The following is a 72,089-nucleotide window of genomic DNA, read 5'->3' on the forward strand; positions in this document are numbered from 1 at the left end:
ATAAGGGTGTATATGATTGTATTTAAGTCTACAGTTATGGTCCAGATTAAGATTCTTTTATCAAGATCCTTAACTGAATCACATTTTATTTTTGTTTATATAACAGGCTCCAGGCATTAGAACATGGAAATATCTTCTAGAGCCTTCATCATCAATGATAGAAAGTAAATACATGTTGAAATTCAAATGACCCATTTAAATAATAAAACTTTCCAAAATATTAAAACATATTTACAGAAAATATTACTAATGTGTATCTCATACCTCTGTTTCCTTAATCAGAGCATGACATTTAGACAGTAATTTCATATTTTTTGAAACAAGTGTTTTCTGATTTTCAAAATTAAACTTTTCTTTCACTTCTGGATTAATTTTAGACCCCTGGAGAGTTCAGGAAAACTCTTTAAGTCCTCTTCAAATGCTCTGATTCTACAGTAGTTACTGAATACCTATGTAATATGGAGTTAGACACACAATACACAGTTTTTTTTTTCAGAGCGATCACTGATTAGTTTGAAAAAATAAAAATGGTAAAAAAACTATTAATTAAAAATGTGATTGTTGTGTAGCTAAAGAGTTAATAAAGACCTTTCATTTTCTGTATGAGAAGCTGACATTTGGTTGACTTTCTACCTCTGTTCCCCTGGAAGCCTGGTAAAAGTGAAACTATTTGGGGCAATGTTGTTTATGACAAAAAATGACCTTTGATTGGCAAATTGTGTTGGGACTGGAAATAAACAGAGACAAACAATATTTTGAAATCAATGACCTATAAATAATTAATGAGGATTCCTTTTCAGGTTTATTGGCAGTTCTGTGGACCTATCAGAGTTTGGAAAGGAGAATTCATGGTAAATCCAAGTGATAGTCCTTTGATTTCTCTCTAGCAGTATCTGGTCACGCAGGAATAGAAATAGATAAGATGAATTTTAGCACTGCTTGAGGTTAGAGTTTTCCCTTAGTAGTTGTGTAAAATAATTAAGACACTAGGAACTCGGAGATGCTAGCTAGAGTAGTTTGGTGATAAATCATGAACTCTGATAATGGAAAATGGTTCAAAAGGGCTTCATAGGTTGGAAGGGAAGAGAGGCCTCAAAGATATCTGTTCTTCTCAATGATAGAAAAAGACATGTCAGCAAGCATATGAGAAATGGAAAGGAAAGGAAATGGTAGTTGATTGGGAGGGGTTTGAATGGAAGAAATAAAAAATGACACAATTCCCTGGGATGACAATGGGTGACTGAAGCAAAGAGTTTTGAATGGGGCTGAAGTTAAGAATATTTAGAAACTATAATGTTACTGTGCAGGATGGATCACCTGTCCAGATACTAAAATCTCTCAAAATTACAAGAGCACATGAGGCAAAAAGAAGACCTTGAGCCAAGTTCCAAGTTTCCAAAGAACTGGAGCAGTTCCCTACAGGTCAGCAGACCAAATAGCCAATAGAGGGCAAGAGGCTCAAGGAGCAGTGAGTTGTTCTGTAGAGGAGAGAGAGAATCCAAAGGTTGGGATGGAGGCAATGCCCTCTGCAGGCTCTGAGGTGTCTGATGGGCGGAAAAGAGACACCTGTCCTTGGTGCAATAGCGTTGTGGGAGTAGCAGCTTTGTTTAAGAAGGTAAAGAAGCACATTCAGAAGGGGATGAAAGTGTTCAAAACGGAAGAGAGATTCCATAAGGCTCTGTGGCATGAGTCAGGGCTGCAAGAAGACAGTGGTGAAGAGAAAGGTCATTCATTGTATTAAAGTGGTAAAGAAAGCATGGGTGGTATGTGTCAACCAGGATGAATTCTAGAAAAAGGCAGCGATGAAGAATTTGAAGAGAAAAGATGCATGGACAGAATTGAATGGCCTGAAAAATCTCAATTCTGAGGTCAGTCCTTTTGTCCTGGGGTCTTCAGAGGTAACAGAGTGGGTTTTAATCAAATCAGCTGGGAAACATCTCAAGTCAGTGGTGTCCCCATTCCCAGTTGGAGGTGGATGGTGAGGAGTTGATGCTATAGTCACTTCTTACTCACGTCAGGGATAAAAGGGTATTGTTGTGTTGTAAGTAATGTTACCTTAAAATCTACTGTTCTTGGTCTCTTTAGAGATGGAATTAGATTTTGAAATCTACAAAATCAAGGGATTTCTGTTTAGCATAACTCTTTTTAAAATAGTATTTCCTCCTATTTTTGATTTTCAAGTAGACAATTTGTTTTCAGAACAAAGTTTTAGAGTCTAATATGTTTTTTAATATGTTGCATAATTTTCCCCTTCTATGTTGAGAATAAGGTCTCCTTTAGTAAGCAGAAGAATGAAATTGTTTAATAATGTTTTTTAAAATGTTAAACACTAGTTCTGACCTCCTCTAGTTTGTGGGAAGAAGTAGTGGTCAAATGTCCATTACTTTTATAGCTAAAATCTAACTATTTATCCATGTTTTATCAACAATATAACCTTGAATGTGAGGTCTTGCTTTTTATTTGCTACTTTTCTAATCTTTTTCAGCTAGAGAAAGTCAAGCCCAGAAATTCCATATCTGTAATTCTGGCTGCTCTCTTCCACCATTCCAACCCAGAAACTCACAAGCACAAATTTCCCCCTGACATGTTTATATATATAAACAATGTTAAGGTCCAACACTTAGAGATTTGATGGTTTAAGACATTCGATTTATACATGAAGATCTTTCCACACTTGCAAAGAAATTGCCTCCATTATACATAGTCAAAAATATTTTTCTTTGACATGAGCTAATTTTCTAAATAATCTCATCACATTCCTGGCACCATAAATTCATAGCTTAAACTATGCTAAATTGAAGACTATGACATTAATATTTTCAGTGGACCAATTTACTTTTGTCTCCTTTATTCCTTGTATTAACTTTCTCACTTCAGGTATGTTATGAATAAATACAAATGTAATACTGAGATTTTAAAAATACTTTTTTTTAACCTCTCAAGATTTTCAAGAAACACTCTTAAAGGCAAAGATCACATATGAATGAGTGAAGTCAGGTTCAATACATTCTAACTGACTATGTACTCTTTGAAGTGGTCCTAAATAAGTAATTGAAATCAGTCTTTTCTCTGAACTTGAAGATTTCAGAAATACAGAGGAAATTCTCATGATAGTCCTTAAAATAACTTATAGAAATAACTTTCCATATCTAATATTCTAAAATGAAATTTTTATATTTGTGATTTTAAAAGCTGACTAGGATAGGAAACATTTTTAATTCTACTGACAATGTGGAAACAAACTATAAATTATTTATAGATTCTTCTCCATTGCATATTATATTTAATTGAAATAATTTTGGGGGTCTTTTACACTAAGAAAATGAACCAGATTTCACATTATCTTAATATTTTTTATAGATGTTTTCCATGTAAGTAGTATTATTAAATATGAAGAAGTTAAAGATTGTTGAATATTTCTCCTCATTTCTTTTATCAATTCTATGAAGTTAAAATGAAAGTCACTCTTTGTTCCATAAAAAAGTTGAAGATAAGCCATCATTGGTATCTTTCCCTCTGCCTTGGTAAAAGTTTAATGCACTCAAAACGTTGAATTGAAGTAAGACAATACCATGACTCAGAAGGAGATAAAAACAAAATCCCTTAGCTTCAGAGTTATTCTTAGAAATTTATTGAAAATATATACATATATACCTCTTTTTAATTAGTGATGCTATCTGCTTTAAGTATAAACCTAATTATGGAAACAACTGTAGTATAATAGGGCAGATGACAGTAGCTTTTTATAAGAACTGATTGTAGGACCTGCATGTAACTGACTCTTGGATGGCTAACCAGAGTAAACATTATGCAAATAAAAGAATACAAAACAAAACCACAATATACTAATAAAACATCCTAGTCCTTAAAATATTGATCAATGAAAAATAACTACCTTCAAAAAATTGTAGAGATGAGAAAAAAAACCAAACATGAATATGTATAAATGTCCATAAACTGTTCAGGTCACAATTAAAGAGAAAGAAAAAATAAAAAATAAATAAAATTAAAAGAAAAGAAATAGATAATTTATAGAACTGATTCTGTTGGAGTTGATTCTGATCTTCCCTTCTCAGCAGTGATTGGTGGGGTGGGATGGAGTGTGATGTCTGCTCTACCCTCAGGATGGGGTCATTGGAATATTCTGTGAGAGAAAATCCCATAGGCAGAGTTACTGGAGATGAAGTTTAGTCTTGGGTAGGCTCTGGTTTCTTCTTGATTGACAATTGGTCTGAAAATTTTAAATCTATATATCTCCAGGGCCAAGAAATTGTCAGTCCATGCTGGAACACTGTACCCCAGGATCTCTCCTGGGTTCCACTCATGCAGTGGAAGAGCCAATCCTTAGTTTACTCTGTCACCTGCAGACCCTTTGTTTCCTGGTCACTCTTCGGTAAATCACTCCTGTCCCTGACCTTTCAAATTCGTGGCTGGGTGCTTCTCTTTCAGCTGGTCCTGCAAGCCACCAGTCTTGAGGGGGAGAGGGGAGCCAGGTGGGTTTCCATGACCTGCATTCCCCTTGTGTAAACTTCTCTTCACATTTGATTTTCTCCTGGTCACTTAGGCACACTCTATGCTGTGCAGCATTGGTTTCTTAGAACTACATTTTCAGTTAAGCTCTAGTTTTCCAGGAATTGGCTCTGACAGCTGCTGGACTCAGTAAAGCAGATACAAAATATTTCCTTCATCTGTACTCCATGTCCATCTGGGAGAGATGTGGCTTCTTTCCCACACAAGGATGTGCAGCATGCCTTTCAGTTTAGTCAGACAATGTCTTTTATCTCTGATCTCTCTATACCCAAGCATGCCTCAGGCTCCTAAAAATGTGGATTCCTTTAATTCCCTACCCTTCCACTTTGCTCACTGGGGTACCACTTTGGTTGGTGCTGCTGCTGGTGATGTCACTGGGAATTTCTCCCTTATTTTATTATAGACAAACTGCTGAGTTCCCATTTGCTTTGAATGTCCAGTATTGATTCCCAGTGAAGTCCCCCCTCTTTTTTTTTTTTTTAATCTACCTTCCTGTGAAGCTGCCTATTTGCTTTCTTGGTTTAACACCAAGAAGCAACCAGGAAAGCAACCCCCTCTATGCTAGTATCTTGAAAAAGTCCCCCATCTTGAGTTTATAAATAATTTTGAGTTTCTAAATAAGTTTTTAGTTGTAGATGGACGCAATAATGTTATTTATTTATTTACTTTTCCATGGTGCTGAGGATCAAACCCAGTGCCTCATGTCTGCTCTACCAATGAGCTACAACCTCAGCCCCCTTCTTGAGTTCTTAAAGCTTTCATTGTTAGAAGTTTTTCACTCCATGACTCATCACAAGTTAGCTCAAACCAAAAGAAATTATGAAAAAAAGATTGGTGTGATGACTGCTCTAAAATTGCTGGTTTATAACCCCCATGTTTGATGTGTTTATAAACCCATAACTTGGTACAAGAATCAAATTCTAAGGTAGTACTTTTCTGGTACTGGCTGTATTACATGAATACTTACAGATGCAATTCATTCAACTGATACCTTCAAAGCACATTTTCTGGTTGTATTGGAATTCTACCTTGTAGAATGTTGATGCCATATGGTATCTCAAAGGCTATAAGAAAGTATATTTTATTTAAGTTGCATTCCTGACAAAATACCCAATGATGGATGTACTTATATCATTGGATATATCTTATATATCATTTTATTCACATGCACTTGATAATTTCATGCCTTCTTGTTTATATATGGCCTGATTTTTGTAATTTATTTATTGGTTTGAATGTGGCATTTAGACTCTGCTTCTCTGCCTCTGGAGTTTCATTTTTTAATTTAATTTGATTGTTTGTCTTAATTTTGAGCTCTTATTAAATTTATGTCCTTATTAAATTCTTTTGTAGCATAATTCTGGGGAATGATATTTCACTAGGTTTGATCATTTGTTTTTCCTATAACAAATTCTTCATCTAGCTTTTACATATCATGGTCTCTGGCTTTCTTTTTCTTTTTTTTTTTTTTTTTTTGATGTAGTGTGTGTGTGTGTGTGTGTGTGTGTGTGTGTGTGTGTTTACAAATGTATGCATGTAGTTCCTTCATTTAGCTTATGCTTCATAGAAGCAGCTTTGAATAGACCTCTCACTGGATCTTATTTAGAGAATATGTGGTTGTAATTTGCCTTTAACTACCATATCTGATATCTTCCTACTTCTGAGATAAATTTTAGAGCCATGATATGGTGTTTCAAGTTACATTTCAGAGCCTCTTTGTGGGCAAAAGCCAGACAAGTCATGAACTTGTTAAGACTTGAATATACCCTATGTTGTGTGGGGCTGTTCCTTATTTCCTGACTTGAGAATTTTGTCTTATGTCAAGTTGGAGTTGTACCATTTGTCCTAAAGCAGTTGGTTTGGGATTATTTTCTCAATTTTGATTGAAGCCTTCTAAAATGGTGAGCTCAGGCAACTCTGCTGCATTTGCTGAGAGCACACAACCCAGTCACTAATAACACTCTTCAGGATTTCATCATGACGTATTCCAGATTGCTAATCTCTCTACTGATTATGTGATACTAATGAGATTTGTCAGAATTTGACTTTCTTCTTTCAATTCAGCTTTGGAGGCCCTGGATAGGAGCTCTTTGCTAGCCATAATTCCGTTTCTTATCTTGGCCGTCACTTTATAAAGATCATAGAAGATATGTTGCAGTTCTAATCCCCAGTGCCTCATAAGGTATCTGTATTTGGAGAGAACATTATAAAGAGAGGATTAAAATAAAACGTGGTGATTAGGATGAGTCCTAATTTGATAGGATTGGGATCCTTATAAGGTGAAATTTGGACCTAGATGTGTATAAGGGAAAGACCATTTAAAGACACCAGGAGAAGATGGCCATCAACCAGCCAGGGAGACTGGCTTCAAAACAGAGCTGCTCATCTCATGGAGATCAGAAAAATGGTGAGGAAAAGGAAGAATTGAGGAATGAGATGTCCCCTTCTACGGAATCAACTCCAATGACCTACCTTCCAACCACGCCCTACTGCCTACAGTTTTTACCAAATCCCAATAATCCTGTCAAATTATGAACCCATCAGTGGATTAATCCACTGATGAGGTTAGAGCTCATGATCCAATTCACCTTTCTGTAGAGCCATCTGGGCCAAAAAATGCAAGTGCCCCTCAGCTCTCTTTTGTCCACCTCTCTATTTGGATTACAGATTAACACACTCAGCTCTGAGATAGAAGCCAAAATTTATGTGTCATTTATACTGTTTAAACAACAACAGATAACATTTACATTAGTATAGTAAAGCATTTACATAACAGGTAAGAGAGTAGATGTCTTTTTTGGGGGGGGTGGGTGGGTACCAGGGATTGAAGTCAGGAACTCTCCACCACTGAGCCACATCCCCAGCCCTGTTTTGTATTTTATTTAGAGACAGGATCTCACTATTGGTTTTACTTTGAAAACTTTGACTACTAAGACTATTGCTTAGCACCTTGCTTTTTCTGAGGCTGGCTTTGAACCTGTGATCCTTCTGCCTCAGCCACTGGGATTAAAGTCTGCATCTGTTGAATCTGATGTCTTTTACACTTTCCTCGATCTTAATTGTGATTATTTTTATAGTTTTAGAGGCTGTATGATATTTTTGGGAGAATTAATACTAGCTGCAAGTGTAGCCTGGTGAAGGAACATTAATACTTTTAAAAAGTGTATATCATCTCAAAAGCTATGTAAGTTATCATTAGAATTATTTTTACATTCTAGGCACCTATTGGGAAAGAGAACAACTAGAAGTTACTTTCTTTCTTTCTGTCAGATCTATGCAGATCTGACAGATCTAAGCTACGAGAATTTTTTGAATTAAAAAATTCTAGTAGCTTAGATCTAGAAATTCAAGCCTGAACAGAAAGGGCCAAATGACCCTCTGGGTTTTAGAGGTATCAATGGTGACAAATACCAGTAAATAACATTAAGTTACTTGTTTTTTTCTGCATGGAGTACCTTTTCCCCCATGAATAACTACTGCTTCTCCTGCCTCTGCCTCAGCAGAAATGCCAGACTCTGCCTTCTCTGTCCATGGCACAGAGAATGACAGCTCACTAACATGCCTAAGGAGGAAACGTTTATCTTGGCCACTTTATTTCTGCACCAGGAACACCTGAATTACTTTTTTCTCCTTTTAAAAATTCTCCTGAGGGATACATTTAAATTATTATTAACATTAAACCCTTTTGCGAGCTAGTAGTGTAGGCATCAGGACAGTATACATTCATTCATAACTGATTTTTTTTAAATTAACAACTCAATTAATCTACATTTAATAAAGCAATGCATTGCTCTGAAGCTGAGTTTCCTATAAATCTTTCGACTCCTCCTTATGGTTGATGATTCTCATCTCATTTCTGGCAACTATTTGAAACTTTTTATTTTGATCATACTTGCTAAAGTATCTTATTAACCTTTTAAGTACATGTTTTGTTTTAATTTGCTAGCCCCTGATGCTTGTTTCCTTGGTTTCATTTGTTGTTTAAACTTTATATTAACTCTTTCTTACTTATTTCTTCTATTCTCTATTCCATGTTTTCTTGTTGTTGTTTGTGGTATTGGGGATTGAATCCTAAACTGAGCTACATCCATAGTCCTTTCCATTTTATATTTTGAAACAGATTCTCAGAAATTGCTGAGGTTAGCCTCAAACTTGCTATCCTCCTGTCTCAGCCTTCCTAGCAGTTCGGATTGCAGGTGCGTGTCAGTATCCAGGTATTTTCTTCTGTTTTTACGTTAAAAGCATATGCCATTTGATTTCAATCTCTTTTCAAATACATATATCTAAATTCCTGTTGCTTCTGCCATACTCACCAGATGACTATTATACTATTTTAATTTAATTCCATTTTGATTTTTGCTTTAATCTAACAATTATTTGGCATTGTTTCTATGGACCTAATATCATTATATATGGAAGTTTGTCTTTTGAGAAGTCAAAATTCTTGTAATTTTTGATGCACAAGGAATTGCAGCCTGTGTGATAACACCTTAATGGAATTGGCTGGTGTTTTCATTGTGGTCGAGGGCATGGTAAATTTTGGTGGCTGTAGCCTGTGTGTTTGAACATGATATGTAGTTTTGTGTACGCTTTCTTGGTATAGCTACTCAGGCTTCTTAAGTGCATTACCTAGCTCTTCTCAATCCCTCCCTGCTTGTTGATGGTTCCTTGTTTGGGTTCTGAGAGAGGGATGTTCAGTTTATGCCTTTTATTCTGCAGGGTTTCCCATGTTTTTGCTCTACATATCCCACTGTGTGGTACCTCAGATAACTATCTTATTGTTGTCCTGGGCTCTTTGATCCCTGGTATATAATACTGAAAGCATAAAGCAGCCTGTTTCATCTCAACTTCTTCAAGGGAATATTTTCTTGCACATCCTATATTTGCTTTTGTTTTTTGAAATTGATCTACTTCAATAGACGAATGGATAAAAAAAATGTGGCATTTATACACAATGGAGTATTACTCTGCATTAAAAAATGACAAAATCATAGAATTTGGTGGGAAATGGATGGCATTAGAGTAGATTATGCTAAGCGAAGCTAGCCAAGCCCTAAAAAACAAATGCCAAATGTCTTCTTTGATATAAGGAGAGTAACTAAGAACAGACTAGGGAAGAAGAGCAGGAGAAGAAGACCAACATTAAACAAGGATGAGAGGTGGGAGGGAAAGGGAGAGAGAAGGGAAATTGCATGGAAATGGAAGGAGAACCTCAGGGTTATACAAAATTACATACAAGAGGAAGTGAGGGGAAAGGGAAAAACAATACAAGGGGGGAGGAATGAATTACAGTAGTGGGGGTAGAGAGAGAAGAGGGGAGGAGAGGGGAGGGGGGATAGTAGAGGATAGGAAAGGCAGCAGAATACAACAGACATGAGTATATCAATATGTAAAGCAATGGAAGTGTAACTGATGTGATTCTGCAAGCTGTATACGGGGTAAAATGGGAGTTCATAACCCGCTTGAATCCAAATGTGAAATATGATATATCAAGAACTATGTAATGTTTTGAACAACCAACAATAAAAAAAAAGAAATTGATCTACACTTTCATAATCTGTTTTTGTGTTCAGTCCTTGAGAATTCTGATTCTTATTTTTGATCACTGAGCATTTCAAATGTCCTTTTCTAATTTCTATGAGGATTTGGTGGTAGAAGGAGAAAGAGAAGTGAAACATGCTCATTTCCAGCCTTTAAGACTGAACTTGAAATCTTAGAGTAGTTTTGATTTTCACTTTTCTAAGTGCTAGTGATGATGAGCATATTTGCATATATTTGTTGATTAATTGTATATCATCTTCTGAGAAGTGTCTGTTGAGGTCCGTGGCCCATTTATTGAATGGGCTATTTTATTAATTAATTAATTAATTAATTAATTTAGTGTGTGTATTTAGATTTGTGAGTTCTTTCCATACCCTAGAGAGTAGTTTCGCACACATTTGTAGGAAGATTAACATAACACTCCAGTGAATTCAGTGCAGCTGAATTCAGAACTTGCAGAAGCACCAACGGGAATCCATCCTTGGCTCCTTGTTCAACAGCTGTGCCTCTTAGCAACCTAGCTGGAGTTGGACTTAGTAGACCTGGGCATCCTCTTTTTAAACCCTTCGCAGATTTCATGCCCACCTTCACACCACTGCCAGTGTCCCCGGACAACAGTGCCAGACTTGTACTCTAGGATCTTCTAAATATTTAGCACTTTAAAGAAGCCGTAACCCTTTTTGATGTTTTACGGCATGGCTATTTGGAAAAGAACTCTGTATTTGGAGAGAAAAAGAGAAAGAAAAAAAGCTGATATATATAGATACATAGATACTAGGTATTTTTTTTCTTTTCTTTTCTTTCTTTTTTTTTTTTTTTGCTATAGCTCTTTTAAAAAATTTTGTTTTGTTTGCTGTAGCACTTTTTGTTTATAAAATTTTGCTCCAATGTAGCAGCTAATCATCACCAGTCTTCAATTCTGATGTACTTTTGTAAGCAACTGTACAGAGCAGCATTAGTGAACCATTAGCTCCAAACTCTTTTTTTTAAATGATTATATTTGTTAAATTTAATGGCATTAAGATAAAAATGGTACATTTAAATAACAGGAAAGATGAAAAATCCAAACCACCTGAAGGAGATCTCAGATTTAGAGAAGAAGAAAACCAAATATGATGTTGCAGAATGTTGAGAATATTTAGTTTATCCCAAATAACCTGGTACAAGTACTAAAAGAAAATTCCAGTGCAGAGGGCCTTATCATGAAGCTTAGTGGATAAATTCTAAGATACCTTTAATCCAAATACTATGACCCCTATCCATTTTACTTATTTCCATTTCTATACAAATGTCACTTCACATTAATTCAGTTTTCCAGATGATAAATATGTCCAGAAGGAAGAGTGTTTTTAGGAGTCAACCCCGAAGTGGAATCACATGATCCACTGCCAATGGAAAAGTTAATTAGTAAGAATATATCATTAAATATCTGGACTGTTTATCTACATACTTTGGGGGCTCTACAATAATGCCTATCAACACATTTTTTAAAACATTCGATCAAAAAAATTTGGGGAGAGAAATAAGCTAACATCAGTTTTTGAAAGATGAAAGGCTTTAAAAAAGGAGTAGTTTCAACCTTTTCGTAAATTAAGGTAAAAGATAATCAAAAGTTTCTAGCTTAAGTAGGTGAAATCAGAGAAGAGAAAAAGCAGATTACATAGCACATACTTCTCTAACACCTGTAGTTTCTAAAACCATTCAGAATATTTTCATTAAAATTAATTCAAATAAAATTTAATAAATTTTTAAATATAAATTATATTATCATTTAATATAAATTGATCTAATTCAAATTTATTTTATTAATTAATATTGTTTAAATTTATTTTATTAATACTATTGTTTGATTTAAATTTATTTTCTTAATTGATTTTTTAATAAATTTTGATTAAATTTTAGATTGATTTATATTTAAAAATTCATTAAATTTCATTTAAATTAATACAATTTAACAAAGTCAATTTAAATAACATTCAATATAGATTAAATCATTTAATATTAACTATATAATATAATAAAAATATTAATAAAATTAATTTTAATAAAAATCCTCTTAGTGGTTTTAGAAACTACAGGTGTCTGAGAAACATTAGCAAAAGCAACTCTAAGCAGGAAGTGTGAATCTGGCGGTATAGCAATACCAGATTTCAAACTGTACTATAGAGCAAGAGTAACCAAAACAGCATGGTACTGATACCAAAACAGGCGGGTGAACCAATGGTACAGAATAGAGGACACAGAGACCAATCCACAAAATTACAACTTTCTTATATTTGATAAAGGGGCTAAAAGCATGCAATGGAGGAAGGATAGCATCTAAAACAAATGGTGCTGGGAAAACTGGAAATCCATATAAAACAAAATGAAACTGAATCCCTTTCTCTCGCCATGCACAAAAGTTAACACAAAATGGATCAAAGAGCTTGATATCAAATCAGAGACTCTGCATCTGATAGAAGAAAAAGTTGGCTCCGATCCACATATTGTGGTGCCGGGCTCCAAATTCCTTAATAGGACACCCATAGCACAAGAGTTAATAACAAGAATCAACAAATGGGACTGACTTAAACTAAAAAGTTCTTTTCTCAGTAAGAGAAACAATAAGAGAGGTAAATAGGGAGCCTACATCCTGGGAAGAAATTTTTACTCCTCACACTTCAGATAGAGCCCTAATATCCAGAGTATACAAAGAACTCAAAAAATTAACCCATAAGATAACAAATAACCCAATCAACAAATGGGCCAAGGACCTGAACAGACACTTCTCAGAGGAGGACATACAATCAATCAACAAGTACATGAATAAATGCTCACCATCTCTAGCAGTCAGAGAAATGTAAATCAAAACCACCCTATGATATCATCTCACTCCACTAAGATTGGCATCCATTATGAAGTCAAACAACAATAAGAACTGGCGAGGATGTGGGGAAAAGGGTACACTTGTACATTGCTTGTGGGACTGCAAATTGGTGCGGTCAATTTGGAAAGCAATATGGAGATTCCTTGGAAAGCTGGGAATGGAACCACCATTTGACCCAGCTATAGCCCTTCTCGGACTATTCCCTGAAGACCTTAAAAGAGCATACTATAGGGATACTGCCACATCAGTGTTCATAGCAGCACAATTCACAATACCTAGACTGTGGAACCAGCCGAGATGCCCTTTAATAGATGAATGGATAAAAAAAGTGTGGCATTTATACACAATGGAGTATAAGAAATGACTAAGAAATGACAAAATCATGGTATTTGCAGTGAAATGGATGGCATTAGAGCAGATTATGCTAAGTGAATCTAGCCAATCCCTAAAAAACAAATGCTAAATGTCTTCTTTGATATAAGGAGAGCAACTAAGAACAGAGCAGGGAGGAAGAGCATGAGGAAAAGATTAACATTAAACAGAGACAAGTGGTGGGAGGGAAAGGGAGAGAGAAGGGAAATTGCATCGAAATGGAAGGAGACCCTCATTGTTACACAAAATTAAATATAAGAGGGTGTGAGGGAAAATGGGGGGAAAAAAACAAGGGAGAGAATTAAATTACAGCAGATGGGGTAGAGAGAGAAGATGGGAGGGGAGGGAGAGGAGATAGTAGGCGATAGGAAAGGTAGCAGAATACAACAGTCACTAATATGGCATTATGTAAAAACGTGGATGTGTAACCGATGTGATTCTGCAATCTGTATTTGGGGTAAAAATGGGAGTTTATAACCCCCTTGAATCAAATGTATGAAAGATGATATGTCAAGAGCTTTGTAATGTTTTGAATAACCAATAAAAAACATTTTCCCATTTAAAAAAATGACATTGGTGATTTATTGTGATCATTTTATACACAGCAGAACTACATTTAATTCTTTGTCCTACTTATAAAAGTCACTAGATGCGAAAGCATCTACTTTCACAGTTTGTATATAACATTTATGGACTATTTTAAATTCTATTTTAAAAATATTTATTATTTAGCCTTTAGTGGACACAACATCTTTATTTTATTTATTTTTTTATGTAGTGCTGAGGATCAAACCCCATGCCTCACGCATACTAGGTGAACGAGCTACTACTTGAGCCATATCCCCAACACTCTCTTAAATTCTTATTTTCACCTTGCTTCTTTATGATAATGAGAATTCAAATTTATGGGTAATATATCATTCACTGAACAACTTCTCAGTCCAAATCAATCCTTCTACTACTGTATTGTCACTGGAGTGTTATGTTAATCTTCCTACAAACGTGTGCGGAACATTTCATTGATTATGCCAATTCTTAAAAATACAAATGTGCCGAGCCCTAATATCCAGAGTATACAAAGAACTCAAAAACTAAACATTCAGAAAACAAACAACCCAATCAACAAATGGGCCAAGGACCTGAACAGACACTTCTCAGAGAAGGATATACAATTAATCAAAAAATACATGGAAAAAATGCTTACCATCTCTAGCAATCATAGAAATGCAAATTAAAACCACTGTAAGATAGCATATCAGTCCAGTAAGAATGGCAGCCATTAGGAAGTCAAACAACAACAAGTGCTGGCAAGGATGTGGGGGAAAAGGTACACTTGTACATTGCTGGTGGGACTGCAAATTGGTGCAGCCAATTTGGAAAGCATTATGGAGATTCCTTGGAAAGCTGGGAATGGAACCACCATTTGACCCAGCTATTCCCCTTCTCGGACTATTCCCAAAGACCTAAAAAGACCATACTATAGGGATACAGCTACATCAATGTTCATAGCAGCACAATTCACAATAGCTAAAATGTGGAACCAACCTAGATGCCAGTCAATAGATGAACAGATTAAAAAATGTGGCATTTGTACACAATGGAATATTACTCAGCACTAAAAAATAACAAAACCATGGCATTTGCAGGGAAATGGATGGCATTAGAGCAGATTACGCTAAGTGAATTTAGCCAATCCCTAGAAAACAAATGCTGAATGTCTTCTTTCATATAAGGAGGGGGACCCAAAACAGAGCAGGCTGGAAGAGCATGAAAAGAAGATTATCATTTAGAAGGGACAAGAGGTGGGAGGGAATGGGAGAGAGAAGGGGAATTTCATGGAAATGGAAGGATACCCTCATTGTTATACAAAATTACATAAAAGAGGATGTGAGGGGAAAGGGGAAAAAAGGAGAGAAATGAATTATAGTAGCTGGGGTAGAGAGAGATTATGGGAGGGGAGGGGACAGAAGGGGGGATAGGGAGGGAATAGGAAAGGCAGAATATAACAGACACTAGTATGGCAATATGTATAAACTTGAAGTATAACCAATGTGATCCTGCAAACTGTACACGTGGTAAAAATAAGAATTCATACCCCACTTGAATCAAATGTATGAAATATGATATGTCAAGATCATTGTAATGTTTTGAGCAACCAATAAAAATTTTAAAAAAGAAACAAGAAGAGACAAGGCCCATATTAAAGAGATTTAAAAATTCTACTGAAATCTATAAGAAAATGTTTGAATGAATTATGAGGTATTAAAAAAAGTACAAACTTAATATCTTGCATAGAATTTATCACCCTATGTTTATAGACTCAAAAAGCTTTCATCATTTTAACCTTCAACTGTGTTTTAACAAAGCCACATTATTAAGGGCTCTCTACTTCTGGCTTATTCTTTCTTACTTAGTCTATTCCCCCATATGAGATCCTCACCACCACAGTCGTCAATGGCTGACCTTGCATTATAATTCAAGGATCACTCTATGTAACATCTTCTCCATTGATTGACTGTATTCAATTGCACTTCATAGCAGGAAATGTATATAACACAGCTTTATGTTGTTCACAATATCTACCACAATACCTTGTACTTTTTGGGCACTGAATATATGTATAAGGATACACTTATGATTATTGGATGCTTTTTGTCACATGTGCTCGCGAATGAGCCAGGGTTTTCCCTCCATATCCCCCATAGTTTCCAGGAATATTCCAAACATATTTAGAAGAAGAGAAATGCTTTTATTTGGATGGTCAGTTTTGAATACAGTAGGTAGGTATCTCTCTCAGATAGAAATATAAAATGACAAACAGCTGTGGTCAGAGTGAACCATTCTAGAAGACTGCATCTGAGTGAACAGAAATGCCTTTCAGCAGTAGGAGCAACAACCACTGGAACCAGATTCAAGCCAAATGTGACAGGTCTTACACTGAAAAAGGATCATTATTTGTGATTTAAAACAATAAACAAACACAGAACACCTAAGGAGAAGGAGGCACCCTGCTATAATTTGGATCTGGAATGTTGCCCAAAAGTCATGTGTTGAAAGCTTGGACCCCAATCTACCAGCATTCAGAACGGACTCTACAGAAAGGTGAATTGAATCCTGAGCTCTAACCTCATCTGTGGATCAATCCACTGATGGGTTCATGATTGGACAGGACTATTGGGAGTTGGTCAAACTGTGGGCGGTAGGGCCTAGTTGGAGGGTAGGCCATTGGAGTTGATTCCCTGGAAGGGTGGTACATCATATTCCTCAGTCCTCTCTTCCCCTCACCATTTCCCTGATCTCCATGAGTTGAGAAGCTCTGTTTTGAAGCCAGGCTCTCTGCCATGGTAATCTGCCTCACTTCAGGCCACAGCAATGGAGCCTGAAATTGAACCAAAATAAATATTTACTCATTTAATTTTCTCAGGTATGTTGTCAAAGTGATGAAAAAGTCTTCTAAAACACACACACACACACACACACACACACAGGAGGAATGGTCTAAAGGGAGAAAAGGACACTTGGTATTCTTGATGCCTTCTTCAACAGTAGACACAGCTGGGGTACAGCGTGGATTCTCACTTCAGCAGATGCTAAAAGGGGCTTAAATTTTTATATTAGTCTTTTATGAGGAGAGATTGACTAACACAAGCCTGATTTCTCTCTCAGATTTGGAGATGAATAAGAAGGACCAAGAAGATTTCCTTTTCTAGCACAGGACACAAATGCAGTCACTAGTTTCTGACAGCAATCTGAGTAATTATGTCTACCTGCTCTATCTTGAAAGCAAGAGACATTATGAGGTGATTCATATAATCCTTAGAATCTATTTAACCATTAATTTTCCAAAAATTCTTCCTTTTTTTAAATCTTATTTCTGCCACCTTGAGGTTTTGTTCCCTGAACAGACATATAGAAAGAACAGCTCAAGGAAAAGAGTCTCCTGAATATGGGCTCTGGGAAGAGAGTAATGGGAGCAAACCCAAACCCCTTCGAAAGGGTAATAAGGAAAATGATCCTAAACAAAACAAAAAGCACATATGAACAAAGTGGCAGCAGGCTCTATTTGTTGGCCACTTTCTCTGCACCAGCCATCAGGTGAGAACTACACACTATGTTCTCATTTACTGTTCAACTCATGCTTGTGAGGGAGGTTTTATGAATGCATTCTGTCAGTTTAGCTCCAAAATTGCTTTGGTCCCAATTGGTATGTCTGTTACAGCCCACGCGCTTCATCTCTTTGCTTTGTCCCCAACTCTACAAAACTGCCTCCTCATTAACTTGTTGGAATTTAAACACCTTGGAAAGCAGGGCCTTATCTTACCTCCTTCTGATCCTTAGAGGTATGGGAATTAAATTTAGGATTGTTACTCCATGGTAGAAAATTTCTCAACTTTTTATTTCACTCTGTACTCTTGAAACCTGGATTATATTTGGCACTGATAAACAACAATAGGTTAAGTGAACATCAACCTATTGGCTCTAAAACAAATTTTCTGAAGTGAAATTTAAGCGGAATTTTTGAGCACTTAAATAAACTTCAATCAGAATTAACAAGGACCAAATAATATTAAAATGAACTCGAAAATTTATAGATTAACAGCAAAAATTTATTTTTGGAAAGGGTAAAGATGGTTCTTCAGTGAAATTTAATCCATATTATAATTTGAATTCTGAGAATGATTAAGACTTTGTGATGGTTAATTTTATATGTTAACTCGTCTGGGCTACGATGCCCAGATACTTGGCCAACTTTTATTCTGGGTGTGTCTGTGCTGGTGTTATGGGGTGAGATTTACTTTTGAATCGGGGACTTTTAGTTAAATAGATTCCATTCTCTAATGTGGAGCGAGACCTCACCTCGTCAACTGAATGCAACTGAATGGGACAAAAAGCCCACCTCTCCCAGACAAGAGGGAACTGTCCAGTGAACTACCTTTGGATTTCATCTACAACACTGATTCTTCCTGGCTCCACAGCACACTGCCTTGGGACTCAAAGTAGAACACTTTCCTGGATCTCTAGCTCCTCCCAGCCACCCCTGCCCAATCCTGTGAGCCAATAGCTGACAGGCAAGTGCAGGGAAGAAGCAGAGGCCCTGCAGGGGGTGAGTGTGCTACTGGCTGCCAGTCCCTGGTCAAAGCGCAGGACAGGCTTCTGAGTTTACAGGCAGGAAGGGATGATTAGTGTTGGTGGAGCCCCAGGAACCCCGCGCTCTGAGGAATTCTGAGCGCTTGGGTCATAATTGACCCCGGCAACGCCGGAGGACGTTCGGGGCAGAGAGGTGGATGGTGATGGACGCGCTTCTCAGAGCTGGTCCGATGGATCACTGAAGTGGCGACGATGTCGTCCTGGTTTGGAGGCCTGGGCTCAGGCTTGGGCCACTTCTTGGGTCAGGTGGGGAGCAGCTTGGCTTTCCTCACCGGCCAAAGCTCCACCTTCATCAGGGAAATGCTTCTGGATGACTTAGGAGACCCAGAAGCAGCTTTACATCATGGTTGGAGAGAGGAAATGGAAACTACTGATTCCACACTAAGATGTGAGAATGAGAGACTGAAAAAGTATTGTACTGACCTGGAAGAAAAGCATGAAGCATCAGAGCTACAAATAAACCATCAGTCTGTAAGTTACCAAGATCAACTGCAACAGAAAGAGGTAGAGATCAGCCATCTTAAAGCAGGACAGATTGTACTGCAAGATCAAATGTTCCAACTACGGGCAGCTGCTCAATCAGTACACTCGGGAGCTTGTGGTGTACCAACAACAACTGCACCGGCTCCGTTCGGTTCCCTGATCGGTAGTCATTTTTCAGCCTTTCGTGATGATGACATGGACTTTAGTGACATAATTGTATCACAACAGGAAACAAACAGATTATCAACTGAAGTTGCAAAACATGAATCTGAAGTTGGCCACTCCAGGCAGATTGCTGAGGCTCAGGGAACACACCATTCTGACTCAAGTGAAATCTGCAAAGTACAAAATACTATCAAGACTCTTCAACCAAACCAAAGTCCAGACATATATGATCATCAGCATGAAATTTCAGTTTGGGAGCAGAGTTCTACTGTGGCAGAAAAGGGAAAAATCCTTCCTCAGAGCTCAGCAGTGGAAGAAGTGTTCAGGCTTCAACGAGCCCTGGCTGATGCGGAGAAGGAAATCGTGAGACTAAATGGTTTAAACCAGGATAACCGTCTTGTTGAAGACAATCTGAAACTTAAAATGCGTGTTGAAGCTTTAGAAAAAGAGAAGTCATCACTGAGTCAAGAAAAAGAGGAACTTCAGATGTCACTGTCAAAATTGAGCTGTGACTATCAAGTCATGAAAAACAGAGCTTCAACAGACATGAATTTGAATGTACAACTACTAGACTTAAAACTCCACTTGAAGGCAAAGGAGGAAGAACTGAATCAGACTATCAATGAAAAGAAAATGCTGATAGCTGAGTTAGAAGAACTGGACCATCAGAATCAGGAAGCTACAAAGCACATGATTTTGATACAAGATGAGCTACCAAAACAACAAAAGGAAGGAGACCTTGTCATCAAGAAGTTGGAACAAGATCTAGATGATGAAAAAAAGAGAGTTCATCAACTTGAGGATGAGCAAATGAACGTATCCCAAGAGTTGCATGTGCAGAAGGAGAAGTTAACTGAGAATGCACAGAGCCTCAGTGATTTGCATTTAACTAAGCAGAAGCTTGAAGGTAAAGTAGAAGATTTAGTAGATCAGCTAAATCAGTCACAGAAAAATAGCTTAAACATCCATCAGGAAAACCTTGGGCTTAAGGATCACATTAGACAACTTGAAGATGAGCTGTCTGGATTTAAGAGTAAGTATGGAACTTCTCCGAATGAAGACTCTAACCGTCATTGTAAGGATGACATGCTTAAAGAACGAGAAGCTGAAGTCAGCAACCTGAGGCAAAATCTTTCTGAAGAGGAACAGCTCAATGAAAATTTAACGAAAGTTGCTGTTGAACTCAAAACGGAAAATGAAATGTTGATTTTAGCACGTGACGACGTAAGGCGTAAGTTGGAAGAATCTATTGCTGCTTACAATCAAATCTCTCAAGAAAAAGACACTATCACGGAGACTCTCCAAAGAGACAAAGAAGAGACTGAAGCCAAACTGCACCAGGCAGAAAAAAGACTGTTGGAAGAAGCAAATAATCACAGGCAGACTATTCAGGAACTCTCCAATGCACATAATTCGAATACCTCTGCCTTAAAGCTGAAACACGAATGTGCAGTTCAACTCAATCAAGAGAAGGACTTTGAAATAGCAGGACTCAAAAAGAATATTGAGCAAATGACTGCTGATGAAAAAGAAACTGAGGAAATTTTGGCATCTTATGTAGAAGAACAGGAGCGATTGATACAAGTCATAAATGAGAAAGAAGTTTTCATTGAAAAACTCGAAGAGAAAAGTTCACAACTACAAAAGGATTTAGATAAGTGTTCTCAGGCCTTAAGAGAAAATGAAACTTTAAGGCAATCCGTTGAAAGAAAGGACAGAAGTCTTACCTACATGAAAGCAGAAAACAACTATCTGCGAGTAGAATTGGAAATACTTAGGGAACAGCACAATCAAGCTGTACCAGTGGCTGAGCCTAAAGCTCTTGATGCTATCACAGAACTAGAATTGGAGGTATCTCAACTGAACATAGTCAAAAATCATCTGGAAGATGAAATTCAAGACCATCTGAATATAATCGAAAATCAAAACCAGCGTAAAATGCAACTACTTCAGTCTTTACAGGAGCAGAAGGAGGAAATGGATGAATTTAAGTACAAATATGAGCAGATGAATGCTGCGCATAGCCAGTTAATTTTAGAAAAAGAGGAGGAGATTAAGAACTTGCAGAAAACTATTGAAGAACTAAAACCCCAGTTGCCTGGAGAGAGAGGAGATGCTCAAACATTGAATTCGGATATTTTTCAAGAGACCAAAGTAAAAATCCTAAGAAAAGAAGAGGTTCAACACTTACGGGACCAAGAAGTACGCCTAAACCGGGAGCTAGAAAGGCTACGCAGCCATCTCTTGGAATCGGAAGAGTCTTACACCCAGGAAATTTTGGCTGCAGAAGACAAAGAGATTCAACTGAGACAGAAAGTCACACTCTTGGAGGAGAAGCTAGTTGCATCTTCTAAGGCAAGTCACCAAGCCAGTGTGCACATAGAGTCACTGCAGGAACAGTTGAGTCTGGTCTCTCAACAGAGGGATGAGAATGCACTGCAGCTTTCCCTCTCCCAGGAACGAGTCAGGCAGTGTGCCCTGTCGTCAAGTAACCTGCAAAGGGTTCTAGAGCACTTCCAAGAAGAAGAGAAAGCTCTGCATTCTGCTGAATTAGCCAAAGAAAAACAGTCAATAGCTGAATGGAAGAACAAGGCCGAAAAGCTAGAAGGAGAACTATCATCATTGCAGGAACGTTTGGATCAAGCGAATGCTCTGTTGGATTCTGCTTCCAGACTGAGAGAAGACTTAGATCTCAAGGAAGAACAGATGGAAGAACTGAAAAAAGAAAACGAGCTCCGAAAAGAAATGTTGGACCATGCACAACAGAAAGTGTCGACTTTGGTCAACAGCGCAGAAGGAAAAGTGGACAAAGTCCTCATGCGAAACCTTTTTATCGGTCATCTCCAGACACCAAAAGACAAACGTCGTGAGGTATTGCAGTTGATGGGGAGCATCCTGGGCATTCCAAAGGACGAAATGGAGCAGCTGTTGAATAAAGATTATGGTGGTGTCAGTAAGTGGATGAGTAGTTGGCTTGGAGGGGCTTCAAAAAGTGTCCCCAACATACCTTTGAAGCCAAATCAACAACCTGCCCTTAATAGTTCTTTTCCAGAACTCTTTGTCAAATTTCTGGAAACGGAATCTCATCCCTCTGTCCCACCACCAAAACTTTCTGCCCACGACATGGATTGTCTAGACTCACCAGGAAAGAGAGAGCAAGGTGTAAATGTACCAGGAAATGTTAAAGATGGAGCCAAATTAAGAGCTGTCAGAAGCACCAAGGGGAATCCACTCTTGGTTCCACGTTCTGCAGCTGTGCCTCTTAGTAACCTAGCTGGAGTTGGACCTGGTGGACCTGGGCATCCTCTTTTTAAACCCATTGCAGATGTCATGCCCACCTTTACACCACTGCCAGTGTCCCTGGACAATAGTGCCAGAGCTGTACTCCAGGATCTTCTAAATATTTAGCATTATTCTAAAGAAGCCATAACCCTTTTTTTTATGTTTTACAGCATGGCCTTTTGAAAAAGTACTCATGTGTTTGTAGACAAAAAGAGAAAGCAAAAAAGCTGGTATATGTAAGTGTATAGCTACTAGGTATTTTATTTTATTTTTTTAGTTGTTGTTGTTGTGATTTTTTGCTATAGTACTTTTTAAAAATTTTTTTTGTGTTTTCTTGTAGCACTTTTTGTTTATAGAATTTTGTTCCAATGTAGCAGATAATCATCACCAGTTATCAATTCTGATGTACTTTTGTCAGCAACTGTACAGAGCAGCCTTCTTGAACCACTAGTTCCCACCTCATTTAATGGCATTAAGATAAAAACGATACATGTAATTACAGGAAACAAGAAAAATCCAGCCCATAAGAAGGATGTCCCAGATTTAGAGTACATGAAAACCAAACATAATGTTGCAAAAAGTTGAGAATATTTAGTTTACCCAAGATAACATTGTACAACTACCAAGCGAAAATTCCAAAGGGGAGGACCTAAACAGGAAGCTTAGTGGATAAATTCTAAGATGCTTTGAATCCAAATTCTATGACCCCTATCCTTTTTGCTTATTTCCATTTCCATACGAAAGTCACTTCACATTAATTCAGTTTTCCAGATGATAAATATGTCCAGAAGGAAGAGTATTTTTATGATTCAACCCCAAAGTGGGATCACATGATCCACTGCCAATGGAAAAGTTAATTAGTAAGAATGTATCATTAAATATCTGGACTGCTTATCTACGTACCATTGGGGGCTCTACAATAATTCTTATAAACACATTTTATAAAACATTTGATCAAAACAAGTTGGGGAGAGAAATAAGCTAACAACAGTTTTTGAAAGATGAAAAGCTTTAAAATAGGAGTAGTTATAACCTTTTGATAAATTAAGGTAAAAGATGAATCAAAAGTTTCTAGCTTAAGTAGGTGAAATCAGAGAAGAGAAAAAGCAGATTGCATAGCACATACTTCTCTGACACCTGTCGTTTCTAAAACCATTCAGAACATTTTTATTAAAATTAATTTAAACAAAATTTAATATATTTTTAAATATAAATTATATTATCATTTAATATAAATTAATCTACTTTAAATTAACTTTATTAGTAGTATTATTTAAATTTCTTTTATTAATACTATGGTTTGATTTAAATTTATTTTATTAATTGATGTTGTTTATTAACTTATATTAAATTACAGTATGATTTATATTTAAAAATTCATTAAATTTTATTTAAATTAATACAATTTAACAAAATATAGATTGAATTATTTAATATTGACTATACAACTTAATATAAATGTCAATAAAGTTACTTTTAATAAAAATGCTCTTAGTTGTTTTGGAAATTACAGGTGGCAGTGAAGTATTAGCAATATTATCTTCTTTTTTTCTCCTCTTTGATTTTACCTAACTTAAGCTAGAACCTTTTGGTTTATCTTTTGTTTTACTTTACAAAAATAAAAAAAGGAAGAAAAACACCTAGTAGCTACACACATATCAGCTTTTCCTTTCTTATTTCTAAATTTCACCTTAACATTTACATTATTTTACCAAAATTAAGATGCCATCAGTTGTTAGGCATGAACAAAATCCCTGAAACAACAACTGGAGGACGCATCCCAAAGTCAGATTGGCTAAGTATTCAAAACATATAAATGTCTGAGAACTGATGAGCTCTGATCGTAAAGTTTCCAACCTATGAAAAGTTTCCAAATGCTATGGAAAATGATGACATTTCTCTTTTTGTGTTTTTAAGCTGAGAACCTAAGGTATGTTATCAGAAATTGTATGTAACACAAGTCTTTAAATTTCCTATTTTTCCTGTACTGTAGACAAAGAGACTCACAATTCCTTGAGCTCTACTAGCATTTTAGTGACAGGAAAAAATTCAATGATGCATAGTTGTTTATTTGCATTCAATGTCTATCAATCTTACATACTTTGGGAAGGGTCACAAGCCACAGCCCTTATGCCTCCTGCTCTATTTCAAAGCTTCCAGCATCAGTTGCAACAATTCTAGGAAACACTGGGAATACTCTATGGTACAAAATGCACAATTACTTTTATTTGAAAGCATCTCTAAGACATGAGTCGTTGGGTGACTTTCTTGTTCTAAGTAAATTTACTGAATTATTATTAAGTGATAACATAGTAAGCCAAAATGAAAAATGAAAGCATATGCTTCAAATCAGAGCAAGGAAGAAATAAGAAGGTATGATGTGTGGTAAAAATGCACGAACACGCAAATATTATCCAGCCTTCTTACGTCAAATTTCCTCTTTTTTATTTATTTGTTTTTTGGAGGTTACATTCTTGCATGATATGCATGGAACAACTTTTGGGGGGATACAATCAGAAATTCAGCACTAAAATCTGCCTTCCTGTAACATCACACGGCTTACTCCTGAGAAGAATATCAAAGTATATATTTTGCTTCGACTTGCCAAATTACTTGGAATCTTATTCCAGTAGACTTCACATGGTTGGGAAAAGCAGAGTTCAGATTTGTCATGAGAGATTTTTATATATTCTGCTCACTCCACTGTGTCTAGGTGAGCCTTTGGGTTTCAATGCCTGGAAACACACTTCTTATATTTCAGAATTGAAGAGCTCTTGGAAACAGCGACCTCACTGCATTCTTGAGAAAAATATGTTATACGGGTACTCAGAAAATTACAAAGATTAATATAGATTCAAGATATTTTTAAGACAAGGTGTTTAATGGAGAAAACAGCAAGATACCCTTAGAAGATTTCATACTCCCTGCATTCTTAGAAAGAGCTTCTATATTGTAAAGAAGATAACATCAAACAGAAAAGTTCCTAAGAAAATATTGTGCTTTCAGTTTCCTTGTCTCATAAATTTCATTAAAGTTTCATTAAAGAAAGACCCTGTATTTGCTAGCCTTTTTATTAAATACTTTTTTGAGATATTCTATTAATGTCTACGACTGGATTTTATTTGGTCTCACATTAATGTCGCTCCCTGTGACAAAGGGTACATGGGAAGCAGGCAGGATCAGCCTGTCCTCTCCGAGGCACCAGCTGTCGGAACCAGGCTCTGACAGAGGTAGTGAAGGGCACTAGCGTGTCCTGGACTGAGGGAGAGGGTAAGTATCTGAGTAATATTAATTGTGTATAAATGCCACATTTTTTATGCATTCATCTACTAAGTTGTTTCCACAATTTAGCTGATGTGAATTTTGCTGCTATAAACATTGATGTGGCTGTGTCCCTGTAGTATGCAGTTTTTAAGTCCTTTGGGTATAGACCAAAAAGAGGGATAGCTAGGTCAAATGGTGGTTCTATTCCCAAATTTCCAAGGAATCTCCAAACTGCTTTCCATATTGGCTGCACCAATCTACAGTCCCACCGACAGTGTAGGAGTGTACATTTTTCCTGAAATCCTCACCAACACTTATTGTTGTTGTCTTCATAATAGCTGCCATTTTCAAAAATCGCTGACATTCTAACTGGAGGGAGGTGCAATTAAATAAACCCCTATCTCTCACCATGCACAAAACTCCACTCAAATGAATCAAGGACCTAGGAATAAAACCAGAGACCTTGCATGTAACAGAAGAAAACGTAGGCCCTAATTCCAATCATATGGGATTAGTCCCAAAATTCCTTAATAAGACTCTTCCAATCATATGGGTTTAGTCCCAAAATTCCTTAATAAGACTCCTATAGCACAAGAATTAAAATCAAGTATCAATAAATGAGATAGATTCAAACTAAAAAAGTTTCTTCTCCACAAAACAATCTGGGAGGTGAATAGAGATCCTACATCTTGGGAGAAAATTTTTGCCCCATCACACATCAGATAGAGCACTAATCTCTAGGGTATAGAAAGAACTCACAAATCTAAATACACACACACACACACACACACACACACACACAAACAAATAAATAAATAAATAAAATAACCCATTCAATAAATGGGCCACGGACCTGAACAGACACTTCTCCCAAGATGATATAAAATTAATCAACAAATATATGCAAATATGCTCATCATCACTAGCACTTAGAGAAGTGAAAATCAAAACTACACTAAGATTTGAAGTTCAATCTTAAAGGCTGAAAATGAGCATGTTTCACCTCTCTTTCTCCTTCTACCACCAAATCCTCATAGAAATTAGAAAAGGACATTTGAAATGCTCAGTGATCCAAAATAAGAATGAGAATTTCAAGGACTGAACACAAAAATAGATTATGAAAGAGTAGATCAAGATCACAGTTAGCTGTGGCAGTGCTTTCCTTCCTGGAAAGCATGTAGCTTAGAGGCTCTTACAGTCAAATTAGAATCCACTACTGCAGGGGATGAGGGTGCACAGCTGGGGTCCCAGCTATTCCTCGTCCTTTCAGACTTACTGGTAAGGTCTGTTTCCTCTTCAAGTCATTGATGCTTCTCTCTTATGACTTCTGTTATTTTGCTAGGAATGAAAGTTTACATTAAAGAGCAGTTCGGATGAACAGTATTCCCAGCAAACTTCTCACTGCTTTTCACTGTCAAACATTAAACTAGAAAGAGTTAACTCATGATATAAAATAGTACATGTGAGTGTAACAATGTTCATTGTACTCAATTGGCAAACTATTAAAGGGTGAGTAACTACATTTCTTACCTGGTCCAACAGCTCATCTGTGTTTCTATGACCCAAAGCCTCTGTCTGGACCTGAACAAATAGAAGTTACTATCTACTCATTGCAATAAAGCAGCCAGAGTTGCTATAGCCACATCTTTTCTCTCTTTAGCAATTGTTTTGAATTCCAAAACTCTTTTGCCTCAAGAAGTCAAAAGACACCAGGTTACTCCAGTAACTGTAATTCCAGTTACTCTGGAAGCTGAGGCAGGAGGATGGCAAGTTCAAGGTCAGCCTGAGCAATTGTGCAAGAACCTGTCTTAACATAAAATTTTTGAAAAAGGGCTTGGGGTAGCTCAGTGGTAAAGCAGTAGCCTGGCATGCAAGGTTCTGGGTTCAATCTCCAATACCAGAAAAATATGGAAAATACAAAGTCAAAGGTTGAATGTTTAAGAATCTCCCTATAAATCTCCTTTGCCTTTTTTTTTCAACATGCTAATGATTATGTGACATCTAGATAGTGTGTGCTGTGTGTGTTTGTGTTTTTGAAAGCATTCTTCTATGATGAGTGTGTATTACTTTGAAAATGAGAAAAAAATACTTTATAAAACTTATACATAAAAATGAGACTTCTTCACCACCATCATAACATCTACCAAGTATTAAATAGTTATCAGGTATCATTCGACTTGCCTCTATCATCAGGAATCTTTCTATTTATATCCATTTATTTGTTTGCAGTGCTGGGAGTGGAATCCAGGGCCTCACACATGCTAGGCAGTTGTTCTACCTCTAAGCTATTGCACCAACCCCACCATGCACCTTAAAACAAACATTGCCAGGGAAGCACCCTCTCCACTTTATAGAAAATAAACTGAGATCCTGAGAGATTAAATAAATTTTCAAAAGAACACGGGAAAAAAAAGTGGTAAAAGTGCGATTCAAATACAAATTTCCTTCTCCAAAGATTGTTCTTTCTATCAGGCTTCTGAGGGCAGGCTGAGTTTTAGAATATCCACATAGTTTCCACTCCCATGACACATTTTCAAGAAAACTGAGGAAGGAAAATAATAATTAGTCATATGAAGGATGAAAAAAATAGCATGGAACACATCTAAAGGTTCTTGGGACTGACATGTGATGAGAAACTTGACTGGAGAAAATGAAGTCCTACAGGATTTAACTCAGGCAAACCATCGGCTCTATTATTGAATTACTTGGTGTTTCACAGCAAAAGAATAAAGATGAAGCTTATTTTTAAAAATTCATTTTCCTTCATGAACCAGGTTAGCCTATTACTACAGATGGATGTGGTAATTTCCAAAGAAGTTTCCTCTGACAGCTCCAGAATCAGGTCATTTCTGGAAAAGTTCAAGTGTATCCCTCCAATTGAGGAAAAATACTTTGTAGGGGACTGAGTGGAGAAACTTATTTGTCATTGATTTGTGACGTACTCAGTAAATTTCAGCTTCAAGCTATTATTCTTTCTAAGGTAGTCTGGTCTACATCAGTGGTTTGAAACTTCCCAGATACAAAGCAGAGTAGTTTTGCAACTGTGCTTTCGTATTCTGTATTATTTTAATATAACTAAGGCACTGTATCTATAACAATAATTTTTAAAAGATGTAGATTTATATTTCTTTGTATATTAATTTGGGTCTTTCAGGGTTTAAATTCAATGCAGCCAAAGTAATTGGAAGACAGTAGTCAAGCCAGTTGCAATAGTGCACACCTGTAATTCCAGATACTCCAGAGGCGGAGGAAAGAGCAAGGCCACCCTCAGCAATTTAGCAAGACCCTGTCTCAAAATAAAAACTAAAACGACTGGGGATGTAGCTCAGTTGTAAATTACCCCTGAATTAGAGGGAGGAGGAGGAGGAGGAGGAGGAGGAGGAGGAGGAGGAGGAGGAGGATGTATATTAATCTGGGTCTTTCAAGGTTTATTTTTTTATTTATTTATTTATTTTTTTTTTTTGCTGTTTGTTTTTTTCATTTCGTTTGGAAAGATTTGTGTATTGTTTTGGTTGTTTGTTTTTGTAACATGGCTCATATGTACTTTCCAAAATTAGGAAAACTGCTTGGAAATGCTACTTTCATTTTTAAATCAAATACTTATTTGTGGACAGATTGATGAACAACATTGGGTTTCCAGGCTGAGTATATCCTTAATGACAGCTTGTGTTTTGAAAAAGGTTTGAAAGGCACAAGATGGTGGTATGTAGGTAATATTGCTTGTATCAAATTGTGCAAGATGATTTGCTTAGACAATTCTGAAGTTGCCAACTGGGTTGAATTTTGTGATTATATTACTCATTTGATATTGTTGACCAGAATAAAGTTTGAAACTATAGAAAAAAGAGGAAAAAAGGAGAGTCTTCTATAAGACACTTCCTTTGCTCACTGCTCTGTCACTAACAGAGAAACTCTCTGTTCCAGAAAGTTGGAAACACAAATAAACAAGCCCAGATGGCAGCTCTGTGGAAGGGACGGAGGCAGCTGGACTTCACAAATACTTTGCCTCATTTCTTTTGGAAACTTTGAGTACTGTACAACTGCATGAACAAAACACCTTTTAAAAAGAACTGTATCTTTAATTATGGGGTACTAAGAATGAGATTTAGAGTAACTTGTTTGCAGTTAAGATTTCCAGATACTAGTATTTTAAGTTCTTATTATAAAGTTATAATTTTAATTCTCAGAAATCATAAATTTTATCAATTAATAGAAAGTTTATACTAACTAAATTATTGGTTGGATATTATTTTAAGATTTTTTCAACTTACGCAAATCCTTTTTTTTTTTTTTTTGGTTTGCTCTGGAAACAGTGCATCTTTGTGCAAGAAGCAAGAACAGCCCATTTTTCTTTGTCAAATATTGAGCTGACCAGCAAACAAACTCCATTCCAGGGACATACACAAAACCCCAAATCTATATATGTTCACATGCCTAATTTTATTTAAAGCTAAGGCTACCAAAAGAAAGAAGTTAGCATTCTTAATTTTCTTTTTAATTGAGAGTTTTAAATTGATTAAGATGATAGTAATAATCAGAGAAGTAACCAAACAATTGTATTTTTTCTGTACTTTTTAAAATATCACAATTTGAGAAAATATTTGTAACATGGTACTATTTATTCCATTTCTTTTCCTTGTCAAACATAGGACACAAACATATACCCCCTTAACCTTGAATCTATTCATAAAATTTAGGCCAGTCATTTTGATCTGCTCTTTAAGATTCACAGCACAATCCATTCCAGGATCCTAAGGCTTTCTGTAACTTGAATTTTTTTTTTGATTCATTTATTTATGCTGGCGAGGATGTGGAGAAAAGGGTACTCTTGTACATTGCTGGTGGGACTGCAAATTGGTGCGGCCAATTTGGAAAGCAGTTTGGAGATTCCTGGGAAAGCTGGGAATGGAACCACCATTTGACCCTGCTATTGCCCTTCTCGGACTATTCCCTGAAGACCTTAAAAGAGCATGCTACAGGGATGCTGCCACATCGATGTTCATAGCAGCACAATTCACAATAGCTAGACTGTGGAACCAACCCAGATGCCCTTCAATAGATGAATGGATAAAAAAAATGTGGCATCTATACACAATGGAGTACTATGCAGCAGTAAAAAATGACAAAATCATGGAATTTGCAGGGAAATGGATGGCACTAGAGCAGATTATGCTTAGTGAAGCTAGTCAATCCCTAAAAAACAAATACCAAATGTCGTCTTTGATATAATGAGAGCAACTATGAACAGAGAGGGAGGAAGAGCAGGAAGAAAAGATTAACATTAAACAGAGACACGAGATGGGAGGGAAAGGGAGAGAAAAGGGAAACTGCATGGAAATGAAGGGAGACCCTCATTGCTATACAAAATTACATATAAGAGGTTGTGAGGGGAATGGGAAAATAAACAAGGAGAGAAATGAATTACAGTAGATGGGGTAGAGAGAGAAGATGGGAGGGGAGGGGAGGGGGGATAGTAGGGGATAGGAAAGGTAGCAGAATACAACAATTACTAATTGGGCATTATGTAAAAATGTGGATGTGTAACCGACATGATTCTGCAATCTGCATTTGGGGTAAAATTGGGAGTTCATAACCCACTTCAATCTAATGTATGAAATATGATATGTCAAGAGCTTTGTAATGTTGTGAACAACCAATAAAAATTAAAAAAAGAAGTTAATCTTAAAAAATCTTTTCAGCAAAAAAAAAAAAGAAAATAAATGAATCAAGGTTTAAATTCAATGCAGCCAAAGTAATTGGAAACAGTAGCCAAGCCAGTTGCAAACCATCGGCTCTATTATTAAATATTATTACTAAAGGTAGGAAGATTTGACAGTCGTTATTGAAAAAGCATCTGGTAGTATAGCTCTAATATCATCAGTAGTATACGATTTTTAGTCTTCAGAACAAAAGATGTATTCATTCAGAATTCTAAGTCACTCAGTGAATAGATTCTTATTGAGTGCTTATTACACGCCAGCAGCACCAGAGTCACAGGCATGTACCCTGTTGTCTTGAAATTCTTAGTTATTTTTGAGGAAGGGTACCATATTTTAATTTTGTTGGGAATATAGCACTGAACAATAGCATCATAGTTCCCTCCCTCAGATGATTTATAGAGAGAAAAAAGAATAAAATATTAATTATATGATTAATCAATAAAATGTTATAAACAGTATGATAAGGAAAGTATGGAGTAACTATTGATAGCATTCAGCAGATCTTTTGTGCTGTTCAGAAACGAAGTGAAATAAAATCTACCATTAAAATAATAATAAACATATATTATTTTCCCCCCATTCCTTCAAAGTCATGATGAGAGTTGAAATCCAGCAATTTTGTGGTTCCTCTCTTCAATTTTGCTGACCTTTATCTTGCAATAGTTAATATGCTTAAGGGAAATCTAGGACATCACAAGCCAGAACCATATCTGTGGCTTTTTCTGCCCTTGCCTCTGCAGTTCTTATTCATAGTGCTTGAACTTGTGGTAAAATAAGGTTGTAATCTGGGGTTAAAATGTTGGTAATGTTCAAAAGATGAGTCAAGAAAGAAAACTATCATTAGCCCTTGTCATGTGAAGTCAAAAAATACCTTATCCTGCCATAGCTCAGGGGAAATTCTGAGCCTATCTACATTCAGCACTTTAAGCAGTCAGATTTGTGATGGCATGTTCAGTCTTTTCAAGTTGTTAAGAAAAAAGAGAGAGTCTCAACTAGACATAGGCTATGAATGTTTGCTGTAGGAATAAACAAGGAAGGGACTACTGGAAATCTCAAAACCCTTTGCCTCCTGGGGTGCTGGAGCAGCACCGGTACCCCATGTACAGGATGATGTTCTCATGATTCAACTTCTCTTTGCCTCCCTTTTTAGAGGAACTTAACTGATTATGATTCTGATGGCAACTCAAAATAAAAAATAAAAAGGAGCCCGGTGCGTTGGTGCATGCCTGTAATCCCAGGGGCTCCAGAGCCTGAGGCAGGAGGATGGTAAATTCAAAGTCAGCCTCAGCAATTTAGCAAGGTCCTAAGCTACTTAATGAAACCTTTCTCAAAAATATAAAAAGGGCTGGGGATGTGGCTCAGTGGTTAAGCACCCCTGGGTTTTATCCCTTGTACCAAGAACAGGGCAGGGGACTGGGGTTATAAATCAATGGCACAGTGCCCATGTTCAAGCCCCCATACCACCAAAAAAGCAAACAAAAAAGCAAATATGGCAAGCCATTGCGTAAGTAGATACAAAATGTAGGATTTAAACTAAAGGCCTAAATTTCACAGTGACATAATTACTTAGCCCAAGTTTTCTTTTCTTCATTTATAAAATATTTTAAACTAGGTTTAAAAGTTCCTTTCAGCTCAATGAGTCTTTATCTTATTATATACAGAACATAGCAGCCTTAATTCTAGTACAAGATTTGCTTCCAAACAGAATCCATTGACAAAGTGTCTAGCAGTCAACTTCAGTCCCCTAATTATCTTTGTGAACATTTGTCATTTCCGGGTGGGATCTCCAAATGTATTCCCAGAAGTAGAATCAGTAAATGCCTCATATTCTAGACAAGAAGATGTCAGAAGGGTACGGAAAACAAATACTGGGAATTGGGCACCTGAACTCCACAAGGCTATCTGCAGACCTAACCACAGATTTGCATGTCCTCTCACACCAACTGACATCACTTCCTCATCTGGTTACCACACTGGGAAGCATGATTAGTGTGGGATTAAGCAAACTCTGTGTTTGATAAGGAACTACTCCATTGTCTCCAGAGGTAGAATTCTCACCAGAGAGAAGACCCCAAAAGGTGAAGTCTTTTGTCCTAATAGCCTTCATAAAATCTGAAGTATGTAAGTAAATGAAGCACATGTTATTTCAGTGGAAATGAAATATCACTTATATACTTCTGAGCAAAAACTAAAGATATGTTAAGAATTTTTTCTTTTTAATTTTTTTTTTTTGGGGGGGGAGCTGTTTTTTCCTCCTCCCAACTTTTGTATCAGGTATTGAACTCAGGGGCACTTAACCACTGAGCCACAACCATAGCCTCAGCCCTTTTTATTTTTCATTTTGAGACAGAATTTTGCTAAGTTGCTCAGTGCCTAGCTGAGTTGTTGAGGCTGGCTTTGAACTTGCCATCCTCCTGCCTCAGCCTCCAGAGTTGCTGGGATTACAGGTGTGTGCTACCACCCCTGGTGGCTTCTCTCTCATTTTTAAAGGCAATATTATATAAGTAGATCTATACATAATAAGATTACTAAGGCAATATGAGTCACTGGATTTGCCTAATATCATTTTTTTTTCCTCAAAGCACATTGTTTCAAAAAAAAAAAAAAAACCAAGGAGATTTTGTTGTTTTTGGAGTGTCCGGAGCCTGCGTTCCTTCCCCACCTCACTTGGTGTGTGAATCTTCACTCTCCTCTCAGGGTCTGTTTTATTTCTTCCAAACAAGATCATCAACAAAGTTTAGAAGACAAACTTCCTGGGAAACAGCCTGCAGTTTTAACCACACACATTTCTACCGTGACCATAACTTTATCAGTTAAATTAAAATATGGTGACACTTCTATTTAGATAAAAGTTCCTGGGTTTTGTCTCAAATGTCAACAAATCCAGCATCAAGTTAGAATGATATCCTGTCCTCAATTTTTGTCTCTCTTAGATAAACTATGACTCTTTAGCTTGTCCCCGGGGCATCAGATTTAAACAGAGTTGACACACAAAAAAAATGCGGAGTAAGTGAAAGAACATACTTTTCATTCATTCAGATCCTCCAGCTTTAAGGAAAACGGTGCACCACCCATTCCTTTTGTCTGCTGCCTGCTTCTCTACCACTACCAGATTCACTCCATGATATTATCTCCTCAGTTTCTCTCCAAATCCTGCATGCAGCCCTGCTATGTGGAGGTGGGGCACGTAGTATTGTGTGAATGTGGAACGTTGGTCTCCTACGTAAGTACAGGGTCATGATAGGAGCAAGTAAAATGTCTGACTCCTGCTACACATATCCAGACACCTTCTGTGTGTCCTCAGGTAACAGTGTCCTGGGTAGAAATGAATGCACTTGGGAACCATCATGAGCTCCTAATGATGGAGCCTGCTGATTGAGAATCGCATGTTATCCCCTTGAGATGGGTACAATCTTGGCAAGACCCAAAATCTGGAAATGATTTGAAATATAAAGGGGTGTTTTCTACCTTTACAGTTACACAAATTTCATCGTTTTGAATTATTAACTCCTAAAGGAAAATCAGGTGAGACACTCTAAAGTCAAACATACAGGATGAGAAGTTCTCTTCAAGAGCCTTAGGAAATGTCAATGTCAAGATTTATGTATTAATGGTTCTATCTCATACTATAAAATTAAGTTTTAAGGTCTGCATTTTAGAAGATAATTTGAGTCTTAAGTTTTAAGTACACACTAATGGTTTAGTTTATGGCTAATAAAGGTGACTTTATTTCTAATGTTTTGCATGCTTGTTTTTCAAAAGTTAAAACATTCCCATGATTCAAAACTCAACAAAGAAGATAAAAGTGAGATCTTCCCCACAACTTATACCCATCCACCTAATTCTCAGCATCAACCAGTGCTGTCACAGTCCTACCTACCGTCTCCTGGTCTTTAATGCAAATCAATTCATACATTGTTTCCTTCCCCCTATTGGAACAAAGGTATACCTTATCAAAACTGTTCTGTCTCTGGCTTTTTCCCTTAAGAAAACTGAAAGAAGCTGAGTGCAAGGATGCACACTTGTAATTCCAGCTACTCCAGAGGCTAAGGTGAAATAACTGCAAATCAAGCCACCCGAGACAACTTAGTGAGACCTTGTCTCAAAAAAAAGTTTAAAAAAACTTGGAATACAGCTCAGAAGAATAACCACTTCTGGGTTCAATACCCAATACCAAAACCAAACAAACAAACAAAAAACACAATGGACCCTAGAGCCAATAATGGACAAAATAAAGCATTCCATATTTACTCCTAATGCTTACTGAACTTATTTCCAAAACATTTCCATGTATGTTAAGTAAGTTATTAGACATGATGTTAACAAAATAAATCACTCTAATGGAAACAGCCTATACATTATAATCTACTAAATTTAACCATCTTTTGTGTTTTATTTGGTCCTAGCTGATATATTCTATAGACCTCTATTATATTATGTATCTGTAAGAACATAACGAAAAATGTGCTTGAAAATGTTGATAAGAATTCTAACCAGGCCCGATGATGGACATTTCTAATCCCAACAAGTCTGAAGGCTGAGGCAGGAGAATTCAAAGTTTGAGCACCCTACAGAAACTCAATGAGAACCTCTTTTTCTCTCTTTTGTTGTTGTTGTTATCTTCCAGGAATTGAATAGAGGATCTCTTAACCACTGAGCAACTTCCCCAACCATTTAAAAAAAATATATATATATATATTTTTTTTTGTTTTTTTTGAGAAAGGGCCTCCCTAAATTGCTGAAGCTGGCTTTGAACTTTCAATCCTCCTGCCTCAGCCTCCCAAGCCACTGGGATTACAGGCATGCACTAGCTCACCCAGCCCCTTGAGATGCTATCTCTACGTAAAATTGCAAAAATAGGACTGAGAGCCTATGTTCACTCATAGAGTACTTGCCCAGCATGCTCAAGGCAATGGATATGATCCTCAATTCCCCAGATGGGGTGGGGGTGTGGAGAGGGCTTTGGACTGAAAATAGGCCAAATAATCTGCCAAAACATGCTTCTATTAACTCCAACAGGGGGAACAGGGGATCAAATTGGAGTAATAGGGAAAAATAAATATAAAATAGAAACTTCAAAAAGTACAAAAATAAAATTTAAATAATTATGAGGACCAAGAAAAAAGGGGGGGAAAGCTTAGAAAAACAGTCAAGGGCATGGATTTGGCAATGCTTTAATTGTAAAATATGATTAATGAATATGACAGAATTTGGAGAACTTAAAAGTACAAATTGTTTACAGTCTTAGGCCAGGCATAACTGTTTTCTTACTTAATCTTCAGCCAAGTATCCATTTCCTTTTGCTCTTAAAGCCAGATTGATGACATTTTAATTTTTACATTATCTCTTTTTTCTCTTATGTACAGTTTTAGGAACAGATGCATTTAGCCAATAAATTTAAATTAAAAGCATTTCAGGGGCAAAAAGCAATAAACCAAGAAGAAAGAGTCTCCATGTTACTTCAATCTGTACAGTTTAAGTATTTGAAATATTGTTGCTCGCCTATACATCTACTTATTCATTCTGCTTCTCTAATGCTACAGTGCTACTTTGCCCATCATCTTAGCCCCCTATACCTTCAGAGCACTGAACATAAAGTAAGTATTCCTTACATATTAGTTTGAGGTGGTGCACACCTGTAATTCCATATACTAAGGCAGGAAGATAGTAAATTCAAGGTCAGCCTTATCAATTTAGCAGCGTTGGGGATGTAGCTCAGTGGTAGAGTGCCTCTAGGTTCAATCCTCAGTACTGAGAGGAAAAATTTGTGTGTATGAATACACATGTAAATATGATAGTGTATATATAAATATGAATATGTATATATTCAATGAACAAATCCAGAAATGAAATATCATCTCATTGAAGAACCTAAATTCTAACTTAAAATTCTTCTCTGCTGTGGTTTACCATTATTTTCTCTTATCTAACTTCCATTTGAGGAAAAAACATAAGTTATCATAAAAAAATATCAATAATTTCATAAAATTTTGATAACTGACAATCTACTTTGAAGAATGGGCCAGGCACAGTAGCACACGCTGAGGCAGGAAGGTTGCAATTTATCAAGACTGTACAAATATTTAAAATAAAAGGGGGCCAGGCACAGTGGTTCACACCTGTAATCCCAGTGGCTCTGGAGGCTGAGACAGGAGGTTCCTAAGTTCAAAGCCAGCCTCAGCAACCACAAGGTGCTAAGCAACTCAGTGAGACCTTGTCTCTAAATAAAATACAAAATAGTGCTGGGGATGTGGCTCAGTGGTCAAGTGCCCCTGAGTTCAATCCCCAGTACCATAAATAAATAAATAGGCCCGAGGTTGTAGCTCAGTGGTAGAGCAACCCTGGTAGAGTTCCACAGTACTGGGGACAATGAAAAGAAATGGGTAGGTGAATGTTCAGTTTTAGTTTAGTGCTAGTAACTCAACATAGAAATCTTTCATGACCATATCTTTTGGGAAGACAATATAGGTTTCTATGGGTGGGAGTCCTTTGTTTTATATAGGTAAACAGACACACACACACACACACACACACACACACACACACACACACACTCATTTGTGGCAGCACTTAAGATCAAACCCAAGACCTTGCATTTCTTTTTTTTTTAATAATGTTATTTTATTTTTTATACCTTTATTTTATTTGTTTATATTTATGTGGTGCTGGGGATCAAACCTAGTGCCTCATGTATGCTAGGCAAGCACGTCTACCACTCAGCTACAGTCCCAACCCAGGACCTCGCATTTCTTGACAAACACTCTACCACTTAGCTACATCCCCAGCCCTTTTCTTTAATTTATTTCCATCCCCAGCCCTTTTCTTTAATTTATTTCCATCCCCATATGTTTAAAAAGGATTTAAGTCAGTATTCACTGGTACATTTGTTTTAATTATAGCTATTAAATTCTCACAATACCTAACTATTTTCTGGGCACTTAACAAATATTTAATACATCAGTGACATCAAAGTGCTTATTTGCTTATTTGAAAAAAATGTGTAACTTATTTAATGAGGCATGGAAAAAATAATGAAATCAGCTTCTAGGTTTTAGCTTTTTCCTCTAGTGCTCATAGTAGCTTTATATTTTTCAAACTTTCATATACATAAGTCACTCATCAATCACCATCAGCTTTTCATGGGGTTCTCTTCTGCCCACTTAGTCCTTCCATCAGGTACTGTAAAAGGTAAGATTGTCCTTCCAAAATGTTGCATTATTTCTAAAGTTCTGAAAGAACTTTATTTATTTATTTATTTATTTATTCTGTGCATTTTGGGAAGCACAGAATGTCCAACTAGGGAGTGACTTGGTCATTTTGGACTAATGAAATATCTCATATCTATGATTTGAGGTTACATTGTTTGTAGAAAGGAAACTTCAAGGACATTTCATGAAACTTCTATTGTCAATATCGCATTTTTCCTGAGCCTTTATTATGCTTAGAAATTTATGAATATTATATTTATAATTAAGGTAGATGGAAATCAATGAGATCTTTAGATACATAAATCAGTCTTTAGATGAAAGTCTAAGAAAATGATGTTATGGAACATTAGAGAGGAATAATTTTAAAACAGAACACTCATATGGCAGTCATAAAAGAGAACCAGGGAATTTTTCTGTTCACAGCCTGTATTTTAAAGATGTAGACATCCAGGGTATCAAAACAAACCATTTGTGTTATGCCTCCTGTGTCTATTCAAAATGGGAAGTTCAAGGAAATTTGCCAGGTATTTAAATAAACACTGCTGGTTAATGTCCTCATACCACAACAAGCAAACGCTCAGGAGACTCTATTCCTGGTAGGTTAAAAAAATAAAAAAAGAAAGAAAGAAAAGAAAAAAAATGCTTTTTATATCCAAAAAGGTAAACTCTCTTCCATAAATTATCAATTTTCTCATTAAAATAGCTGATTTAACAAAAGAACAAGCACTCAAAATTTACAATAACAAAGAAATTATTTCTTTGTGCTAATGCACCATAAAGTTACATAATATTTTAAAAGTAAAATAAGACATAGAAAGTATTAAACAATGGTTCAGCCTACTCCTACAATTCTGCTCTAGAATGTGAACAGGAAGACACAGTATCTGATCCTCAATGAATGTCAAGCACCAATGTGCTACTGACAACATTATTGTTGTTATTGTTGTCATTATTGTTTTCTGTACTAAGGATTGAATCAGGGCTGCTTTACCACTGAGCTGTATTCCTAAGCCTTTTTATTTTTTTATATCGAGATAGGATCTAAGTTGCTGAGACTGGCCTTGAACTTGTGATCCTCCTGCCTCAGCCTCCTGAGTCTCTGGGATTACAGACCTGTGCCACTTCAGCTAGCCATGAATATTATTTTATTATACATGATAGCAGCTACACGGAAACCATTCCCACTTTACAAATCAAGAAACTGAGATTGAGGCACTCGATCACAAAGCCAGTAAGATGTGATCTATAAGATTTGAGCCTATTGCTGTCTAAAACTACTATGTTCTTATCTTCTAGGGAGTACGAGGTTAATTACTAGGCTACCAATAGACCTTAAACACAATTTGATTATTGTACCTTTTAGAACTAGTTTTCATATGTAGTACCTTTAAATCTCATCTAAAATTTGAGTAGTCTTATTTATTTACTTTTTTTTTTTTTGAAGTGGATGTCTAACCAAGTTGTTCAGGCTGGAACAATTAGAACTTGGGATCCTTCTTTCTCAGCCTCCAGAGTGGCTGGGATTAGAGTAGTGTGCCACTGCCCCGATGCAATTTACAGACTTCATCCTTTTGAAGCAGTACTCTGTGATAACTGAAAGAATCTGTTGACCTAAGGTCCTAAAAGGATTGCTAAATTTAAAAGTGAACCCAAACTGGGTGTGGTGGTGCACGCCAGCGATCCCAACTATTCAACAGGAGTGTCACAAATTCAAGGCTGGCCTCAGCAATTTAACAAAATCCTGTCTCAAAATACAAAGTAAGAAAAAGGACTGAGGATGTAGCTCAGAGCATACTGGGCTCAATCTCCACTACAGCAAAATTAAATAATTAATTATTATTATTTTAAATAGCCAGGAACAGTGGTACATGCCTGTACCATTGTGCATGTATAGGTACATGCCTGTACCTGTAATCTCAATGACTCTGCAGGCTGAGGAAGGAGGATTGCAAGTTCAGGCCAGCCTTTGCAACTTAGTGAGATCCTGTCTCAAAATAAAAAAGAAAAAGGACCAGGGATTTAGCCCAGTGGTAAAATTCCCATGGGTCAAATCTCCAGTATAAATAAATAAATAAATGAATGAATGAATGAATGAATGAATGAATGAATGTATGTGAACTCAGATAATGTTTTCTCTAAATAATTTCATGGAGCTTCCAGAGTTTAGATTTTAACATTGAGCAAATGATTAGCTTTTCAAAAACAACAAAATAGTGAAGAAAGGACAGATGAAGAATGTATACACATACACACCCTCACACACACCCTGAAAGGAATCTTTTCCTTTGGACAATAACGGAATGTTCTTTGTTGGTTGCTAATTTTGTAGCATTGTTTTCCTTAAAAGGTACAATTTAAGGCTATTTGGGGCATAATATAATATTTTGATAGATATGTAGTTATATAGCCAAGAGTATAAAGTTGTACATCGTGTCTATCAAGAATGTTGCTTTCAAACATAAATACCCTGAGGGAAAATGGCTATTAATCAGAGATCAATTTTGCCACTTTTGATTGTAGAAGTCAGAAAGAAGCCCCTTCACAAGAAGCAATTCTCCAGCCTCTCCAACTTGCTGCAGACTGACTCAATGTTAACAACCTAAAAGTGTAGTTTCGAATTACAATCTAAGTGGAGGCTTTCAAATTACTGTAGGCTGCTGTTATTACCATTGGAATGTTTGAATCCAGGGAACAAGTTAATCCCAACCCCAGACAACTGAGTGAAACTCCTATGATCACCATCCACCAACACTGTTTCTGGGACCTGAAATAAATCCTACCCTGTTGGGCTCCTGAGACTACCAAGATTCTCAGTCCTGTCTGCCCCAAACTGAAGTTGCTGGGCTCCAACACTCTGCTTCTGCCTGTGACTGTGAATCATCAAAAACTGACCTCATGATACCACTTCTGCCCATTAACCTCACTGCATGGCCCATTCCACTGATCCCTCACTGACAGATTCTTCCAGCCACCTTCCCACCTTCCCTGCCATGTTTCTCCCTTAGCAACCTATTTCACCACAGACAAGCTGGAGCGGAGGCAACTCATCCTATTACACCACATTCTGCAGTCTACAGATCATATCAACCTTCCCTTTCTCAATCCTTGGAGTACTATGGCTTGTTAATATTTTCCTCCTCAAATACGTCTTGACAAGTGAATGCCTTCTTTGGAGGGGTGGATAGGGTCACGGGTTAGGTACTGAGAATTGAATCCACAGGCAATCGACCACTGAGCTACAATCCCAGCCTTTTCATCTTTTATTTAGGGACAGGGTCTCCCTAAATGGCCAGGCTGGCCTTGAACTTCCATTCTCCTGCCTTAGCCTCTTAAATTGCTGGGATGACAAGCATGTGCCACCATACTCAGTGAATGTCTTCTTTCACATGAATTATGCATTTATTTATTCATTCAATAAAATTTGAATAATTAATATGTGCTACATGAAGGGAATAACAGATAAATGATATACTAGGAAGGGAGACAAACTGTAAGCAAATGACCATGTTGTACTATAAACATTAGCATAAACTGAGCGTGGTGATGCACACTTGTAATTCCAGAAACTGAGGCTGAGGTAGGAGGATGGCAAGTTCAAAGCCAGCCTCAGCAACTCAGTGAAGTCTAAGCAACTTGTCTCAAAATAAAATATAAAAAGGGCTGGGAAATGTGGTGCAGTGCTTAAGTACCCCTGGTTCAACCCCTGGTACCAAACAACAACAACAACAAAAACCACCATCTAAAACCAAAGGTTAATGTTAATGTTTCACCCATACTGCTTCTCCCATCCTCCATATCCCTCATCACCATCAGCCATGAGGTCCCCAGAAAATTATGGAACAAGAATAGAAAACTCAAATTTTTATACATGTCCAAGGACACAATCACAACAATTTACTTAATGATCACTTTTTTGTTGTTGTTTGGAGGTGGGAACAGTCCACAACAGTCAACATACCAACTATTTCCTTAGAGTTTGCAAAGAGGTGGTCGATTTGTAGTTAGCTTTGCCAAATAAAATAGAGGAAAACAAATTTGTCTTATATTTTTATTCTCTAGGCCTGCTTACAGACTGATTTAATTTAGAACACATACAGCTAAAGAAGAATCCATCTATCAAATTTTTGAAAAATAAAAATGTCTGACAACATTGAGCTCACATTCTTGCATTCTATCAGCTGGAGCTTAGTGTGTATGGCCCTTCTTTATTTTTTATTTATTTTAGGGCAAAGACTTTTTATTTCAATTTGAGTATTTACAGCAATATATAGAACAAGAAAAAAAATAAGACTTCAGAGAAAAACAGATCATCATTATGAGGGTAATACCCATGTTCTGATTTGTTTTAAGAAAAAAAAATGCTGTGGCGCTCAGTGGCGCACACCTGTAATCCCAGCAGTTTAGGAGGCTGAGGCAGGAGGATTGAAAGTTCAAAGCCAGTGTCAGCAACTTAGCAAGGCCCTGAGCAACTCAGTGAGACCCTGACTCTAAATAAAATACAAAAAAAGGGCTGGGGATGTGGGATGTGGCTCAGTGGTCAAGTGCCCCTAGGTTCAATCCCGAGGGGGGAGTGCCCTTTTTAAATGCCACTGTGTAGACTGTGCTATTTCTGTCTTGTATCCAGACCTCACCTATGATACAACAAATTGTAACCCTGTGTAAGAAACCTGAATTTAAGACCTAAATCTTAATTCCAATTCCCAACCAAAATGTTTTTTTCTTTACACAGTTTAAGACAGCATTTTTACACACGAAAAGGAACACCTACTAAATATTAAAAAGTTAATTCAGGAAAACTGAAAATGATTTTACAAAAGACACTGAGGCTGACAAAGCCACAGCCGTTTTCATTTCGGATCAAACACTGGAATGTCCACAGAACTACTGGGTGGGAGCTACTGTCCTGTAGCAAGGCCATTTGTCTTGTCTCGTGCCCCTTTTTAAAATCACCATTTGTTCTTCAGTTTATCTACTACCTGTCCTCTTGATTCCTGGGTCCTATAGGCCTGAGTGTTCCTCCCTGGCCTGATCCAAACTCTATTTACACACTGCGTGATCACATACACCCACCAACTGTAGCAGTCTCACCTTAACTATGCCCACATTCCAGTTGAAAACTAGGTAACTTCATTAGAATAATACATTTGTACTGACTATACATTATCAGACCCCATTATATATGCCTTAAAAACACAACTTACTTCTCAAACATCCTATGATTCTTGGGGACTTTTTATTTTGCTTTGTTTTCAATGGCATAGTATTTGCACAGCTTCCCACATACTTTATTTAACTGATTAATTAATTAATGTTTCGGTGCTAGGGATCCAACCTAGGGCCACGCTCACCAGGTAAGCACTCTACCAATGAGTTACTCTTATAGCCCACTATCTGATTTAGCTTCAGCCCTCAGCCTATCAGGTTAGAGAACATGCCATAGTGGAAAAAGCATAGTGGATTTTAACTGACAAGGATGAATATTTTAGTCCCTGCTCTATAACTAAGATAACTGCATGACTTTGGAAAGCCATTTAATCTCTCAGCATCTCAGTTTTCCTGTATGAAAAATACAGAGTTTGGACAGAACAGCTTGACTCTCAGTCTCTATTGCTGTTAACAATGGATGATACTATGAAGTTAGCTCATAATCAAGATCTTCTCAAACTTGAGAATCAGAACATCAACTCCTAAGGTAAACAGTTAAGTAACTTTCCTGTATTACTGTAAAGTTTTATGACATTGGAAAACATTTATCTATTGTCAGACTTGCATAGCATCACTGCAGATTGCTAGGAGACAGTAAATGTTTTTACAAGCAAAAAGCCTTCACTTTTTCCTACTGCTATCTACTGGAAAAAAAAAAAAAAAAAGAAGAAGAAGAAAAAGGTTTACACAACTACTGGTCTAAAACATCCCTTTTGTTTACTCAGAGCCATTGATAGACTTTTTATTCTAATTTTATTTTGGTACCAGGATTAAACCCAGGGTGCTTTACCACTGGGTTACATGCCCAGCTCTTTCTATTTTTTATTTTGAGACAGGGTATTGATAAGTATCTTAGAACCTTGATAAATTGCTGAGTCTGGCCTCCAACTGGCAATTCTCCTGCCTCAACCTCCCAAGTCCCTGGGATTACAGGTGTGTGCTGCTGCTGCATCGTGTATTTTTATTTTTTTGGTACTGGACATTGAACCCATAGGCACTTTACCATTGAGCTACATCCTCAGTTCTTTTTATTTTTAAATTTTCAGCCAGGCTTGATAAATTGCTGGGGCTACCCTCAAATTTAAGATCCTCCTGCCTCAGCCTCTATGTCCCTGAAATTACAGGCAAACCTATCCCACCTGAGTTCTTAAAGATGTAAACTAAAGAAAAAGAAAGGCTGCTTTGGGGCTGGAGTCATGCCTCAGTGTTAAAGTGCTTGCCTAGCATATGTGAGGCACTGGGTTCGGCCCTCAGCACCACATAAAAATAAATAAATAAAAGTATGTGTCCACCTACAACTAAAAAGATATTTAAAAAAGAAAGGCTGGCTTTTATCCTCTAAACTTCAGCAGCTCTAGGAAGGAGACAGAAGTCCTGTGTAGACAAATTTCAAAGTGAAAGAATGTCATTGAGGAACTATTACCAGCAGTGGTCTAGTTGATTCAAATTATCAAAGGGTGGGTTTTAAAAAGCAGGGAAGTGAGCCTGGCGAGGTGGTACATGCCAGTAATCCCAGTGGCTCGGGAGGCTGAGGCAGGAGGATCATGAGTTCAAAGCCAGTCTCAGCAAAAGCAAGGCCCTAAGCAACTCATTGAGACCCTGTCTGTAAATAAAATAAAAAATGGGGCTGGAGATGTGGCTCAGTGGTTGAGTGCCCCTGGTTTCAATCCCCAGTACCAAAAAAAAAAGAAAGAAAAGAATCAGGGAGGTGAAATTTCCAGATTGTGGAGACAAGACCACCTTGAATACACCCAGTCTCTATCACAAGATTAAGCACCTACCTCATAAAAACTTCCCTTTATGCAAATTAATGAGATTGCCTTAATGTTAATTAACATAATAAACACTTTCTCTATATACACACATATCTCCCCCAACTGCTTTTTTTAGGGGGGGAGGGGGGATCCTGTAATCACAGATCATTGATTCTCAGAAAGACCAACATCAATCCTATCTTCATTCCCACAATTAACTTCCAAACCGAAATTGTTTCAGTTTGGAAACTGAAGAATGAGCCAGACAAAATTATCCTAGACAGAGAATTGTTAGTCATAGAAACAGGGAAGTAATTCTGAAGTTTGTTAAATTGCTATCATTAAAAAAGTTATTAGTCCATTGTTATATTTGGTAATCATGTAAAATTAAAATGAAACAAAGCAATGGAAGTGAGAAAGCAGAAGATAAAAATTTACCAAAATATTCAAGAATTTGCAATAACTCTACTTATTCTGTTATTTATTTTTTTAAAAGTAATTAAAAACATAAGCTATCCCAAATATTAGTTTTTTAAAGTGGATCCCATATGCAACCGTATATATTATCCATATCTTTAGAAAGTTGGGTAGATAAGTAAAATTTTTGTTACAATATTATTTTAAAACTAATAGAGAAAATGCATGAATTATCATATACTACTACCAGCAATATAGAATTATTAAAAAATAAAGGAACGTTTTAAATTTAACTTCCCTCTATCCCACTTCCCTCGATAAGTGTTAAGCACTCCAAGAAGAATTATAGCAAGGAAAATATTTAATTTGTCAATAGATAAAGATGCTGTCAATATACGCATTTCATGACCAACATATAAATCCATCAATAAATGGTAAAATTTTATATATTTTATACACACACATCATATATTTTATATATATATATATATATATATATATATATATATATATATATATATATATATAAAATATAGAGGGTGCATTCTGAAGTGGCATGTTCGGGCTTCATTCTTACCCTATAATTCTTGTTGAATAGTGCAATGGGGTGAAATCATCCTGGAAATTTGCATTGGTGGAGTTAGAAGAATAGACATCTTTCCCAGATGAGTAACAAATACCATGTGTGTAAATATAGTTACTAATTGGTAATATAGAAATACATATATCTCCATCCCAGATACTAAGTAATAAAGGCTAGAAATAATGTTGGAGCAGGTTAGGGCAACTCAATTAAAAGGACAATTTATCAAGAATGCTGAAAATTCTACATACCAGCCTGGCACTTGCAGTTCCACCTACGCAGGAGGCTGAGGTAGAGGATAACTTGAGTCCAGGTGTTAGAGCCCACCCAGGGAAACATGTAATGCCGTGTGACCCCATCTCCAAAAAGTAAAAAACAAATGAAAAAGGAAGTTGGGGGGGGAGGAGAAGGAGAAAAAGAAAAAGTTCTACGTTCTGTATGTTTCATATACAAAGTATAGTCTAGCAGGACGTGCTGAAGAAAATGTCTTTCTGTAATGCTCAGCAAAGGAATTTTCTAACTTTTTGTTTCTCTAGGAGTGAGAAACAGAATAGGAATAGTGGTTGTATTAAGGTTAAATATATAGTTACATATATTATATAATATAATATATATTTAAGTATTTAAGTGATAGGTATATAGGTATACACACACACACACACACACACACACACACACACACACAGTGTACAGCACCTGGCACATAAGAAAAAAATCAAGAAAATATTTCCAGTAGCTATAGTAACAAAAACGGCAGGGTACTAGCACCAAAACAGATGCGTAGACCAATGGTAGAGAAAAAATGACACAGAGACAAACCCACATAAATAGATATCTCATACTAGACAAAGGAGTCAAAAATATTCATTGGAGAAAAGAGAGCCTCTTCAACAAATGGTGCTGGGAAAACTGGAAATTCACATGTAACAAAATGAATTTAAACCCCTATCCCTCACCCTGCATAAAACTCAAAGTGGGTCAAAGACTTAGGCATTAGAAAAGAGACCTTGTGCCTAAAAGAAAAAAAGTAAGCCCAAATCTTCACCATGTTAGCTTAGGAACTGACTTCCTTAACAAGACTTCTAAAAGGCAAGAAATAAAATCAAGAATCAATAAATGGGATGGAGTCAAACTATAAAGCTTCTTCACAACAAAGGAAACAACCAAGAATGTGAAGAGACAGCCTACAGAATAGAAGAAAATCTTTACCACGTACACCTCAGATACGGCATTAATATCCAGAATATATTAAAAACTCAAAAAACTTAACACCAACAAAACAACCCAATCAATAAATGGACCAAGGAACTGAACAGACACTTCAAAGAGGAAATACAATCCCAATCAACAAATATAGGAAAAACTGTTCCACATCTCTGGCAATTAGAGAAAAGCAAATCAAAACCACTCTAATACTACTAGTCAGAATGGTAATTATCAAGAATATAACCAATAATAAAGCGTTGGCAAGGAAAAGTGCTGGTGGCAAAGTAAACTGGTGCAATCAGTGTGGAAAGGATTATGGAGATTCCTCAGAAAACCTGGAATGGAACCACCACTTGACCCAGCTATCCCACTCTTCAGTCTATACCCAAAGGACTTAAAATCAGCATACTGTATTGACACAGCCACATCATGTTCTACAGCAGCTCAATTCACAATAGCTAAACTATGGAACCAGGCAAATGGATGGAACTAGAGAACATCATGCTAAGTAAAATAAGCCAATCCCCAAAAAACCAAAGAATAAATGTTTTCTCCGATAAGCAGATGCTGATCCATAGTGGGCACAGACAGGTAAGAAAGAATTAAGGAATGTTGGATTGTGCAGAGGGGAATGAGGGGAGAGTTGGGGCAGAGGGGAATGAGGGGAGAGGTGGGGCAGAGGGGAATGAGGGGAGAGGTGGGGCAGTGAGGATGGGAAGGAGGGTAGAATGAGACAGACATTATTACCCTGTGTACATGTATAATCACACTAATGGTGTGACTGCACCGTGTAGTCAGAGGAATGAGAAGTTGTGCTCCTTTTGTGTACAATGTGTCAAAATGCATTCTACTGTCATGCATAACTAATTAGAACAAATTTTAAAAAATAAAAGGGAGACCAGTAGACTAGAAGAAGGGGATGGGGGAGGGAGACATTAGAGAATGAAATTGATTAAATTATACTGTTTTATTGTGTGCACATATGAATACATTATAATAAATCCACTGTTATGTATAATACACTAATAGAAAAGGGGAAAAAAATAAAACACACCAGCTTTCAGGCAGATTTTTTTTTTTAGTTCCTATCTTTTACTTAAAATGATTTCAAGATCACATTATGCAAAATAGAAAACTGGTGTTTGACAGGAAACATTTTCCTCATACTACGTAATATAATTAGAGGCAAAAGGAATTGCCAGTTCTCAGAACAGATCATAAAATTATGAAGTCAGAAAAAGCTGGTTCTATGAAGATTATTGTTGACACCCATCTGTGAAACCTCCCTGCTCACAATCAAGATATGCTGATTTAATCTTTGACATGTGATTAAATTTATAGGAAAAACTTAAAACACATCAAAACATGAAGAAGCTTTCAAATTTTTTAGCACTGTTTCTTAAAGTGTGATCCACAGCCCAGCAGCATTGGCATGGGAACAGGTTAGACATGTAAATGATCAGCCCCATTACAGACCTGATGAATCTGAAATTCTGAAGAAGGAGCCCAGTAATACTTGTGTTTAGTAAGCTTTCCAAGTGATACTGCTGCATGAGAAAGAGTGACTCAGGGTATGCCTTGAAATTACATTATCAACTTTCTACCTAAAGGTGGTAAAAAATTAAGGATCATAAACTCAACTATAAAAAGCAGTGTATCAAAGAGAGGCTAGGAATAAAGGCCAAAAATGTTTGAAAAACTATTTAATTCTGCAGAAGACTCACTTACAAGCTTTACGAAATAAGTACATAATTAAAATAGAATATTATAAATTAAAAATACCTAAGCTATAGCTTTAAAACTGCACATCACCCTCCAAAAAAATGGCTATACAGTAGTATGCTTTACAATCAATATCAACTTTTCAATGAACAAATATTAAAACATTTTAACTGAAGAGTTAAGACAGCATTAGAGTCTATGACAAAGACACTAATTTGTTTATTTAAAAAAAAATGCTAACAGCCAGTGAAAATGCAACATTGAAGGTTAAAGATATCTATGGAACAATTCAACTTCAATTTTTTGATTCATAAAATAAATATTATCACAGGTTTCTAAACACATCAGTGACTGAATTTCAGAAAAAACAAATCACTAGCCAGGCATGGTGGTGGCATGCCTATAACCTAGTGTCTCAGGAGGCTGAGGCAGAAGGATCCCAAGTTCAAAGCTAGTCTCAGCAACTTAAAGCGACCTGTCTCAAAATTAAAAATAAGAAGGGCTGGTGATATGGCTCAGTGGTTGAGTACCTCTTGGGTTCAATCTCTGGTATCAAAAAATAAATAAATAAATAAATAAAAATCACTGCCCAAAATTCTTTCTACATCTCAGTTCCTCAGTTCTCTTGACACTGGCATCATGTTCTATAGTGCTTTTTCTCTGAAGCAGATAGGCACCAGACTTTTAAAAACAAACAAACAAACAAAAAAAAAAAACAGTACTATGGATTGAGTTATGTTCTTAGCCCTTTATTTTAAATTTTGAGACAGGTCTCCCTAAGTTGCCCAGGTTGGCTGCCAACTTTTTTGCATCAACCTCCTGAGTAGCTAAATTACAGGCATCCACCACTTTGCCCAGCAACATTTAACATTTTTATCATTTAACTTCTGTACTTGACAACTCCTATAACTGGCACCTCAATATACTTATATACTTAGTATATACTTATATATACTAAGTTAATCAAAAGCCAACATTAAATAGCAAACTTAGGAGCCAATTCCAGGGGCACATTAAAAATCAGTGTTTGTCATTGTGAGTTATGCAAATCCACTCACCAATACACATATATTTAAATATAAATTTGATGAAAAAATATTAGTGTTCATGAAAAACTGAAATGCAATGTAACTATTATACTAACAATTCTTGTTTAAAAAAAAAAACCCTACAGATGAAGGTGTATTTTTAGTTAACATTTAATCAAAATTGTGTTTTCTGAAAAATATTTAAGTACATATTAAAATACATGTCTTCTTTTAAATCAGATGTTCTTAACAGGGGTATGCATTAGAGACCCCGATAAAAATGTTTAAAACACATATTTAAACTAAACACTTAGATTTGAATTCTCCTATACTCAACCGTAATTTGCACACTGATTAAAAAAAAAAAAAAAAAAGAATCTATTTTGACTACAGGCCAAAGGCTGCAATTACTATTTATTTCTGCTCTAAGTTTGCTCCACTAGACCCAGATCCTGTCAGTCACAGACCTATTTTTAGTTCAAGGGCCTTCCAAGTAGGAACAAGCTGAAGCTCTCCCCCATCTTCCCATTAAAAAACCTGCAGCTTAGAGTCCATTTACTCATAAGTAAAAAATAGCTGCCTTAATTATTTTTATATTTCATCTCTTATTAACAAATGAAAGTTGATATGGAAACATTAAATCAGAAGAACACATTTTAGGTTCAATATAAAATCCAAGATTCATTTTACAGCATTAATGATTTTATTTTATTATGGTAATCATTATATTATGACTTTATGCAGAAACTAATAATGGCATCCACTGAAAAATCCTTTTGAATTCCTAATTGGGTCAAATTTTTTAAAAATTAACTATGCCTATTATAGTAAAAAGGGGAAATCTCCCACAAAACACAGTAAGACTGTTTTGTAATAATAATAATAATAATAATAATAAAAAGTGCCAAGAAATTGGCTAGTGTATTAATTAAGCTCCCAAGAATAAAGTATCTCAAAATTGTTATGCCAGGTAAAAGCTACTGAGATATTATATGAGAGTACAGAACAATCATCATTAGCTATGAGAAATGTTTCCGCTGTTGTTAAAAAGGATATATAACATTGGCTTAATTTGTTTGTCTTCAAAATTTTACTTTTGTGTATTTAATACATAAAAAACTAAGATCAATTACTAACTACTCAACAGAGGTTTTTTTGTGTTACACACATAACTCATTAAACAAATGCAAATGATAGTCACAAGGAAATGAGCTTCTTACCTTTTGAATAACTTGTTGCTGCTGTGCATGCTTTGCTCTTAATTCAGACACCTTCTTCCAAAGGGACTCATTCTCACTATTATAATTAAAAAATAAATAAATACATAAAAAAGATTTAGTCAGAAAACCAAACCCCAGTATCTTAATTAAGAATACTAGAGAATTAAAAAACACAAACCTAGAGAACTTAACTATGTTTGTTTTCACTATGATATGTATTTTTATGAGACCAGAAAGCTGGTTCAATAATACAGGAATGACAAGTATCTCAACACAACTCCAGAATCATTCCTTCTTAAATGTATTATCTGCTATCCATGGCAAAATATACAAAAATAACCAAAAAACAAACAAAAAAAAACTTAAAACACACTTCTATATCCATATAGTAGCAAGCAATTTACTCCTTTTGATAATGTGGTTCACTACTTTTTTTAATTTTCATCACTTAAGTGAGGTTAGACTTTGTGAATCACCTTAGGAAATAAAAGTGACATTTACTGAACAATTGATGTGCTTCAGGCACTATGCTAAAAGTTTCAATTAAGCATTTAAATTTCTCTAAAATCAGCCAAGTAAGGAAGAATTGTCTTGAAAGATTAGGACACTGAGGTACAGAGAATTTGTAGGAACCTGCTCAGTGTCACACAGATAATTCTATAACTGTTAAAGCCAAACTAAAGTGAGACTCTCAAACTACCTTGATAACTGTCTCAAACAAGCATATGCAAACCACTGTTTTATTTTTTTTTAAAGATGGAATATTCAACAATGTCAAACCAATAACTTGCCCAATACTAAGATTCTTTTCCTTTGCTGTTTCTTAATTGAAATTGCACTGTCATTAGCAGAGTGAAAATGGTGAGAAGATATAAAAGATAATCTACCAATTAAATAATTTTCAACTTTTGTTAATCTCCACAAAAGCTATTTTTCTCAGTCTGAATTATTACAAAAACAAATGTGGATTTAAATACACAGGTATATGAAAAGGAGATTTTCTTTAATACTTACTTACTGAATAACTGCTACATTTTTTCAGATGCACCTTTAAAGATGCTATTATCTGCCTACTAAAGGAGGAGATCATTGCCTCTAACACTTAAAGGATGATCTGGAGATCTATTTCCTTAAGAGCTAAACTGAGATTCAAAGAATTAGGTCAAAGTATAGCCAACAGACACATCCTCAGTGATTAAATAAAATATGCAAAATGGAGAAATTTATATTTATTCAAAAAAAGAACCAAAGCCCAAGGTTACTTTAAATATAGTTACAAATATGCAAATCAGTCCATATCTGAAATGGGTGAAGAATACATCAAGGAACTACTCTCAAGCCCTTGGAAACTATTAAAGGGAAAAATCTCAGCTGCTTACTAAGAGTAGTAAAATACCTCTCTCTCTCTCTCTCTCTCTCTCTCTCTCTATATATATATATATATATATATATATATATATAAACTTATTACTTTGGTAAGTTAGGAAAACCTATCAAGTAATGTCATAAAACAAAACAAAGCATCTTTTTGAAGAAAAAGGTTTAAATAACATTCTCCCACACCTATGCAGAACAAATATCAAGTAGGGCAAATCTCTTGGGTTCTTTTATTCCCAACTTTTTGTGTCCTACTTTTTCCTAATAGAACTCATGGAAGAATTTTAAAGGAGGAGAAGGAAAAAAAAAAAAAGGATGAGTAATATATAAGATTTTTTGTGTGTGCCCTCTTTTGTTTGTGAACACCTAAGTAGAAATGTATTTCCTACACTAAAGACTTATTGTTTCTTCAGTAATATTTGTTTATCAAATTGTTTTGATGTTCTTAGGTTCATTTGTGATCCTGACCATCACAATGAAAACATATTATCAAAGTTAAGTCTATGACTACAAATCAAAAGTAATAAGAACCAATGCACCAGACAACTCCAACACCCAACACATTAGTATTATATTTGGAAGAATGGCTTACCTTTTTAATTCTGAAAGTCTGGACTCAATTGTTTCCTGTTTTACTGAACCTTCTGAGGACTACTTATAATTTTTGTTAAATCTTCCTGGCGAATTTTATTTTCTTCTAGTTTTGAAGATGAAACCTTCCAAAAAGCAAATTTAGAAAATCAAAAATACACGGCACACCCATGATTATAATTCAAAGCTTCCCTATTATAAGAATTTTTTGTGATCTACTCAAAGGGAGATTTTGTTCTAAAAGCCCAGGGTGGAATTCTAGGAAAAGAATACACTTCACAGCTCATCCAGAAAGAAAGCAAGAAATAATCAGAAAACAAAACCAAAAAAAAATTTCTTTAAGTTTCCATGAGCAGTAACATCTTAGGGTTTTTTCTTTTCCTTCTGCCAAATTCCCTGTAATTTTCTCAAGCCTTTTTATTACCACATTCCACTTTTAATTAAATTTATACAATAATGGCTACATGACAGGTCATTTTCTTTCATGGTTTACAGCCCTTTTATGGATTTAGTAAAAATATCTTATTTCAGCAAAAGATATTCATTCAAAAATGTAATAATTAATGCCTATCATGTACAAAGGACTTATTCTGTACAATGGATATATATCAGTAAACAACAAAAAAAGTCCTACAGTGAGGACTTTTTTTCAGTCAACACAGGAATGAACCTTCCTATTTTAATAATGACTCTTCATCCTCAATCAGAATGTTGTCAGCATTTTCCTTTCATCAAGAAAATGAAGAATGAGCTCTCACTACAGATGAACACAGGGAAAGGTGGAGGATAGAATATTTAATTAAAGTTTTATTGGTCTGATTCATTCTAACAAAGAACACCTGTGTATTTCTGTACATTCTGCATTACAATAGTTAAAATTGCTCATTGGTCAATCATACATGTCAAAATCTTAGCTAAATAATGTTAACAACAACTCACCTTCCTTTTAATGTTCTCCAACAAGTCATCCCGGCCTTGTTTGAAGTAAGGATGCTGAAATTCAACAGGACCATCTCTTTCCTGCTTTACTATTCCAGAGTCAGTATGTACTACTTTACGGAAACCATCTGAAAAAGATTGAAAATTTACTCAGACTGGAATTAGACAACAGTCAAAAAGTCACACTGCTTGTGTGGAATTTTCCTTTATCATCTTAATAAGAAAAAAATGGTTTAATCAGTAATTGGTTAGCAGAACAAATAAACTGCTGTCCATACCATACTTACACATATTTAGTTGCCTTACAAAGTTTGCCAGGTTATTGTGCTTGAAGTATTTTGGAAGAATTTCTGTTGCAAATCTTTGTTCATCCAAGACCAGATGGGGTGTGTGCCTGTGGTCAGGTCGCTAGGGTACAGATTTCCCCAGCTAACCCCGCGCCGAAGAGCCCGGCCTGGATCTCCGGTTCCGATCCCTACTGGAGCTGGATGGAGGATGAGTGTGCAATAACGTGGCTCCCGAGCCCGAGGTACCTCGTCTGCCTAGGCTGCGCGGGGCCGGTTCGGAACGCTACCCGGCCGACCGTTACGGGCCGCCCCTCCCCCACCGCGGCCCGCAGCGAGCGGTGCGGCTGGGCCCCAGCTCCCCTCCTGAACTAAACCAGGGGTCCTCTAGAGGCTGCGCGCAAAGGCCACGCGCGGTGTCGCACAGCCACCGGGCGCCTGGAGCCTGGAGCCGCAGGCCGCAAGGGACAACCCCGCGGGAGGGAGCGGGAGGAGGCGGTTTGGAGGCCGCGGTGCCCCGACCATACCTGGCTCCAGGTGATGAACTCGTTGGTGTGGGTTTCCTCCACAAAGGTCCACAGCTTGCTGAGGAAAGCTGGCACCTTCGAACTCTGCTTCAGTGTTAACCAAACGCAGGAATTCCGAAATTTACACCCGAACGCAGCGGCGGTGGTGGCGGTGGTGGTGGTGGTGCTGGCGGAGGCGTCGGCGGCCGCAGCAGCTGCTCCCCGAGAACGCCCACCACGCAGGCGCAGCAGCTCTCGGCCCCGCCCCCCACCCAGCCCCGCCGGGCGCTCAGCTAGGCTGGGAGGCCGGGCGACCACACGTGACAGACAAATCTCTGTGCTCCGCCCATGAGCGCTGGTCTCGCGCAGGTCCACCGCGGAGCCAGTCCTAGGCCCTGGCCGCGCCACAGAGAAAAGTGATTGGATGCTGCCGGCTTGATGGGCGGGAGTTAAAGGGGACGCTGCCTTCTCATTTGCCTTTTATACGGGAGGTTTCGCTGTAGCGGACCTCCAGCTTAGGAGAAGAGGCTTAGTTGTTTCTATTGGGAAGGGCATTGACTTCTCTGGCTGTGTCAGAAAGGGCTACAAAAAGCCATCAGGGGCTTTTGAGTCCTTAGTTTAGCAAGCAAAGTGTAATTTGCATCTGGGTAGTGGAAGGGATAAATCACGTGAGGCAGAGGGCAGCTTTCCAATGTGATGTGTTAGGCCCAAATAGAAACTGAAAATAATGAACCTCATCCTTAAATTTTAATTAGGGGAAAGTGACTCCTTTAAAATATTTATCGAAAAGAGGAATTTAAACAATAACTATTTTGTAAATACGGATTACTGTAAACCAGGCACTGTAATAGGCATGCTGTTACATGTTGTTTATAATTATGCAAACATCAGTGCCTACTCTGTGCCCAGCCTAAAATGAATTAGCCTAATTCTTTTCTGGGGAGGGGGTAAGGAGAGTGAGGGGGAGTTTAGGAGGTGGAACAGAATTAAACCCAGGAGCACTTAACCACTGAGTCATATCCCCAGTCTATTATTATTATTATTATTATTATTATTATTATTATTATTATTTTGATGTAGGGTCTTCCTAAATTGCTAAGGGCCTCACTAAATTGCAGAACTTTAATTCTCCTGCCTCAGCCTCTGGAGCTGCTGGGTTTACAGGCCTGTGCCATCAGGCCCAGCTCATTGTCTAATACTTTATATTATTTTAGTCAAATTAGTTGTTTTTTCAGGAACGTTGTAGGTACATTTTTATTTACCCGAAATAGTTTGGCATATGGAAAAAATTATTGGGCAAGGAAAAAGTAAGTCTGAGTTTGGGTTCAGCTTCAGGGACACTTTAATGTATGTTAAATTACACTGGTACTGTGTCATTTGGAAGAATTATTTAATGTATCTGCAAAGGTTTTTTCCCATTTCTTCCTTGGATATAAGAATATATTTTCCCATAGTTTCCCTAATAATATAGCTGAAAAATTCTTTGAAAGTATGAAGAATTGTGCAAAATTAAACTTTTAGCTTTTACAATAGTCAGCAAAAAATAAGATTTGCAAATAAAGATAATTCACTATAGAATTAGTTTTCTTCCTAGGTATATGTAAAATAGTCTAGTTTTAAAAATGTACATAATTTCCAATGAGCACATATTGATTGAATACTGACTTTGTGTTCAACACTGGCTTATTCGCTGAAACAAAATCAGATGTATGAAGGGATACAAGTAATAAAGGATTTTTGATTAGCTTTTATATAAGACAAGGGCTTTACAGCTCTTATTCAATCCCCACAACCATCCAATCATTGAAGCTTCAAAGTACCTGATTCAGATTCTGATCCAATCAATTATGCAAAAATCTGATATCAACAGTGTAACCAGACTTAGTGATTAATAATTATTTTCAAGGATAAGAAGACTGAAGCCAAAGATGAACTACACAGAGGTTTCTACCTACATTCCTTTCTGGACAATGTGTTGATTTTTCTCCATTTTGGAATGGTATTTACCAGATCTAGTGCCTCTTACATCAAATGTGAGTGAAAATACCTCCTATACTTATTTCACAGAGTGAAACTCAACAAACTGACATTTTTCTCCACAATCCTACAGATACCTTTCTAAAACACAAATCTGAAAACCTTATCTTCTCTTTGAAGTGATTCAGTGGCTTCCCATAATTTCCAGAAATAAGTCTAAACCTTTAAGATGGCATGAAAGACCTTCAGTGTTCTGATACTACCTACTATTCGAGTCATGGTCCAGTACTCTTCACACGTTAGTCTGAGCCACACCTGACTGCTTCACTGCTGTTATTTTACAAGTCACATTCTTTCACACCTCTGTATATTTCCACCACTGTTGCCTCTCCTGGAGAGCCTTTCTGGTTCCCCATTATACCCTAAATTCCTCCTTAACGTTCAAGGACAGTTGCATGCAGATCTCATCTCTTTGGTGAAAACTTCCTTGGTATTCTTTATTATAGCACTTATTACATCATATTGAAATGTATGTGCCTTTTTATGCTGGACTATGAAAATACTTTTAATATAAAGACTGTCATAATTACATCCATTCACCTACAAAGCTATCACAGTGTTTGTATACATTAAACTCAATAAGTATTAGTTGAATAAATCAATGAGTACACAGATAAGTGCTAACCATCCATTTAGTCAAGCTTCCTTTTCCTTGAAAAGGCCAGGATAGAACTGAATGACTTCTGACCTTTTAGATCAAAGTCGGAATCAAGGACTCCCTGGGACACGTTAAAGACTTGCTAATTAATGACAGAACTCTTGCTTTACAAAGCCCTTATACGTGGTGATTGTTAGATTTGCTATAATTTACTCTAAAATACTCCTACTTAAACAGTAATACGTAGTGTGACCCTTAATTGTAATTTGCACCCTGGGGATAGTTAATGTTTGAAATACTCTAATTAAGAATACACACTCCAGAGGCATTTGGTTAGCATTTGAAACATGTAACAAATTCCTACTCTCTGAAAGCATTCTTTCTTTCTTTTTTTTTTTAAATCAGCATCAAAGTTTTGTTAATTAGAATAATATATGTGAAAATGAATTGGTGTGTGAAATGAGTGAAGTTCAGGATATTTGTGTTTACTAAAAACTGTGTACACCTCCACTTTGGACTAAACTGGGAATCCTGATACTTGAGCAATAACACCCTTCTTCTGAAGGTGCCCTTGTCCCTGACCTTAGGATTCTTATCCTCTTAATCAAAGCATTTGGGTGATCTGGGGCGAAAGTAAAAATGGAGGCTCTCCTACAATTTTTTTTGCCATAGTTTTCATAAGACATAATAGGTTAGGGATGTGGTAGAGTGAATGCTGGTAGTATGGGTCCTTGGGTTTGATCACCAGCACAAAAAAGAAAAAGAAAGGGCTGGGGATGTGGCTCAAGCGGTAGCGCACTCACCTGGCATGCGTGCGGCCTGGGTTCGATCCCCAGCACCACATACCAACAAAGATGTTGAACTAAAATATAAATATTAAAAATTCTCTCTCTTTCTCACTCTCTCTTTAAAAAAAAGAAAAAAGACACGTTTGGTAAAATACCCAAAAAGATCAAATTTAATTATTATTGTCTGGTATTCTATTAATGGAACAGTGATGTTTAAAATCATTAATGAATAAAGACATAATTATTAAATCGTGTTTATTCCATATAATTATTTTTTCTTGACTTTATTTCAACAAAGTCACTGATTAGGCTGTCATCATCAAAATTGTTACATAATCTGTGTTGTATGGATGTTATTAATGTTATTGATCAAAAATGTAATTGCACTCAAAGCACAAATGTATTTAAAAACCAATCTATTTTCTAAAATTATTAAAAATAAATGTTGAATGTTGAAAAATTAGGTATGTTCATATTTTAAGTTATATTCAGAATTGTTACAAAATTAAAATTTAATAAATTATATTTAATAAATTTTAATTTTTAAAAACTATTCACATAAATATCATATTTTAAATTTAATATTTTGAAAGAAAATCAAATGGATTAAATGCTTCAAAAAATAAACTCTCTTTTACTCTGAAACAGTTCTGTCTCTGGCATAGATAGAAAGTAGAGTAACCTAAAATCTTGTATTTCAAAGGCATAGGAAATAGAGTGATGTTAAGAACTGTAGGATGCCAACACTGAGTGCTAGATCCCAAGTGATAGAGGGGCATATTTATTTCTTTTTTTAATATATGAAAAGACATTTTATTATATTACTAAATAACATATTAGTGAATACACTAGATTGCATTTTCTCAAATGGCAAATGAGACCCCAGATAACATTTTTCTTTGATTCTCCCAGGAGTCTCAATATCATCTGTCTTTTGGTTCAGATTCTTACGATGTCTATGATACTGTCCATGAGGATACCAATGATGTTTAGTAGTAAAGAACATTTTGCTAAATTTTTCTATCATGGGTCCTTGCTCAAGGTGTTCATCTTTTTCTTCTAATCTGGTTTTTAGCACTTGATCATGTGTTTCTTCATTACTGTGCACAGTATCTGGTTGAGAAATAGGTTGTGTATGTTCACATAGGAAATCCACAGAATAGTACACCATACTAATGTCCGCCATCAGATGTCAAAGCAAGCTCTACTTTGCAATTATAGGCATCTGGAAGAGAAGAAAATGTGGATTTATGACAAACACCAGAAAAAGCACTGTTTTGAACTGGAAATAAATGCTTCCAGAGAATTCTCTTTGATATCATCCATTTGAATGCTATCGCTGCCATGGTGTTATAAAGATGATCAGACCATATGATGAAAGATGTTCTGAAGAGCAACCAACTTTAAAATCTGCTTCTAGGCACACCAATTTTTATTCCAGGAGACCATCTTGGCCTATTTGATTCTTAATGAGTATATGCATTAGGATATTCAAGGCCTTCTAAAATCCTGGGTTCTAGGCAGAGAACTGCTTTAGAGTATGAAAGTAATACATCTAGATTTTACCAACCCTCTTGAACATTTGCTGAGACCTAATGTTGGAACATTGCAACATCAGTGTACTTCACCTGGTTTATAGAATGGGGGACTAGCTTTTTGCATATTTTTGGTAACATATCTTTGTAACAGTGGCAGAATAGCAACTGATTCTTAGTTCTTCTACTTGATGGTACCGTTGTGAAAAGAAAATGAGTCGACTTTCACTAATTCTGATTCTTTGGGACTAAAAAAATCCAATCACAGAAATATTCAAATTAGCTTAGCTTAGTCATCAAGAATGTAAATCTGGCAAAATTCTCCAGATTGAAGCAACAAAACAGATCCTTACATTGAACTATGAGTTCAGTTAGATGGAAAACTGAAATTCAGTGCTGGATTGTAGGTTTAATTGCATGGCACCTTTCAGATATTAGTGGTTAAGGATATATTCCAAGATATATTTCCAATCTCTTATGATAAAGACCTCCTAACATCACTCTGTGAAGAACTCCCATTTCCTCCGTATAAGTTCTATACCATTTATTTTCGTGATCTACTGGAACAACCTACCAAACATTTGTACAAATTACCTCATTTGACACCTGGTGGCATCCTTTCAACTTTGACATAATTGGTAATCTAATACCAGATTTATATATATATATATATATATATATATATATATATATATATATATATATATATATATAAACACACACATATACATATATATGTATATATACAGACATATATATATTCACATACATGTAGATGGTTTTGTGGATTATTTTTATGCACAGGTATTTCACAATTTTTTTCTGAGGTGGAGTCTTACTATGTTACATAGATTGGTCTTGAACATCTGGGCTTAAGTGATCTTCCTGTCTACTCTTACAGAATAGCTAGGACCACAAATGTGCATCACTGCACTTGCCTAAAAAAAAATCTATATTTACTTTTAATTGTGGTAAAATATATATTGTATAAAGTTCACTATGTTAACTTTTTTTTTTTTTTTTTTTTGGTACTGGGGATTGAACCCAGGGGTATTTAACCAGTGAGCCACATTCCCAGCTTTTTAGTTTTTTTTTTTTTTTTATTTTGATAGAGAGTCTAAGTTGCTTAGGACCTTGCTAAATTTCTGGGTCTATCCTTGAATTTATGATCTTCCGACTCAACCTTCCAAACCACTGGAAGTACAGACTTGCACCACTAGGCCTGGCTATGTTAATTATTTTTAAGTGTTCAATTTAGTAGTTCAGTACATTCATATTGTTGTGTAAACAATCTCCAAAACTCTTTTAATATTATAAATGTAAAACTGTATTCTCATGACAACTACCATTTCTCCACTCCCCCAGTCTCTGGAAACCACCATTTACTTTCTGACTTTATAAATTAGATTACTCACATATATCTGTATCTCATATATATCTGTTCATACAGTATTCATTTTGGAGAATGGCTTATTTCACTTGCCATAATGTCCCCAAGATTCAACCATGTTGTAGCATGTTTTACAATTTTATTTCTTTATTGGGTAGAATCCTATATGTACACACACACACACACACACACACACACACACCACTGAATTTTGTTATCCTTTTATTTGTCAATGGACATGCTAGTTGCTTCCATCTTTTGGCTGTTATAAATGGTGTTGCCATGAACATTGATATATATAATTTGATGAATTTTGCTTTTCTCATTTTGACAACACTTGGTGAAAATTATTTCAATTGGCACAATTATAATTTACTCTTTTTAATAATTTCATTGTGCTCCACAATGTGTTTAGAGCAGAATATATCCAGGCTACTGATGGACATTTGTTTCATTTCAAGGAGCTTATTTATTTAATTATTTACACACCCCCCTCCACCGGGGATTAAATCCAGGGGCACTTAACCCCTGAACCACATCCCTAGCCCTTTGTATTTTTTATTTTGAGATAGGGTCTCCCTAAGTTGCTTAAAACCTCACTAAGTTGCTGAGGCTGGCTTTGAACTTGTGATCCTCTTACTACCTCAGCCTCCCCAGATGCTAGGGTACAGGCATGTACTATCATGCCCAGCATTTATTTACACTTAAAGATCCTGAAAAAAAAAGGAGAGAGAAAGAAAGAGGGTAAAGAAGGTAGGAAGGAAGTAAGGAAAGGATAGAGGGAGGGAGGGAGGGAGGGAGAGAGAAGGAAGGAAGGAAGGAAGGAAAGAAAGAAAGAAAGAAAGAAAGAAAGAAAGAAAGAAAGAAAGAAAGAAAGAAAGAAAGAAAGAAAGAAAGACTGGCTGAAAGAAAGAAATCTCAAGCTTAAATCCTTAAATATTGGTGCTTTTATTTCTTTGGATTAGTGAATTCAGATCTTCATGAATGATTTACATAGCAAATCTATATTTTCCATTATTACCAGCATACAAAAAGAAAGTAACACTGATTTAAAAAAAAAATTCCCCTATTTGAGCCAAGAGAAAGCTATTGTATATGCATCCAAGGCTATGACGCTCCTAGCAACCAGAAATGTCAACATCATGCTTCTATGGCAATAGCAAATATTTAAGCTTAACAAAATAATCTAATATTTGGTGCTCAGGGGAGATTTCACCATTGGATAGAAATGAAAGAAAATACCTTTATTCTTTGGTATTTTCATAACCGTTAATGCAACATCAGGAAACTAAATCTTACTTGTAACTTTTTGGGAATTGGTAGCTGAAGATATATTCTATACCTGTTTTGGACTAATTTCTTTATGCTTTATTTTTCACTAGTTCAATTAATAATTTATGGTAACTATCTCCTGTAGACTTACTCAACTGCAAGAGGAGAAAAGCAGCTAATATTTATGGAGATATTTACGGGCATTGAGATCCAAAGAATTTTGGTCACATTCCCACAGGCTCACAAATCAGCATGTTTACGTATAGAAATATGTATGTAAATATGAGAGGATACTGGAAGCGTGCAAAATATTTCCACTTTGAAGCCTATGTCTTTCCACTATGTTGTTTAGGATTTATCTTATGATGGGCCTATTCTATGATGGATGAAACCTGGTGTCTCAAGTCTCCTGTATCTGATGTGTCTGGAATAAGTGCTTGCCATCCCCAGTCCAAAGTGGTAGCCTTCCCTTTGCTTCTCTTTCTCTTCTCAAGCCTATAACTGGGCTGCAGTTTTCTGATTTGGTGCAGATCTGGGCCTCCAGTGTATACCCACTTGGCTTGGCTGCTCTCTTAGCTCTTACACATGGTTTGTCATAGGCAGACTGACTTTAGGGGCCAGTTAAAAATTAAGACTATTATAATAAATACAAGAAAGTACAACAAAATGCTGCTTTTTCCAGGATAACTGTTTTGACATTTTTTAAATTACCAAAATCTGTAATAACAAATATGCTACTCCCACAAACAAACAAAAACATATTTTGGGTCTCCTGTTTTACCTAGAGCTTAATTAGGTAACTGAGTACTCCAGACCTGAGTCTTGTTTCAACCAGATAGATCATTTGGATCTTGATGCAAGGTGTTATAGGCTGATTCATACTCCATAAAAATTCATATGTTGAAATCTTCACCCTGGTGCTTCAAAATGTGACCATACTTGGAGATGAGGTCCTTTACGGTCATATCCACCCTTCCTACTTCATTTTTATTTTTCTTGTTTTCATTTTATTTGTTCACTCTATAATTATATGCCATCTTAATCTAAAAAATTAAAATTATTTTTCTCCAATTTATTTATATCAGTAGGACATGTGGATGGATTGAATCCAATATGACTGGAAGAGCATACAATACAGACAACACACAGAGCAAGGGGTGACTATGTGAGAACATAAGGAAAAGACAGCTAGTTGGAAGCCAACAAAAGGTGCCTTAGAGGAAACCAGACTTGCCAACACCTTGATCTTGGATTTTAATCTCCAGAATTGTGAGAACAGATTTGTGTTGTTTAATCCACCTAGTAACTCTAGCACACTAATATAGTAGGTGAACATGTAGCACCCTATTTGGCTTCCCTGCCTTGAGTTATCTGTCAGTGCTGTCCTCAGTAGAGAAGTTCGCCATACACAGCGAACACCGGATCTGCCAGTGTTCACTCCCATCTGGTCTGTAGCCAGTTTTAGCCCTGGTTCTTCCTGTTCTCTCTCTCTCCCTTGCACACTGTTATTACTAGAAACTTCTGTAGTTAAGACTGCTCATGTATGCTCTGCAGGAGGTTCATGATTTCAAACTACACCAAATTCTCCAGACGTCCCCAAAGCCCAACTATTATGCATATTAGAACAAGTTTAACCAAAATATTTTATTATGACAGTTGATTTATAATGACTGGATAAATTAATACACATTTTAAATTATTATTAATATCTGTATTTAATAACAAAAAATTAGTGATTAGATATTAAAGTATTATTCTTGCCCTAGGTGAGCCAAGAATTATTTACCTTTATTAAAATTAGAATTATCTGTGTGATATTTGTCATTAATTAATTTATTTTTTTTGGAGTAAATACATTTATTGATACTCATTTTATATATAGTTCAATGAAATAATCTATAAATATAAAAGCATTTTCTTTTGGATATCACCATGGTCCATGTAAATACTCAACAGTCAAAATCACCTGAAGGAAGCACTCCAAGTCACACTGTTAGGTTTACAGACCTGAATATATATATTCCATTAAACAGTGGCACTTAAGTACTCAAGTGGTCCAGTGGCTTTGGGACATATGACTATCAGGCATGTGGAGTAAAAATAATGTGTAAATTTAAATCAACAGAAAGGGTATCAAACACTGACAAAAAGAAACAATTACAAATTAATATCCCAGGTGAAGTAAGTACCACAGTTGACACTTGGTGTCAGAATACTGGAGACAAGGTATGTTAAACAACACATGTGGCACGGCATGCTCTCTCCAACACCCAGTGGAGTTCACCAGTGCCTTAGAGTCATTCGTGGTCAACAAACATCAATTCTTTATTTTTATTTTTTTTTTTTAGAGATTAGAAATTTGAGGTGCATCTTTCTCTCTTTCTTTCTGGAGGGTAAGGTGGGCACCCGTTGGCTACTTAAACGCAACTAGTGCAGCCGCCACTCTAAAAAGGGGAGACAACAAACATCAATTCTTAAAGAATCTAGATAGCTTAGAATAAAAGGTATGGGGAGGCTGATATCAAGATTAAAGAAAAGTGGACTAAATATTTCAGTGACATAATGAGTTTCTCCCCTAGAAGGGGATTGTGGGGAAAAAATTAAACTCCTTTGTTACATTTAGCATGATCATTTATCAAACGCAGGAGGAAAAAACTCATACATCTGGTATTCAAAACACAGGTGTAAAAATTTTCTTCCGCTTCAAAGTTTTTCCTCAATACTTCCAAGGGAATGGGTGCAGCCACTGTTGAGCCTTGCTCTCCACCTGATGCAGCACAAAATTTTCTCTCATTTCTTCAATAACAATCACAGGAATGTCTTTTGCTGCGATCAGACGATGCGTCCTCTGAGTTAGCAAGCGAGTGCATTTCAAAGGTCTTAGAGGTGCAATGTCCAAAACTAAGATCGGAGAGGCAGTGTTAGAACTTAAGCAAAGCAGGGTTTAGAGACTACTCAAACAAAAACCTAAAGGAAGCATATAAAAATTCAGTTTTTTTATATTATTTTCAGCTGGAATTGATGGCAACATTCCCTGGTATGATGAATAAATGGTGTGATCTCCAGGTCCAAAATATCCCAAGTATTTAAAGTAGGACCCAAAAGAGGAGAAAGACACACTTGAGTTCTGTGGTGTCTAGAATTCCTTTTTTTGCCATTTTTTAAAAAAAGAAATAGTAGCTTCAGTTGTATACCGCTGGTTGAAGGGGTTTTCATCCAAATGAGAAACTCTACCCCTCGTCTCTAGTGGAACAGGCACCAGATTCCCACAAGCAGCAGCTCCCATGTCCTGCAGCACGTGGCATCTGACCCTCCAGTGAAGAGTAAGCTGGCATCGAGCCCTGATGCTGTAATTCAGACTAGATGGCATTTCGTGGCGTGCCATTGTGTGCCAATGCTTTCAGGCTAGGGGCACTGGTCTGGTGACTACAGCTCCTATGAGAAGTCACACCCACCTCAAAAACCTCATGAATAGCTTTTCGGAAACAGTGGAAGTTGTAGTCTATTAAACCTTTTCGTTCAAAGCTGTCTTCCCTAAGAATGCAGAACAGTGCCAAAAATTTAGTCACCTCCTTTAAATAAAGGACAGTTGTATTATTCAGCTTGATAATTGCCATAGATTCTTTGTCATAAGCACTTCCACTTCCATCTTCCTTTAACCCATATATACAAGACACATCAATTACAACATCAATCATGTCACAGCAAAGTTCATAAGACTGCATATCCACGGGGGAACTGTCTGTTGCAATGTAGATTTTGCTGACAACATCAAAGAGAAAAGCTTTTTCAATACCTGAATTTGATATAAAGATATTTAATAGGTTTTCCAAGGTTGGCAGTTGTGGAATGAGTTTCTGCACCACCTTACTAAAGGCTTCAAATATTGAGTGGTCATAGATACTAGTCAAATAAAAGCTAAGATGGAGTTTTTCTAGCCCAGCATCTGCAAGGTCATCATTGGCCCTCTGATGAATGTCCCTCTGTGTTTCTATTTTGTGATCATCAGACAGACCATCAACTTTGTGAATAAAAACCTCAAAATTCATGTCTGGGTTAACTTTGTAGGCTTTAGAAACAGTAATGTGAAGTCTTGTTAAAGCCTCCATGTAGTCATCCTGTGCATCAATGACATATATCAAAGCTCCTGTTCCCCTGAAGATCATCTCGTAGTCAAAGGTTGGGTCAAAAAAGTCCATCTGCCCAGGAAAATCCCAAATCTGGAAATTCACAAAGGAGCTATTGGAAATGTCGTCTTTATAAATCTTGTTGGTACTTTCCAAAAAGAGGGTCTCATTGGGTGACATCTTATGGAACACCACCTTCTGGATGGAGGACTTGCAGCTGCGCCGCAGCCCCATGAGCAGAATCCTCGGCTTGGAGCTGTCAGCGCCCCCCGGGCCACAGCCGCCGCCCGCCCCCGCCCCAACCCCGCCGCCCGCCGCCCGCCGTCGCCGCCTCCTCTTCTTCCTCCTCCACGCCACAGCCAAAGTCCTTTGGGAACGAATCCGCCGCGCCTGAACTACCCGCGAGGGGCGTCTCCTCCGCCCCGTACTGCAGGGACATGGTGCTGGACCGCCGCCGCCCGCGCCCTGACAGGCCAGGCCAGGCCAGGCCGCCGCCTCCCCAGGCCGCCGCCGCCGCCGCCCTGTCATTAATTTAAAAAGAGTTTAATGAATATGCAATATAAAGTCCTTGATAACCTAAGAAAAAAAAATTGACCTGGATGTTTTAGAGGTGAAACCAATTTTTCCTCTTTGCTAGCTTCCTGCTTTTGAATTAAATAAATAATTCTATGACTTTATGTTATTTACTTTAAACTGAAACTGTACATCAGAAGATGTCACTCCTATGCTCACTCTGCAAAAGGTCCTCATTTGCCTCCAAGAAACAACTTTTAATGCCCATAGGAGCCTACCTGATTTGTCTCCCCATGACCTGTACCCTCACCCCTCCAGCTTCTTTCTTACTACTCTCATTTCTGTCCAGATAGAGTGGACTCTATTGTTCTTAAACATGGCAGGAGCATATTTCCCTAGAAATTTTTTAACGATAGCTTCCTCCATCTGGAATACTATTTGCCTATATTTCCTAGAGATAAAAATCCCCTTAGTCTTCGCTCAAATGTAATATTTGCCATAAGGCCTATCTTGATCAACCTATTCAATACTGCAACTATCTCAATGTCCCATCCCACATACTCGTAATTTCTTTCAAGGATAGGGATCTTTGTTTTTTCACAGATGTAAATCCCAAATTCTAGAAGTGTGCTTGGAACAGTATAAGTGCTTAATAAACATTTGTTGGAAAATGATAAACAAAAAGAGCAGATTTTTATGTAATACTCACATTATTTGTAAACATTATTTATAAACTCACATTAATTGTATAAATGGAGGGTTTCACTGTGACGTTTTCATAAACTCATATACATGTTTTGATCATATCCATCCTTCCTACTTCATTTTTATTTTTCTTGTTTTCATTTTATTTGTTCACTCTATAATTATATGCCATCTTAATCTAAAAAATGAAAATTATTTTTCTCCAATTTATTTATATCAGTAGAAGATGTAATAGGCAAAACTGTACATACTTGAAGTTTGGTAAACATAGATTTAAATCTTAACTTTATCACTATTAACAAAAATGTACTCTATGAATCTCAATCATTTACAAAACCCTCTAAGATTGTTGTAAAATTCTAAATAAATTTATTTTCAAATTTATTGTGAGTAAATGTATAGGAAATTGTAGATGTCAAATAAATGTTCCCTGATACTACTGAATAATGTTGAAATAGTAAAATGCTGTGTTTATTTGAGCATGTTTGCTCAGATGTCTCCTGAGCTTATTTATAATGTTCACTTTCCATTAGCTAATGGGTAATTACATCTCATGCTATTCACTTTTTCATTTTTAAGATATGAACGACATTCTTTCACTGTCCATTAGCTGACCTCAATTTTATTGGTTCCATGGACACATCAAATGAGTATCCAGTATTTGATGGTCCCTTCCAAGAAAAATATGAGCTAGTGAAGACACAACATGAAGACATACAAAATAATTGGAGAAATATTAAATATTATCTAGGTAAAATTGAATTTGAGTACAGTGAAATGAAAGATCAGAGTGGATTGGAGAGATTAGAAAATTCTTCATGGAAAGAACAGAGTATTTGAATGGATACCAAATAACCAACAATGGCATCAACAAGAAGAAGCATCTTAATAGTATTTAATATGCTCCAGGAACAGTTACAAATTCTCTGTCTTTATTAACTTGCTTAATTTCATTATACCCCTATGAATTAGTACAATTTTAATTTTTTATAAATGATAAACGAAGCAGAGTGAAGATTGGTAATTGCAGTTTTCAATCTTCCTCTTCAAGTCTACAGAAGGGTAAAAGAGGTTTACCAAGAGACAGAGTCTGTTATGAATATTGTAGGGAAGGAATCTATTGTAGGGAAGCAATCTTTATCGTCTGACAAGGTACACAATTTCCAGATACTCTTTCATATTTATCTCTCGCTTCAGCACAATTATTTCTTCCTGCCTCAGTGTTATTCATCTTGACCTCTGCGTTTATATTTACTGATCTTTTACCATTCTCCAAGATCCGTCACAAAGCTTATTTCCTTATAAACATTTTTCATGACATATCCCAAGAAAAATTATTGTATTTTTTATGGTACTCATAAAACATTTTTATGGATACTTATTTTTATTTCTTTCTTATATTATGAGCGATAGAAAAAATAAATAACGACTTTTTAATTTTGATCTTCCTGATTCATTCCTTTAAGGCTATTCCCCAAACATAGTTGCTGACATTTATCCTCTGGCCTGTGCCTCTGGCTCCCTCTAGTGTTCATTATTTGTTACTTTTGTGATCTGTAAATACAAGAAGAAAAAGACCACCGCTAAGAGAAATGTCTACTAGAAACCTGAACCTGATTTTCAAAGATCCCAAATGGCATTTAATGTGATTAATTTCCTAGTTTCCACTTTCTCTAGGCCCCTAGTGTCATTTAATATGATTAATTTCTTAATTTCCATTAGAATTTCTCATTATTAGAAAAACTATGTTATTGAATGTATTTTAGAGTGTTGCATTTCCTAAGATCAGATTTTCTTCCCTTCCTTAATGTTATTTTTTTAAATAAAAAATAATGAAACTGACTAAATACTGTTCACTTCAGGTACGACTATACACAATGGCCTATTATTTATATTTATAATAAGCTCATAACATTTTTTAAAAGGAAACTGTGATACATACTTACAATGTAATTCTACAATAAAACTGGAATGAAATACTAAAAAAAGATAAGATATGAACACATAGCAAGTGCTTCTCTTGAAGGTTTAATTTTACAAAAAAGTATACAGATGTTAAAGGCATATGATTTCTCCTATTTATTTAAATGATTCACTAGGATGTTGGAAGTTCAGAATATTTCTATATTATGGTTGTTATATCATTAAATACATTTAAAAATTATTCTCTTAAATTAAAAACACATGGTCCCTTCTGAGATGTTAGGAAACAAGTACAGCACATTATAATATTTAATGTTTTATTTACATTAATAACTATGTTACAGAAATCAATAAAATGTCTGAAATTCTGTTTTTATAGGCATGGATCCATTGAGTATTAAAAACAGGCAAAATAAACTTCAAAGATGCTTTAGAAATGACAAGACCAGTCCTCCCCAAGCCTGCCAACATCAAGAAAAAATACTAAGGGAAACAGAAACTGGCACAAAATGAAGGCGACTCAAGAAACAAAATTACTATAGGTAGTGTGATATTCTGACTTGGATCTTAGAATACAATAAGATATATTGAAGTTAGAAAACATAAAATGTGAATGAAGCTGTAGTTTATTTAATAGTAGTGAACAAATGTTGGTCTTTTGGTATTAACAAATATATCTTGGCACCGTAAACAATAACATAAGGGGAAACAGGATGGAGAATATTTAGGAACACTTTGTGTTATCTTTGGAACTTTAACAAATAAAATTTTATTCCAAAATAAATTTATATTAAAAATTTCAAGTTTAATTAAATTGATCAATTTAATTAAAGAGATTTATGGTAAATTAATTTTTTTTAATTTAATAGCATTCATGTTTAATGCTTTAATTCAATTTTACTTTATGTAGATTTTTAAATTAGTTCTATAGCAGAGCTTAAAAACTCATGGGATGGGGCTGGGGATGTAGCTCAGTAGTAGAATACTTCCCCAGCAGGCATGATGTGTGAAGACCTGGGTGAAGCTGGGAGCACCAAAAAGAAAAAATGTGGGATAAATGTAAATTTGGCATCTCTAGGTTTTGGAATTGACTTTTTTCAATATTTTTTAAAAAGTATTTTTTTTTTTTTGGTAATCAAAGCAACACATATCTTTTGTTAGAACAAAAAATAATAAGAAAGGTGACTAATGAAAATTAAGAGCCCTGTAACTGCTTTCCCCATCTCCACCATATCACTCATCAAAAGACATTGATATATATATATATATATATATATATATATATATATATATATTATTTGTATGTGGCACTCATAATGCACCAGACCACATTATAAGTGACTTACATATATTGACTTATTTAATGTTCCTAATAAACATGAAGAGGCCACACAAAATTAACATGTACCGCTATTATTCTCATTTTATAGATGAAGTAAATGATGCACAGTGGTTTATCTTAGCTGTCACACAACCAGCATACCACTAAGGTATCTTCAAAATATTCTTATCTTTTGTATTCCTAGATTTACCAATTGTGAAGGCTCTTTATTGGCTTCTTGCAATGATAGATGAAGATTTAGCTCATTTTTACCAAGCTCTCCTATATCCTGATCTTGCAATTTGTTTCAATAAGAAAATCTGTCTTCTATAGAATCCCTTTAGTTCCTGCCATTTTAAGTTTTATGCTACCTCGACCTCTCGTTTTTCCAACTGTGGAGAGTGCCTTTTCTCTTTCCACTCTGTGCTACAGGAGCAGCTTCCCTGCTTATCTGGTCAGTTCTACTTTC

At 36.3% G+C, this 72,089-nt stretch overlaps 2 pseudogenes across 1 annotated transcript; both read right to left on the reverse strand.

Annotated features, from left to right (window-relative positions):
- Window positions 1–24,797: 24,797 nt before the first annotated feature.
- On the reverse strand, window positions 24,798–60,180 carry LOC113178635 (uncharacterized; annotated as a pseudogene). The gene is made up of 9 exons (XR_013344110.1): window positions 59,682–60,180; window positions 55,648–55,888; window positions 55,433–55,552; window positions 54,622–54,749; window positions 53,684–53,807; window positions 51,715–51,790; window positions 46,790–46,897; window positions 26,928–26,989; window positions 24,798–25,186 (listed from the first exon to the last, which is right to left on the reverse strand). The product of XR_013344110.1 is annotated as an uncharacterized LOC113178635 (transcript).
- Window positions 60,181–66,171: 5,991 nt separating this feature from the next.
- Window positions 66,172–67,597, reverse strand: LOC144256601 (ras-related GTP-binding protein C pseudogene; annotated as a pseudogene).
- Between the last annotated feature and the right edge of the window lie 4,492 nt (window positions 67,598–72,089).

This window comes from Urocitellus parryii, chromosome 8 (assembly GCF_045843805.1).
Source record: "Urocitellus parryii isolate mUroPar1 chromosome 8, mUroPar1.hap1, whole genome shotgun sequence".
In the NCBI taxonomy this organism is placed as follows: Eukaryota; Metazoa; Chordata; class Mammalia; order Rodentia; family Sciuridae; genus Urocitellus; species Urocitellus parryii.